The 70,910-nt window shown below is 37.3% G+C and overlaps 7 protein-coding genes across 12 annotated transcripts; 3 read left to right on the forward strand and 4 right to left on the reverse strand.

Moving 5' to 3' along the window:
* Positions 1-4,821: 4,821 nt before the first annotated feature.
* Positions 4,822-15,353, reverse strand: LOC125211941 (protein CHROMATIN REMODELING 4). 4 transcript variants are annotated; one of them, XM_048111914.1, is made up of 12 exons: positions 14,881-15,101; positions 14,122-14,355; positions 13,688-13,789; positions 12,844-13,605; positions 11,942-12,034; positions 10,327-11,803; positions 9,056-10,152; positions 8,801-8,958; positions 8,240-8,354; positions 7,976-8,058; positions 7,004-7,604; positions 4,822-6,929 (listed from the first exon to the last, which is right to left on the reverse strand). In XM_048111914.1, exons 2-12 carry the CDS (start codon positions 14,335-14,337, stop codon positions 5,055-5,057), a joined length of 6,579 nt encoding a protein of 2,192 aa, XP_047967871.1. In that variant the 5' UTR covers positions 14,338-14,355; positions 14,881-15,101; the 3' UTR covers positions 4,822-5,054. The 4 variants fall into 4 exon arrangements, with proteins under 4 accessions (XP_047967871.1, XP_047967870.1, XP_047967869.1 ...); XM_048111913.1 differs by lacking the exon at positions 14,881-15,101 and adding an exon at positions 15,126-15,353 and having other exon boundaries at positions 9,056-11,803; XM_048111912.1 differs by having other exon boundaries at positions 9,056-11,803; positions 14,902-15,101.
* A 4,014-nt stretch (positions 15,354-19,367) lies between these two features.
* Positions 19,368-22,149, forward strand: LOC125215094 (probable arabinosyltransferase ARAD1). Its single transcript, XM_048116406.1, has 4 exons — positions 19,368-20,106; positions 20,278-20,565; positions 20,871-21,236; positions 21,704-22,149. The coding sequence occupies exons 1-4, from the start codon at positions 19,537-19,539 to the stop codon at positions 21,890-21,892; spliced, it is 1,413 nt and encodes a 470-aa protein (XP_047972363.1). The 5' UTR covers positions 19,368-19,536; the 3' UTR covers positions 21,893-22,149.
* LOC125215095 (glycine cleavage system H protein 2, mitochondrial-like) lies at positions 22,015-23,299 on the reverse strand. The gene is made up of 3 exons (XM_048116407.1): positions 23,149-23,299; positions 22,519-22,778; positions 22,015-22,446 (listed from the first exon to the last, which is right to left on the reverse strand). The coding sequence occupies exons 1-3, from the start codon at positions 23,222-23,224 to the stop codon at positions 22,315-22,317; spliced, it is 468 nt and encodes a 155-aa protein (XP_047972364.1). The 5' UTR covers positions 23,225-23,299; the 3' UTR covers positions 22,015-22,314.
* Positions 23,300-26,649: 3,350 nt separating this feature from the next.
* On the reverse strand, positions 26,650-27,924 carry LOC125209483. The gene has a single exon (XM_048109082.1). The coding sequence runs from the start codon at positions 27,922-27,924 to the stop codon at positions 26,650-26,652; it is 1,275 nt and encodes a 424-aa protein (XP_047965039.1).
* Positions 27,925-29,083: 1,159 nt separating this feature from the next.
* On the forward strand, positions 29,084-31,776 carry LOC125216129 (protein NARROW LEAF 1-like). 3 transcript variants are annotated; one of them, XM_048117760.1, is made up of 5 exons: positions 29,084-29,355; positions 29,741-30,216; positions 30,288-30,431; positions 30,514-30,754; positions 30,845-31,776. In XM_048117760.1, exons 2-5 carry the CDS (start codon positions 29,755-29,757, stop codon positions 31,705-31,707), a joined length of 1,710 nt encoding a protein of 569 aa, XP_047973717.1. In that variant the 5' UTR covers positions 29,084-29,355; positions 29,741-29,754; the 3' UTR covers positions 31,708-31,776. The 3 variants fall into 3 exon arrangements, with proteins under 3 accessions (XP_047973717.1, XP_047973716.1, XP_047973718.1); XM_048117759.1 differs by having other exon boundaries at positions 29,084-29,302; XM_048117761.1 differs by having other exon boundaries at positions 29,084-29,263.
* Positions 31,777-46,489: 14,713 nt separating this feature from the next.
* LOC125214775 (lecithin-cholesterol acyltransferase-like 4) lies at positions 46,490-50,789 on the reverse strand. Its single transcript, XM_048115928.1, has 11 exons — positions 50,233-50,789; positions 49,533-49,624; positions 49,290-49,408; positions 49,057-49,192; positions 48,863-48,914; positions 48,596-48,696; positions 48,093-48,275; positions 47,628-47,785; positions 47,485-47,539; positions 47,262-47,315; positions 46,490-47,103 (listed from the first exon to the last, which is right to left on the reverse strand). Exons 1-11 carry the CDS (start codon positions 50,480-50,482, stop codon positions 46,693-46,695), a joined length of 1,611 nt encoding a protein of 536 aa, XP_047971885.1. The 5' UTR covers positions 50,483-50,789; the 3' UTR covers positions 46,490-46,692.
* A 2,734-nt stretch (positions 50,790-53,523) lies between these two features.
* On the forward strand, positions 53,524-69,765 carry LOC125216518 (structural maintenance of chromosomes protein 6B-like). Its single transcript, XM_048118255.1, is given in 29 exon segments — positions 53,524-53,709; positions 53,791-53,896; positions 54,247-54,383; positions 55,300-55,355; positions 57,578-57,664; positions 57,787-58,092; positions 58,094-58,108; positions 58,449-58,568; positions 58,923-59,057; positions 59,612-59,688; positions 59,788-59,863; positions 60,156-60,230; positions 60,312-60,416; positions 61,275-61,444; positions 61,527-61,629; positions 62,102-62,214; positions 62,954-63,158; positions 63,819-63,950; positions 64,093-64,207; positions 64,286-64,371; positions 64,464-64,559; positions 64,866-65,002; positions 65,088-65,190; positions 65,295-65,374; positions 65,492-65,570; positions 65,708-65,765; positions 67,618-67,715; positions 69,012-69,106; positions 69,379-69,765. Coding segments are annotated over 29 exon segments (3,168 nt in total). The 5' UTR covers positions 53,524-53,564; the 3' UTR covers positions 69,437-69,765.
* The last annotated feature ends 1,145 nt before the right edge of the window (positions 69,766-70,910 follow it).

Below are 70,910 nucleotides of genomic sequence, written 5' to 3' on the forward strand. Positions count from 1 at the left end.
TAAAACTCCGTGCAGAAAAGTTCCGCCTCAACTATAAAGAAACAGAGGGAGTATATAGGCAAGAAAAAAGTTGGTGGGGGGACCAGGGCCCCCCCTGTTAGAATTGGTATACTGAAAAGCATATTTCGAGCATATTGCACGGATAAAATTGCTTGTATTCAATATATTCTACAATCCACTTTTAACCCAAGGCGAGAATAAGTAATTTTATCGCATTGATGTTTGCTTGTACATTTATAAGATGTTTCTCAAACATTTAAATGTATAAGAAGCAAATAAGACTGATTCTTCTGCATAGTAAATTGGTCGTGAACGATGTTCACAGAAGGTGACGCAGTCGGTCCTTTGTAGAAGAGAAATAGAATTTCACAACCTAGATAGGCTTTGGCAACCTATCGTGAAAGGTTGCAGTGTCAGTCCGCATGTTTCCTTTGTTAGGTTTGGTATACTGAAAAGCATGTTTCGAGCAGTTTCGCGCGAATAGAATCTTGCTTGTATACGTAAAACTCTATAATCCACTTTTAACCCGATTCAGTATTATTCGAGCAGTTCCGCACGAATAGAATCACTAGTATTATTACATTGTGTTTGCTTGTGCATTTATAAGATGTTTTACAAACATTTAAATGCATAAGAAGTAAACAAAGTCTAAGTCTTTTGCTTAGTAGACCGGTTGTGGGCGTCGTCCACTTTAAGGTAACACGGTCAGATCTATGCAATGCTTTGCAAAAGAAAAAGAAGAATTTCACAACCTAGATAGGCTTTGGCTACCTATCGTGAAAGGTTGCAATGTCAGTCCGCATATTTCTAAGCCTTACTGAAATAAGATGACATTAGTGTGGTATAGCACTGAACGGATCTAACAGCAAGACGTGTCTTTATGCTATCTACCGAAAGACTAGGTCTTGATAAAATACTATTTCTTAATCTACATATGTTAGCATTGAGCATACGGTATTGATTATGCACTACTTTGACTTATCAAATGGTGCGGGTTTTTCGCAACCCAATAATCCCGATATATTGGGTAGTGGTGATTAATATCTAGCGGTGCTAGGATTGCTATTATGTTGAAACGTGCGCGAGGTGAGTCTCGTTTGATAATGTCCTCAAGAGGAGCTCGAACAAGGTTTTATTATTCGGAAAACTGGCCAGTTGGAGTTTTATTACTCTATGAATAATAAATAAATGTTTCTTGCTAAGTCCACTCTTGGAATTAATAAGATATTAATTAATTAAATCCATAGTAGACATTATTAATTAATGGACATTTATATCTTAAGCGCGGGAAATAAATAATAAAAGTGGAAACCCGGATTACTTGTAATTTCGGATTTGGATGGGGAGAGTTCAATATTACTTCTGTAGTGGCTGCTCATAATATTCCAATATAAGCTTGTATTAAATTGTGAGTTCAATTTAATTAGTAAAAAGCTAATTGGGGGAGCCCATATCCAAAACCTTCCATAGATCCCTGTCTGGGCCCAAAAGGAACTTAATATAAATAGGAGAATAAAGGAGACAGAATGATTACAATTTTTATTCTCAAATTTTTTTCGAAAATTTCAAACTCTCCAGCTGTGGAGGATTTCGAATTCTTCACCTATTTCCAAAAGGATTTCTTCTGTCTTCTTTATTCGAGTCCTAATATTTTGATAAGATCAGCCCACCCTGATATCGAGATACAGTTCGGGAACCAGAGAGAAGATCCGTGGTCTAGTATTGAAGATCATCGTGGAGAAGGCGCGAGCAATCGACGATTCTTTGGAGAATCAAATCGGTAACTCTAAACCGTAGAATTCATGTTTTAGGATTTACTTTCTTTGAGCATGAATTATTTGCGTTCTAGCATGCAATTATCTGTTTAACATGTGAATTGATTAATCGCATAATCGGTCAAATAGATCATACGTCTGATTTATTTGTTTTGTACAAGTCTTCCGATGTGCAAGGGGCTCCTAACCCCATCATCCTTACCTTAGGAAATAAACAACACTGGTGTGGTATAGCACAGAAGGATCTAACAGTTGAGATAAGTCTTTCTTGCTATTTACTGAAAGACGAGGTTTCGGTGATTGTTATTTCTTAATCATTGTTGATATAACATTGAGCATACGATATTGACTATGCACTACTTTGATTTATCAAATCGTGCGGATTTTTCGCAATCCAAGAATCATGATATCTTGGGTAGTGGTGATCAATGTCTAGAGGTGCTAGTATTGTTATTGCAATGAATCGTGTGTTGGGTGAGTCCAGTTTGATAATATCTTTAAGAGGTGTTCGAAAAAGGTTTTATTATTCAGAAACCCGGCAGGTTGGAATTTATTCTAGAATAATAAATAAAGATTTTGAACTAGACAACTCTTGGAAAAAAATATTAATTAATTAAAGTCAAATAGCAGACTTAAATTAATTAATGGATATTTATATCTTAAACACCGGAAATAATAAATTAAAGAGGTAAAGCCCGAATTATTCGTAAATTGGGATTGGACGGGCAATCAATGTTATTATACTATAGTGGATGATAATAATATTCTGTTTATACTTGTATTAAATTGGGGCTCAATTTAATTAGTAAAAGTCCAGTAGGTTTGGCCCAAGTCCATCCTCCCTGGATCCCTAATCTGGCCCATTATAACTCAATATAAAAGGAGATTAGGAAGGAGATTAAGATTTAATAAATTATAATTTGCGTTCTCTCTTCCGGAGTGAACGGTTTTTTCAGTTCTCTCCCGATCTGAAATTCTATCTCCTTTCTAATCAAGCCCTTTTCGATTCTGACAAGCTTTGCCCATCCAAAGGTCATTATCTGAGTTCGAGATACAGATTAGAAGATTTATGGTCGAGTATGAAGATCTTCATGTGGAGAAGGAACAAACAATCATCGATTCTTTGGAGAATCAGATCGGTAACCCTAATCCGTAGAATATCATGAATTAGGGTTTAATTCCTTAAAGCATGATTTATGTGCATTCTTGTATGCAATTTTGATTGTTTAACATGTGGTTAATTGATCTCATAATCAGTCAAATAGATCTGGATGCATGATTTATTTGTTTATGCATGACTTCTGATGTGCAAGGGGCACCAATCCCCAGCACCCCCTGCCCCCAACGTGGCTTCGCCACTGTCCCAGCAATGATTGCTTTGTATGTTATGCATCACACAGAAAATGATCTAGCCTACAAGCCGTTGACAAACAAGCTCCAGCGAACTTGGGAGGTGAGGGTAGAACTTTGACTAAGAAATGCTAAGTGAGGGAGAGTGTATGTTATGTATGCAAAGAATTGGAGTCTACAGTGCATCAATGACTATCCTTTATAGGTCAAAGCTATTGCATGTGAAGATTGCAAAATTAAATGTAGAGTCAGCTCTGCCATCAGTACTACCGTGTAACGGCATGGAGTTACACTGTTGCCGGTGGCGGATCTAGGGGGGCAAGAGGGGGCGGTCGCCCCCTCCGTGTGACTATTTTCCCCTTATCGGGACGTAAAAGTACCATGTCCGTCCCCTCAGTTTGTCTCTGGCGTCGCCCCGAACTACGAAAAAAATAGCTATGTCCGCACTAATTTAAGCTAGGACTATATATTCTGCCCCTTCCGTTTTCGGATCCTGGATCCGCCACTGACTGTTGCCACAGATGCCTTTCATGGAGGCGTGTCGGGCATGTGCGGATCATGATGCACCTAGACAACTTTTTCACTTCCTAGGTCATCTTAGTATGCGCGTATGAATCTGGTTTATTATACATGGCAGGACACATATATAGAATTACCATATGTCATTGGTAGGATTTGGATCATTCAGATTTAATGTTTGTCCATTTTTGTGCTCTAATATGATTAAGATGAGCTTGGATAAAGCCCATGCCCAAGAACACCCAAGGTCCACGACCTTGGCCTCGACGAGGTGGGAGCTACGTGGTGCACACATGTGGGCTTTACAGCCCATCACTTGTGCTCTTAATTATTACAAGCAAACTTTAGTCTTTTAATTTCAATTTCATTGAACACTATTTTTCTAATGTGGGATTAAATAACACATATTAATCAATCTCATAGCTCTATATTATAGTGACAAATATTAATTCATTATTTCTCACTTTACTGGAAATTGATTTTGAAAATATGAACATCCCATGATCATCCACTCGAAACGTAGATGGATTCTGTATTATTTAGTTTCACAAAATTAAATCGTTTGTCATTCGTGCGACCAGGTCAAACTGCGTTATACTAATATCAATACAAACAAGATGATCAACTTGCATCCCAAACCCAAAAAAATAGAAATCTAGAAAACAAAAAAAATAGAAATCTAGAAAACAAAAAAGAAGAATCCATTTTTGTGCATCGGGCAAATCCGAGGGTCATCTTTAGGCACGTGAGACGCGGATGAACAACTTGGATGCTGTCCCGAACGACATCTTAAGGAATAGAGATAATGATTCCAATATTACTTGTGTGGCGACTCATTGGTTAATCTTCACCCAGTGTAGAGTCGAGGTCGTCCCAGAGTATCCACACCTTATGCTGCTTCATCTTCCGGTCTCTTCTGGCCCTCTTGGTGTCACATTGGCTCATCTTGTCGGTCCTCTTGATGAGTAGCTTGTTTTGTGGAAGTAATATTAGGTAGATTGAAATTAACTCCACCTACTTTGGCATATAGATTCAACTCCTTGTGAGAACAGGACAAGCAACAAATGACACATTATAACCAATAATGTATAACTTTGGTTTTCACAAATCATGCAGGAGGCAGTTGGAAAAATAAAATGTGTAGCAAAAAACACAAACAGAAGGGACTTAACTCAGATGAAATAAGAGCAATTTGACATTATGAATCTGCAATGAGGTGCACCTACCAGCTAGATTAATGAACACAACCTAAGCAATCTCAATTTTGGTATAAAATACTATAACGCCACCAATCTACATTTTTTTCCTATCTTACAATAAAACTCTACATCAAAATACCTCCTCTATAAATACAGTAAAATCAGAAACTCCACTGCAAAAATGATTAGTATCTAGATAAGGGGCCATCATCTAGGTTTCATCGCAGCTATCAGGATGATCTGATATTGTCCCTTCTGAAGATACACCCTCCTCCTCCTTGTCGGGCTCCAACTGCGATTGCAACGAATCGCCATGTCCTGCAGCCTCTTCTTCCAAGATAGGTGCTTTCTCTCTCACATCTGTGACTGGGGTATCAGATTCCTCTTTTTCTTCTTGTTCACTAACAAAAGCATCTGCCTTGGGTTCCATGCAGTCAGTGTGTGTTCTGGGAGGCAGGCCAGGGGCCGGACAGGTAGGTACCAATTCAAGAACTTCAGGAGAAGGTGATAGTCTCTTGGGAGGAATTGGTGCAGATAATGATGGCTGACTTGTTTCCAAGTTGAGACCTGTCATGCTTGGATCGACCTCAGTCATGGGGAACCCCGAACCTGAAGTCTCTGATATTGCCTGCTCGGGCACTTGAGCTGTAGAGATCGAGGCAACGTCTTCTCTAGGGCTGTGTGACTTCTTCTTTTTCTTTTTCTTCTTCTTATTCTTTTTCAATCCATGCAGAGGATCCATGGGTTTAGGTGGAGGTGGTCCGGGGACGAAAAATGGAGGAATCTGAGATGGGCCTTCACCATATAACACACGGACAGATTGTGCTATTGCGGATAAAGTAGGAGGCAACTCAGGCTCTGGTGATTTACCAGGAGCATTCACTGCTTCTCGAAGCCAATGAGGCAGTTTCCCTTTCAGTGATGTAAATCCAGTAGCCTCTTCCTTTCCTTTAGACTTGGAAAGATTTTGAATGTTGTCATCAAGAACTGGAATAGAACGTGCAGGGTCAGTGCTTCCCGCGCTATTAAGGCCAGGCATAATTCCCAGACCAGCTGCCGCATCCCTTTGCTTCATTCTTTGCAGCATTGCAAGAGGATCCAAGCAACTAGTGCCTAGTGAGTTCAGCAGAAATGGTGAATCCATAGGTGCACCAGAAGAACCAAATGGTCTGTCAATGTTTCCAGCAAAAAAATCACGGGGAAACGGCCAATTCACAGGAGGTGCATCAGATGGTTCTAAATGCGGTGCAGCGGATGATGGACCAGCAAGGCCCAATCTCATGTCTGTTACGTGTGGATGGAACTTCATTGGCCCATTGAACTTTGTACCGTGCAATGCCTGTGCCATCATTCCATCTGAGGAAGCTCCGTGCAGTGCCCGTGCCATCATCACATCAGATATTCCAGAAAACAGAGGATTAGAAAACTTGGGAGGTGGAGGCGGCTTCAGTGTAGGAAGCCCTGGCACATCTAGGACCTTCAGTTGTTCTTCTTCCCACCTTGCTGCCAAATCCTCAGCTGTTTTATACTTTGAAAACCTCAACCTCGGATCCTGTATCATAGCCTCCCAATTGCCCCTTCCATGCCTACGTACGCCTATCCAAAGAGAATCAAGCTCATCCTCGGACCAGATATCTAACTTAGATTTCTTTTTCAGCATGCTGTTTGATCCAGCTCCAGTTCTCATAATGATGTTTTCTAGAACCTTCCTGTGGTTTTCAGGAAAAGACGAGAATGGAGGTGTCATCTGACTTGTACCGAATGCCGGAGGCATCTCATGTTCTTGTTGGCTATATTTTGATGGATCTGGTGGGAATTTGAGATTGGGAAACAATGGCAGCATGGGAAGATTGTTATGGGCAGCTTCAGACGGCTCTGCAACTCTCGATCCCAATGATAAGCTTGGAAACATATCAGGAGCTGCACTCAGCATGTTTGCACCCGGAAATGGATATCTAGGCAGCAACTTCTCATCAAAAGGCAGTTTGGGCAGTAGCATCTTTTCTTGAAAATCAGAAAACATACTGCCTGCATTCCCCGAGTTCTCCATCATAGTCCCTTTACCTTTAAGGATATTCAAAGAATGCTGCAGAAAAGACGCAACTCGGATTACATTTGAATAAATAACTAAACATGACAGATGTAAAGATATTTACTTACTGGAGTAAAGGGTGGATATCTAGGGAGATCACTCTTGCTCGGCGCCTGAGAAGTTCCAGGTAAAAGATCGGGTAACAAATACGGAGCCATCTCGCTAACTTTGTCGCTGATTTCATTTGACGGGCCAGAGGCAGAACAGGAAGAGGGTAAGGGAAAATCTAGCCCAATACCTTGCTTGAATTGCCGGTAAGGTCTTGGGGCTTTACGGTGCAGCTTCTCCATGTTGTTTGGAGCATTTGGTGCACATAATCCTATAACTGGCAGCAAGTTGTTGCGCATCGCATCTATTGAGCTAGTGCCCTGCATCTGATCATAATTCCGAGAAAATTCCAGAGGAAAATTAGTTTTCTGCTTCGACATCCTTCCCAACTTCAAGGCTGAATCAGTCATGCTGTTGCGTCCTACTAGCTGATTGCGATTGTTGTTGTCCACATCAACAATTGTAGGTTTTTCTTCAGCACACCGAGATTGAGTAGCCGTTTGACTGTCTTCATGGGCATTAGGTACTAAGACTACACCATCTGGTCTCTGAACTGGAGTTGAAGATTCAGCCACATCCCTTCTGGATAATCTTTCCTTTTGCCTCAGACGAAGTTTAGTACTGTTGAAAAATGAACATATCAGATTTATACGATTTTCCACTGATCTTGAGCAAAATAAGGATACCATTTTAATGAAGACATTACACAAAACAGAAAATAAGTTTGTAGTTGAATTTACATAAGTCATTTAATCCTACAAATAGCAAGATTCAAACTTGTGCAATCCTGTGCACTCTATGTGTAGCCAAACAAGCACAGCAGTCTGTTACGTTGTCATAAATAAATTTACATCAGAAATAAAGACAAAAACAACTTATTCGCATTAACTAAGAAGCCGAACTAACTAAACGTGATAAAAGCATCAAACACAATCAATACGATAAAAATTAGTAAGAAACAAATGTATGCTATTTAACTATGAAAAACTCACAATTTTTCTTTTAGAGCCCGTCCTGCCGGTGTGTACTCACGCTCAGGCTCGGGTTCACGCTCTGGTTCCTCATCAGCTCCATTCTATCATACCACAGAATAACAGTTACTAGTGAGACAATTCTACACTCACTATTCATAACTAGCAAAATATATTTCAAGCTAAGAGCTTTAGCATAAAGAAAGTAAACATGACCATTCACTGAAGTCTAAAAATACAAGTAAGTTTAACTAGCAGCATCAGAGAGAGAGAGAGAGGTAATACTTCATTGGGTGCTTCAGTAGTATGAGCTACGTATGCCTCCCTGTAAGAAACAGCTTTTCTTTGGCGTTTCCCACGACCTAGAGCTGCTTCCTCCTCATTCTGATATTTCTCCCATCTACAAAATTAGAAAGCAATTATCCAAGACAGGCCAAAAGATTTAATCCTGGAGAAACTAATTAAACTTATAGTTTGGGGTTAAGGGGGGTTAGAGGGTATCTGCAGTGCTTAGGTATTGAGAAATTAATGAGGGTTTAATTAGCAGGATTAGTGAATGCTTTATCCTTTTGACGACTTGATGTAAGCATTTCTATTTTGTTATTTGTCATGGCTGCATACCTTCTTCCTGTTAATTCTAAAACAAGTTTAAATGCATTTGATGATATTATATCATGAAAATTTACATAAATAAGGCTCCACTAACTTTTTGAATACTTTTTATGTTCCTTCCCTCACAAATCTTTGTCGTAGATGAAGAGACTAAAAATGTATGAGACACAGAGAAGTAGCAGGCATGGATACCATACATGACTAAATAATCAAAACATACTACAAATTCCTCACCTAACTCGCAGAAGCTTGTCCCATTCGTTTTCTTCATTAACGACGACCAAACTATCAACTTTCTTTTCAAAACTTTGTTCACTTGCGTCATTGATTTCCAAAGGGACTGCTTCCGTTCCAGCTTGTTCTTCTATAGGCTCATCATTCCATTCTAGTGACTGAATAAAAGAAATAGAAAGTGTAAGGGAAAAGACTGTTAGTGCAGATAGAAGTGACAAAGGGAGGAACACTGTGAAATAGGTTGCTGGTTAACACCTTAACTGAACCAAGCATGTCATTCTCTAATCCTGATTCGGCATTTTCTGGTGAACCAGACTGAAGGTTTGAGCGGTCCAGCAGTTTCAGAATGGCATTTTCATCCCACACAATCTTGGTACTTCCATCAGCACATTTGTCTTTGTATACATCCCCGAGGCCACCAGTTCTCCTCTTACTACTTGGTTCTATCTCTGCAGGTGCTTCATCTTTATCGCTGTTGTTTTCACCATCTTTTCCAGCCATGGAAGGTGAATCACCAAAAAGTTCTTCTGTACCCCACTTTAGGATGTCTTCCACCTCCTTCTGCGATCCCGATTTGTTGACGAAGAGTTGGTCAAGCATCAGCTTTTTCTTTGCAAGCTGCAAGATACGCTCTTCAACACTTGCACGCACAACAAGCCTGTAAACAAGAAGTCTTTTCGACTGTCCTATTCTATGTGCTCGATTCATAGCCTGGATATCTGCATGTGGATTGAAATCAGAATCATATATAATAACAGTATCAGCAGTTGCCAAGTTGATGCCAAGGCCACAAGATCGTGTTGATAACAAGAACACGAATCGATTGTTGTCTTGGTTAAAACGTGCAATTGCAGCTTGTCGTTCAGTCACAGAAACAGAGCCATCTACCCTCTCATATGTCCTAGGCCCAAATTCGATAGACAAATAGTCTTCAAGGATATCAAGTAATTTCGTCATCTGTGAAAAGATAAGAACTCGGTGGCCTTCTTTGTGCAATATTTTAAGCATAGAATGCAGCAGAGTCAGCTTAGCAGATGCTTTTATTCTCATTTCATGAAGAAATTCCACTGATCCGGATTCAGGCTCAGTGCCTGGCATGAGATAAGGATGATTGCATACCTTCCTTAACTGCATTACAATATTCAGCATTGATTGCTGAGGAGCGCCTTTTCCTATGTTACGTAATATCTGGTAGTTCTTTGTAAGCATAGCGCGATAATATTCAGCCTGAATAGATGACAACTCAACAGGAACCACTCGTTCTATCTTGGGGGGAATATTCTGCATAGCATCCTTTTTCAATCTCCGCAGCATATGAGGAGCAACAAGTTTCTTCAATTCCTCCACCTTTTCTGCAGTTGTTAGATCATTGAATTTCTCCTCAAATAAAGCAAGCGAAGGAAATGCATCTTGCTGCAAAAAGTTTAGCAGATTGTACATCTCTCCAATGTTGTTCTGAAGCGGAGTACCAGTCAACAATACTCGATGCTGGAAGGAAAACATATTCAGCAAGCCAAACAACTTACTGCTAGAATTTTTCAGCCGGTGACCCTCATCAACCACAAGAACTTCCCAAGGAACTCCACGTAGATAAGAGGAATCACATAGAACCATTTCATAAGTAGTCAAAAGAACATTGAATTTGAATGCAGAAGACTTCTCATTTGATCCAGCAGGATTACGAGCATGCCATTCATATTGGCGTATTATGGCTCTTGCCTTAGTGTTACCATGATATTCCACAACATTGAGCTCAGGCGCCCATAGAGCAAATTCTGACATCCAATTGGGCATTGTAGACAAAGGAACCAAGACCAAACAAGGAAGTGTAGCGTTAAACTCAAAATACAATGATGATAGGAAAGCACAGGCCGACACAGTCTTCCCAAGCCCCATTTCGTCAGCTAGTATCACATTTCTGGATTTATGCCAGCTTTTGCGAAGCCAATTTAGTGCTTCCAGCTGATGTGGAAATAAAGAACCTCCAGCCAACTCTTTAGGCTGTTCAGTGAGATTAATGACTTCATTAATTTGTAGATCACCCTTCCTTCGCTTAGAGTCAAGCTGTGTAGCATCATTCTCCAATGTTTTCCTTTCGAACCTGAAGAACAAGTCAATCAAGTGACTTGACTTTGCAAAAATGGGGTCATCCATTCTTTCCCAAGTGCATTCATCATAAGGAAGACATGTCCACTTTACAAATGCTTCAGTTACACCATCTGCCGAGGCCCTTGTAGCAATTACTCGCTGTGGTGTCTTCCATTGTTCCTTACATAGGTTCATCATAGCTGTTCCATACTTTGCCTTGTAATTCTCCAGCTTCCGCTTAGCTAGAACTTTCAGTTCAGATTCAGGAATCCAAGTGTCATGGACATGAGATTTGCCAACCCACTTGACCAGAAACTCATATGAGACAGCTGAACAAGAGTCTACAAGTTTCCTTTTCAGAGCATAGTTCTTTCTCATGTCCTTTCCAACCTCTTTTTTGCTACCATTATCATCAGCAGCATCATCAGTCTTACAATTCTTTGAAATCCCAGGATTTTGACTGTCATTCTGATCATCATTACCTAGACATGTGTCCAACACCATATCAGTCTTCTCACCTTCTGGAACCTTCTTGGAAGTTTCTGCTGCATTGGTGCATGAGCTATTGTCATCTTGACTTTTGTTTTCCAGTACAAAGGAATCAGAACCTTCAATTTCTCCACTCATGGAATCCATCAATTTTTTTCCTTTACATTCTTTGGTTGCTGACCTTTTGTATACTTGTAGCTTATCTTTATTCGAACCATTTTCTGCCTTCCTCCCTTCATCAGAACAATTAGTAGCATCATGAAGATCCTCAGCTATGTTTCCTCCGTCCAAAGGCCTTTGGCAGCTGAAATGTTCTTCAGATTTATTCACATCTTCTGCAACCAAAGAATCTGTAGTATTGACCACCACATTACAACCAGAATCAGTGTTATCACCACGAACTCGGCAGCCAACAACACGATCAACCTGGTATTATAAAATAATAAGAAAATTGAAGATAAAATGTCAGTCACTGTTATAGTTGGACCAGGATAAGAATAAAACAGGCATCTGAGAAATATCAAACTCTTTTGCTACAAGACTCATGACTCTCATCCTTCAAACCTGATGTACTCCAGTAGCAGTTTCTAGTTCAATGTTGATTTTTACAGCATCTTGTGATTCAAGTGAATCGTGAGCTGCTTCTTCAGTGACGTCCTGCATTAAAAGAATCATATCATTTGATGAACCCGAAAAGCACGCAGCATATCTATATTAATACTTGTGGGTAAATTAAAAAAGAAAAACATTTACATCCACAACAACAAGATGCATCATAACATTTAGAGACACATTGACTGTAGGAACAACACCGAGTTGACGACTAGGTAAAATGCAGAGGGGAAACGAATATTGTGAATAAACCCTTATATGCAACGAACTTAGGAAATTTCGCACAAATCATACTGTTTCCGCATCATGCTTGATTTTGATGCATTTTTAGCAGAAAGGTTCAGCTCAAAATGGAAGTCTGTCGCTAAGGACGCTTACTGCTAATAATCAGACTCCCAACCCAAATTTAATTGTTATCTTTTGACCTTGCTTTTTATTGTAAACTAAAACAACCGTATTAGGCATAACCTCAGTTTTCTCAAATCAGAATATTTTGTCTTTTCAACAACTAATTGATATGTATCATCATTATAATTAATTTTCAAGCATTTGACATTATTTTAATAGATATAATAAGGAGAAAACACAACATGGGATTGTCCACTACCATCCCTACATTTAAGGTGGATTTCAAATTTTAATATAGATACTTGGAATGAGAGTATTAAGAAGAGAACTCTAAGTCCCATGGTTTTTTATTTATTCTTCAAGCCCTGTACAAAACAAGAAGGCTTTCAATATGGGTTTGTACTTCTATAAAAGCACAGGTTTCAGCATGAAATATCATAAAGAATTAAGGATGCCGTATCCACATTTGTAGTGAGAGTGAATCATGATATAAGAAAGCAAAAGACCTCATCATTCGGAAGAACACCAGCCGTGGCTGCCCTAATATCATGATTAGTTGAGGAAGTATCTTCACCAGCTATCTTAAATTTTCCCTTTGATTTTGAAGTGCCTGAACGTTGAACACCGACTTTGACCAGTCCTTTTTTAGAAGGTTTGGAACCAGATTTTTCCTTAATCATTTTAAGACTCTTTTCAGTATTGTAAGAATACGATTTTCGCTTTCTCTTTCTGGTTGCTGGGCTAGCAGCTTCCAGTGCAAGAACAGGTTTCCTTCCGGGTGAAATATTTTCAGGAGATGCCTCAGGATTTAAATCAGTAGATTCTACATTCATTTTTGACTTCTTTTTCTTCGACGATGATCCCTTAACGGAAGCCTTCATGTTCACCGCTTGTACAAGTGCATGAGAAACTTGCTCTTTTTCATTAACATCATGAGATGAACTAGCATCCACAAAGCCATCTTGAGCTGGATTTAACTGTTCGTTATGGCATAAGTCATTGGATGGAGAATCCAATTTCTCAGTTGTTTGGCTACGACGTGATGCAGGAGATTTTCCTTTATCTGAATTCCGTTTCTTCCGAAGAGTTGGAGCATCAAATGTCTCGGTTACCTTGTCAGTTGCAGATGGTTCAGCCTCGGTCTTTGATTTACGAATAATGATTTTTGTCCGTGCGCGTTTTGAAACAGGATCCAGATGATTCATGCTCTCCACACAAGAATGTTGCTGAACGCAGGTTGGGCATTCCCATTTACCAGTTGGAATGCGCTACAAAATTCAAAATAGTAAATGAAGCAAAAAAGAAATAAATGTTTAACAATCTTTGGAAACATGCTATTCAATAACATACCTTCAAAGCAGGGTCTAAACATTCAAGATGATATGTACGGGGACAGCTATCACAACATAGCAACTTTCCACCAAGTTCGCAGATTACGCACTCGTAATAATACTGTACAATAAAAACAAAGATGCATGACATCTAGTCCAATAGTTTTCATACAACTGTACTATCCAGATTGGGGTAATATCATAAAGATTTGAATGCAATTGGCAATAAATCTCAGAAACATTAATGCAAAAAACGTAGCCAAACAGTTATTTTATAAGTACATTAAATTCAATAAAAAATAAAATTCCTTTGTCTAAGAGTAAATTCAGCTGTCCCAAGAATTTTTTTTTGCATCTAATAGAGAACATTCTTATCTCCTTAACTTCAAATCAGGTTCACTATATGGAAACAACACATAAAGAAGTAAAAAAGGAAATGAAAATTCCACTAACCCCGTCATTGCCTTTTCTCTTCCCAGAATTCTGCTCTAGATTATCGCTCTCTTCTTGGCCATTCTTTAATCTAGTAGTGGATGAGAATCTTACAGGTCTGAAGACTTTCTCACTGTCATGAGACTTAACTGTGCCGGATGGAAGCTTCCTACGCTTGCGTTTCAACACCCAGTTTCTATTAAGCATGGTACTATTCTCTGAACCATTTTCCTTCATTGCCAATACATTTATGACCTGCAGCGGAACAACATAGCTGTCGGACATTGATCGAAAGCATTGACTCGGCAGGCTTAAACCTAAAAACACAACTGGGCTCTTCTACTTTTACAACAGCACAAAGTTCATTCACTTACAGAATATTCCAACAATTGAATAGGTCTATATAGGGAACTATAAAGCATGAAACTTTTCATGTAATCTAAAAGTCATCGTAACATATAAACAAAAAGACTTTAAATTTGTTCAACCCTGAAGAGAATAACAATAGATGAGGTAATCTAGGACCAGGATCCACATATTCAACAATGCATTTCATTTAAGTCAGATTAAAAAAGCCCCTTCCCACACTAATGAAGTATAACCTAAATGCAGAAACCAAATCCCTCATTGTCTAATCAAGAATCACCTACACACTGAAATTGATCGTAGCTAAAAATCAATCAAAGACATGCAAAGGCCAATATTGCAAGAAATCATATGCTGCAAAGAAACAATATTGAGCTGAGATTGCGGTTGAAATACTCGAAAAAAGCAGTATACCAGAAAGAAAGAAGCAGTCACCTAATCTGAGGCGTGGATCAAAAACTCGCAGAAACAAATAAAAACGAAATCTTTCCTACCCCTTCACGAATAACAAGTGATGGGAATTGCGGGTGCGGTGGAGTGAAGCAGAAAAAGGGGGGTAGGGTATATGAGAAACGAGATTAAGGGGGGGAGAGAGAGAAAGAGGGGCAGAAATAAAAGTAGATAGAGATAGAGAGATGTAGAGAGAGAAAGAGGAATACAAATTATGATTCGCCGGGGTCATAGGACTTGGGGGTTACACACAAACTGGCATCATGTAATGCTGTGGGAACCGAGCCCTCATCCCCTCCTCCACTCCCGCCTCGACACGTGGCTCTCTCCTCCCCCCGATTCTCTCTTCTCCCTCCTCCTGAGCTTCCCCAATTCGGCCAATTCCGCATTACCTTCTTCAATCGCATTTTCTTCATTCTGCAATCTGCAATTTTCAATTTTCAAGCTTCAATCTTTCACCTCTTTTTCCCCCTTTTAAAAGCATGGGCGTGTTTGTAGTCACAGTTATAGGATAGCCGCGATCAAGTGTTTTCCTAATTATTACTGCTGAATGTCACTACTAAATGTGAAATGCTTCTGGATTTAACAACCATCTTTGCAATTATTGATTGATCCATGCTTAGATTTTTGCCAATATTGGTTCCATTTTGTTGGAAGAATAACGCCTGACATAGTGAATTTTCAAAAATAATTTTATAGATGAATATCGTTTCTTTTTTAAAAAAACAAAAATCAATTTTAAAAAAAATCTTGCTGCGGTGTAAGATTGAAAGTGGTCAAATTACCTCATTTTGCACCTTCTGTGTAATTAATGATTTTGAATTTGATATAAGCAATTAGTAGTAAAATATAGTTGGTGTTCTTCATTCAAGGTTAATTTTGTTGATAAAACACAGGGGTATTTTTACTATCAAAAATCATAAGAAAATAATGTACATATACAAATACAGTAAATAAATGTAATTAAAACTCAAAACAACGATCAAGATGGTAACTAACATGATTTGGAACTAAAATTATAAATTATAGGTTAGGATTAAGGTTGAGAAGATATTTTCAGAAATTTTAAAACAAGGTACATCAATAATTCTCCCCTTTGATTAGACACATGAGACCTAAACAGATGTAATATTCAGAAAGTGAATGCCTCTGTCTAGAGTTTTTTTGGACTGATTCAAGATGCATTTCATAACAACAATTTAAGAATATTACTATGAACACTTTAATATGCATTAATGAAATGAAATACACAAGCTGTAGTCATCAGAGTCGGAGCAATCTTCCATCACATGAATAAGTAGTCAAAAGAGCTTATTCTCAAATCTTCATCTTTTATTTTTAAAACATGTGGAAGTTTTTTGGCCCAATGGGAAAGTCGCAGAAGTGGATTTGGATGACTCTTGAGTCTTGAGGGTGTATGGTATTGTTCCAAGCTAGGAATTGGGGTAGTGATCTCCCCTGGAATAGACATAGTGGACGAGGAGGTCGTGGGTGGAGGAATCGGTAGTGGAGACATCGTTTTCTGGAAGAAAGAGATAAGTGGATTTGAGAGCAGACGACATACAACAATGAGAACTTGAAAAGTGAAAAGAAAGGTTTTGATTTTGTGAAAAAATGGAAAATTGATTTCATTTTATACATTTATATGAGTTACACATTCCAACTCGTCACCTTAGACCCAAATGATATTATTTTCGTCCATTAGACACTCTCACATGCACATTAGATTTTATTTAAGCAAAAGCTAATTTGGGAAAATGACCACAATATAATGTTAAAATTAATGACTTTTCTAACTAGTTTTTAGGAGTACGCATTTAAGATACTAATATAATCAAAGTTCGTGATTTCAAAGGTTAATACAGATACCCAATTTTTTTATTATTCGAACGCTTAAGTTTTTCATTTTAAGCAATTTAGGACATCCGCAATACATACCTCATATTTCAGTCATAACTCCAGCTTTTAGTTGTCACATTAGCATTTTTCATTTTAGCCCCAACACATGCAACTAGCCCACCCACCACAACACATTTTTGACAATTATCATATGAAAAATGGAAACTACTTCATACAACATAATTTTTAAATTATCTAAACTACAATCTGATTAAGCTCCAACTTTTTTTCAGTCATGTGATCATCTTTTCACTGCGGAGGCACTCAGTCTTGGACAACGTCGAAGGGTCAATAAAATGGTTGACTTGTATGTCTGAAACATCATCGCCTCCCCAATAAAATGGCTCACTTGGATCACTTGTGGGGAGAGGTGCATTAGGCGGTGCAGTTGTCTCCCTGTCCTTCCTCTATGTTGCTTTATAGGCCATGGGGCGAATGTCAAACACGAGCCGTGCGCCAAAACTCTGCAACAATGAGTGTGTTTGTAGATGAAAATTAGGGTGTTAAAAGTAAACAAAAATAGTGGACCGCCGAGCGGACAAACTTTAAGTCGGGTGGGGTGGAAAGGCGGGTCCCTGTGTCGGTTGATACCTGGACGGTCACTGACACTGCGTAAGATGGCGTGTTCAAGTTTTTGGTTAAATCAGTCATTACATCTGTCGCATGTGTAAAGGATTTCGATATTAATGGATTTGAGGTGCAAACCGGAGGGAAAATTTGAAAAAATTGATTTTATTTATAAATATTAAACAAATAATATAATGTCGTTTAATGAATCGGTCGGGGAATACACCCTTAATATTCCGACGTGCCTCATCAAATCAAATTTGGCATCTCATTGATTTTGCGTGAAACTGTCAATGCTCGCAACATTTATGATGATATTATTTGTTAACATCAAAGTTTGCGGAATTTTTTTAAAGTAATTAAATGCTATGAGAAGCTTACCGTCAATTAAATTACTCAATTTCCTCTAAAGAAAAAGAGTTTATGATTGATAACAATAATACAAGGGCTTGTTAGATACGTATCTTCATATTTCCATCCGTTTGATAGTCTATTTAGCCTACCACATCAGCCCTTGTTTTTGGGTATGGCCTATCTCGGCCCGCTGAAATGGACTAAAAATGAATTGATATGTACTTACAATTTTGTAGAGATACAAATCTGCCTGATTTTGTGTACCCAGAAATAAAATATTACTGCCGTTGCACACTGACATCTTTTTATTTTATGCACTGCACCTATTCCAAAATTTTCATTCTTGGATCAAGAAATGTGTACCTCCCTTTATTTCCTCATTTGTAAAGTTCGTTCCACCGGCGAAGAAGAGGAAAGCCGATATGATTATATTATATGTTGAAAATTTTGAAATAGAGGTATGGTCAAATGAGTTGGGTTTCTTTTGGGGGGGGAGGGGAGATCTACAGCTCGCATCTATGAGGTTTTCGAGCAGGTGACTTTCTGCGAAGTTTTTTTGTGATTTTATTGATCTCAATGTTAATTTGTTCCACATTAGTCAAGCTAACAGCCGCTGTGTTTTAGCTATGGCTGATTTTGATCAATATGTCCCATTTTAGGTTTTTGAAGATGGAGAATTTATTTCTAAGCAGCGGATGGAGATATACAATTTAGAAGGACAAATTTGTAAATACATACTCCCTCCGTCCCACAAAGATTGTCCCATTTTGACCGGACACAGGGGTTTTAAGAAATATAATGGAAAATGAGTTTAAAAAGTTAGTGGAATGTGTGTCCTACTTTTATATACTAGTTTTATAATAAAATGTGAGTATGAATGAGTTAGTGAAATATGAGATCCACTACCAAAAATGGTAAAAAGTGAAATGGGACAGACCGAAATAGAAAAATGGGACAATCTTTGTGGGACAGAGGGAGTATTATTTACTTGATATACCCTATCAAACCCAAGTCACCAATAATTAATTATTTAAATAGCTTACCAAACGTATTAAAGTAAAATCAATTTGTTTCATAATATGGATCTAAATCTTGATCAGGCCCTATCTTGGGCATATCTCACGCCACTTATCAAACGGGCCCTAAGTATGTGGCATTCTATTGACACGACTCATTGTTACAAATTATCCAATTAAGATTAAATTATTTCTATCCAGAATTAATTTATAAAATTTAATCCACAAATCAAACATCATACAAATTCTGAGATACTCCATCCGTCCCGTTTTAGCAGTCTCATTAACTTTTCTGCCATCTTTTTGTAAAAATGATAAAAAATAGTTAAAGTGGATAAATGGTAAAATAAAAAAAAGACAAGTCTCATTGACTTTTCTGCCATCTTTTTGTAAAAATGATAAAAAATAGTTAAAATGGAGAAATGGTAAAATAAGAGAGATAATAATGCAGATAAGACTCTTCTCTCTTAATTTACTATTTCTTTCTGTTTATCTATTTTTTATTATTTTTATAAAAATAAAGGCAGAAAAGTTAATGGAACTGCTAAAGCAGGATTGGAGGGAGTACATAGTTTAGTTTGTCATCCAATATACGCGTAAACCTGAAAATCAAAATTCTCTTAATTCCACTCCCATATTTGTAGCACCACTCCGCCTTGCCGCTGCAACACAACAGAATCTGAGACCTCCGGCATCTGGAAATTCAACCATCCAGATCGGCGATTCCCCCGCTCTTCCAATTCCGATCGCAACGCAACAGTGATGGTCGCGCCCCCCTCCGCCAATGAATCTCCGCCCCAAACTCAGATCGCCGCCTTCTCCGCCCGCCGCCTTTCCGCCGACCACCACTAAATCGAAAATGCCCCGCAAATCTCTCCTCCGACCGACGCTCGTCCTCTCCTCCCTCCTCTCCCTTCTCGCCTTCTACTCCTTCGTCCTCCACACTCCTCCCAACTACACAACCGCCACTTCAATCGACGATCGCAATGCCCTCCCGCTCCAGCGCTCTACAAAGGTGAGGATTTATATGTACGATTTGCCTAGGAGGTTTACGTACGGCGTGATCGAGAGCTACGCAGCTGCGCGCGGCGGGGAGCCTGTCGCCGATGACGCGCTGCTGAAATACCCTGGGAATCAGCACTCCGCCGAGTGGTACCTTTTCTCCGATCTGAACCGTCCGAGTGGAGAGCGGGTTGACTCGGCTGTGTCTCGCGTGATGGACCCCGAGGAAGCTGACCTCTTCTATGTCCCCTTCTTTTCTTCGTTGAGTCTCGTCGCTAATCCCGTCCGATCAGCCGCTGCGAATGCCACCGCCGCTCCTGATAAGTCTGTCTATAGTGATGAGCAAACTCAGGTGCGAATTCATGTCGAATTTATCTTATTCAGGCTTAACTTGTTCCGTTTTAATTCGTATTCAATGCTTTGTGCCCTAATTTATCTTGATTTGATTACTATTCATGATTTCATATGATACATGTTTAAGAAGCTAATTAGGAGGTTGAGATGATATACTTGACTGATGCAGGAAGCTTTGATGGATTGGTTGGAGGAACAAATATACTGGAAAAGAAATAATGGATGGGATCATGTGTTCATATGTCAGGATCCCAATGCTCTATATAAGGTCATCGAAAGAGTGAAAAATGGGGTGTTATTAGTTTCAGATTTCGGGAGGTTGGCTCGCAATCAGGCATCTCTGGTCAAGGATGTGATTCTTCCCTATTCACATAGGATTAATACATTCAAAGGGGATGCTGGACTGGAGAACCGCAATTCTTTGCTATTCTTTATGGGGAACCGCTATCGAAAAGAGGTAATAAGATGCAATCTATATTGTCATGCACTTGTTCTCCAAATCATGATGCTTAAAGTATTGAATATTTACCATTAGTATGAGTGAATTTTCAATGGTTATTTTGTTGGCTTGCTCCTTTTAAGTATAGATATAGAGCATCGTCATTGTCAACATGTTTCTACTATACACATGCTTCTCATAGAGCTGTTTATGACTCCCATGTATACATTAACTCATGAGATAACTTGTGTGTGCATTTCTGATGAAAAAAAAAAACCTTGTGTGTGCATTTGCACTTAAATTGGTTTTGTTATGGATTGAAGGGTGGGAAGATTCGAGATTTGCTTTTCCAACTGCTTGAGAATGAAGAGGGAGTTATAATTAAACATGGAGCACAGTCAAGGGAGAGTCGCCGTGCAGCAACGCAAGGAATGCATACATCTAAGTTTTGTTTGCATCCAGCTGGTGATACTCCATCAGCTTGCCGACTATTTGATGCCATTGTTAGTTTATGTGTTCCTGTTATTGTCAGCGATTACATTGAGCTGCCTTTTGAAGATGTGATAGACTACAGAAAGATTGCCATTTTCGTTGATTCCACCACTGCAACTAAACCTGGACACTTGGCCAAGTTGCTGAGAAAAGTCGGGCCGGAGAGGATTTTGAAGTTCCAAAAGGAGTTGCTAAAGGTATATTTCAATAGATTAGCTTCACCTTGCATGCTGAATAAGTCCTTGAAACTGGAGATCAAATTAAGATTATTTGCAGGACCAATTGGAATATTAAAAACTGGTGCTTAACACTTAATTTACTTGCTGTAGCCGTTAGTGAGCATGGATTGAGTTCATGAAAATGCATGCTGCGTGTGTAAATAGTCCATACCTTGTGATTATATTCTGAGCTGTACTTTCAGTATGAGATACAAGAGCTTTGCATGTGATTCCAATGTCGATTGAATGAGTTTACTTTTAGGTTGAGCTTAAGGCTGCATATTACTTTTCTCAGTTATGGAAATTCATTGTGGTAGTTCGATTATTATCCTTATAAACAAGCTTTTTACACTCCACTTTCTTCGTTATCGAAGTAGTGCTTCTACTTACGAGGCTGCACTTGCTCGGTCATTGAGTCTTGCTATAAGCTTTTTCATCGTATTCAGGTAAAGAGGTACTTTGAGTATGAAGATCCAAATGGGACTGTGAAAGAAATCTGGCGGCAGGTTTCTCAGAAGCTGCCTCTTATAAAACTTATGAGCAACCGAGACCAACGGATTGTGCTGCGTGACCTGACAGAGCCAGACTGTTCGTGTATCTGCTCAAACCTGACCGGCGTACGCACAACTCTATGATGTTCCTCGGGGTTCATTTTGCAGACTAGAAGCGAACTTGGTGTCGAATGCCATTTCACGTGGGAGGAGTTACTAGTGATAGAGATTCGGTATTCATTTATTCTTGATAAGGACTTGGTTGCTGTCCTTCATCTTGTGATGTAACTAGAATCGATCAGTTTGTACATTATTACACAGAAAACCATAGCTACCAAAATGATTGAATATGTTTAACTTATCTTAGCAATGATTAGAAAATAAAATACCTAAACCCTAAACATTGGTGTTTGTAGGTAGCTTTTGTGGTTGATTTTTCTTTTCAATCAAATGAGAAAATAGATAGCTAAGGCAACGCATTCTTCACTTTCATATCAGCGTGATTTTTTACCCTAATTTGCAGCCATCAATGGCTGTAGAAGATCTTCCTTTGACCCCAAATTCTATCAATGGTTAGCATCTTCTTCTTCTTCACAGAACTTGGAGTAGTGTTCAGGGTCCATCAAGCTTTTCACTTCTTCATCGTTGGCCATCTCCACCTTGACGATCCATCCCTTCTCATAAGGGCTCGCGTTCATCTGATCCAAAGACGGGGAAGATCATCAGACATGACATGACTGTCAGCAATGAGTTTGACGAGTAAAACTCACCAATCCAGGAGAGCCGGTGAGCTGTGTGTTGACCTCAACCACTCTACCCGAGATGGGGGAGTTGACATCGCTCGTCGATTTCATGCTTTCAACAGTAGCAAAACTTGTTCCCTGTTTTAGTTGAGCTCCCTCATCAGGTAGTTGGACAAATATGACATTGCCCAAGTGGTGTAGGGCATGATCACTAATGCCTAGAGTAACACAATTACCTTCAACTTTCACCCATTCATGAGATGAGCCATACTTTAGATCATCCTTCACTGCCACACAAACCACATTGATGATCATTATAAATCTTAAACACCCAAAACCATTACATTTCTTGATTCACTAATTGGGAATATCTAAGCTGGTTTCCTAGTTAATTTGTTGATTGGCTATAATTCAATTACTCTAAATTCTACAGTCCAAAGATTCCATCATTGATCATTCCATATCAGCTAAGCTAAGTGTAATCAAGAATTTAGAAGGAATTTACAACTCCATAAACCCCTTATAAACAATCCCAATTACAAATATCAATCATTCAACACACTTGTGATGGATAAACAACAATCACCCACAAACATATTATCACAGATAAACACAAAAATTAGGGAAACAATGCATCAACTGCAAATATTGACATACCAGTCGCAAAGCCTCTATTTTGAGCGGAGATTTTAAGGTACGAAGCGAGCCTTGTCGCCCACAATTTCGAACCCATGTTTTTACATTCACTAAAGATCAATCTCCGCTATTAAAATGTCACAAATGGTGTATGATTTATCCCATTTTTTCCCTTTTCTTTTTCTACTCTTCTTTAACATTTGTACAAACTTTTTCTAGTCTTCTTTAACATTTTAATTAATAAAATTATATGAGAATACATTAAATAGAATAAATGATTAAACGATTAACTTTTTTTTAGAAAAAGATTCAATTACTTTTGGGACGGCAAGAAGTAATAAGAATAGGCTTAATAAGCTCACAAAAGAGATTATCTAATTATATTTCTTCTGGTATGTACTTTATAAATTAGGAATAAGATGATCAAATTTATAAAATTAATGAAGCGTAATCCAAAAGTCAAATGATTGAATAGGTATAATTCTTGAAAGCCAATCATGGAGTATGAGTAAAATGCAATGTTTACCGCATAACAATAGTTGATCCAGCTTGAACTAGGGCTATCAATCAAGATAGCCCAACCCAGCCCAAACCACTTGCCAAACTGGTCGGCCCATATTGGATTTGTGTTAAATCGAATTGGGTTATAGTGTTGTTAAGTACCTCTGGAATCTGGATAATGAAAGTACTACTTCCTCCGACCATAAAATGTATAAACTATTTTCTTTTCGATTCGTTCCTGAAAAATATAAACTTTTTAATTTTGAAAATCTCACTATGCTCCTAATAACGTGGACTCCACTCTCCACTAATACTACTTTCACTAGTGGAGTCCACTAATACTACTTTCACTATATCATTTCTCTATCTCTCTTATTTTATCAATTATTAATATTCTAATATTAATTTGTTCTATCTTGTCATTGAGTATGTTTCTAATACTAATGTTTTAATATTTAGTAAATTACAAAAATGGTATTCAAACTTACAATAATTCTATTAATTCTATAATAACGTCCATAAATCAAATTAGATGATTTGTAATGGTTTACAAATTTAATATACATTATATCATTAAAACCTTAACTATGTCTTGATATTAGTATAATATTTGTCCTTTTTTTATCCTCACTTTTTCTTGTCTTGATATTTAATAGTATTATTTTTAATAAAAATTAATATTTCATTAAAATTTAAATGAATATATCCCAATTCCATCTTTCAATTAAAAAAAATCTATAAATGAGTTTGACCCCTCTCCATAAAATTAATATCCAATTAAATTGAGATATGATTCAACTAAATTTTAATAAAATAATACTAATTAATATGGCAAGAAAAGTTGAGAGAGAAAAAAAATAAAAGAAAAATGTGATATTAATATCAAATGAGAGATATGATTTTGATTTTAATAAATATTGCATATTAAATTCATAAAACATTAAAAATCTTCTAATTTGATTTATTAACGTAATTCTAAAATTGTTGTACGATTAGTACTATTTTTATAATTTATTAGAAAAAGACTTAAACACAACTAGATGGAACATGTTAATATTATTAAATATTAGTTTAAATCTAATTTAGGAAGTTTCCATATGCAAAATGTGAGTCTAATTTTAAGTTCTACGTGTCAAAGAAGTATTGGTGGGACATATCACGTCATATTGCCACCATAATATGCCTAGACTATGGAATATTTTCTCGACAAAAGGAGTATAACGATACAATATGAATGATATTAGAGTGTAACTATAGAGTTAAACCATTTAATGATTGAGCATTTGATGGTTGATTACATTGGGAGAATGGAAGCATAATGGTTGTGATTTGTGAATCATGCAAAGCAGGTAAAGATGTAACAGCATCCACAGTGGGACGCTTTAAGCGATGCCCTATGCACCGCCACGTCAGCATTTTTATCCTTTTCCTATTCCACCTGCAGTGGGACGGACTATAGCCCGTCCTAAGCAACGCCCTAAGCATATTACTTCTATTTTGTATTTATATAATTTATGCAAATTTATCAAGCAAAATAAAAAAATAAAAACAACACAATTAAGGCAAATCCTACATTTACTTAATTAAAAAAAAGTTACAAAATAAGAAATTATTAAAAAAAGTTACAAACTAAGAAATAAAAAAAAAAGTTACAAACTAAGAAATTAAAAAAAAAAACGCCCCATCGGCTCGTCTAGAGTAGTCCCAACCTCCGGCTAAGGCCATCGATCATCCTGCTGGATGCCTTCTCTTTGAGGCGGGTTGGTCGCCTGCATCAGAGCGCCGTGCGCGTCCAACAACGTCCTGTAGTCGGAGGAGGCCACCAAATCCGTATAGGCATGTGACGCAGCCGAAGTCTTGCTCGGGATCGCGCTCGGGGTCGGGCTCGGGGGCTGGTCAGACGGCGCCGCGGCGGATGTGGTCGCCTTGCCCTTGGCCTTGGCAGCCTTGATGCCAGGGGGACGCCGGGAGGACATCGGTGTGCCGGAACTCTCATCTTCGAACACCGGATTGTTGAGGTCCATTGGAGACGCGCCGCTCTCGCTGCTTGTATAATCAGCGAAGGTGCGCTTCGACGCCCTCTTCCTCACCGCCGTCGATGGGGGAATCACACCACCAACGAATTTCTGCTTATCCCTCAAGAGCGCCCAGGACTGGTAGTGCTTGAAATTGCCGTACAATGACATGTACGACTACACCGCTTTGTCCCGCACATCCGCGAGACTCTCTCCACCGCTCTGCTCCCTCTCGCACTTCTCGTACTCCCCCGCGAACAAATTTACCTGCTTCTTTATTTGATCCCAGTGCTTGCGGAGCCGCTCCCTCGTGGCGCTTGTAGGCGCACGCTCGGCTTGGCCGCGTTATATTTCTCGGCGATCCGTTCCCAATACGTAGTCACCTTCTGGTCGTTGGCGAACACCGGATCCTCCGAATCATCAAATCCAACATCTCGTCAAGACGATGGATTCGGGGTCGGAGTAGTTCGTCCTTCCCGGGGCGAACTCTTCACACACCTCCGTTGAAGGCAACTTCTAGGCTCGTGCCTTGGTCCGCTTCTTCTTGGTGGCGGAGCCCGACGCGGCGGCGGAGGGGCGGTGGGGAGAAGGCTCCATGTCGGACAGCCCGTACAAATCGGTGCTGAAGTCGAGATCGTACTCGGTGTGGTGTCGAATGGTCGGTATTCGTCGGGTTCTGAACCCGGCCATCGTGAACCACCGAACATCGGACTATTCGTATTTGGGTAATCTCCGGAATCCATTTTACTTGACATGTAGAAAATGTACGCCATATGCGCTGCCACATCAGCATTTTATCCTCCACCCCTTCCACCTGCAATGGGGTGGACTATAGCCCGCCATAAGCCACGCCCTAAGCATTTTATCTATTATTTGAATATTTAAATACTTCAAAATTTGAAAAAAAAAACTTCATTTCATTAAAATTAAAACATTACAATGCGAAATAAAAAAACTACAAATTCTCAACGGCAGTTGCGGTTCCAAACTTCTTCAATCATGTCGGTCATGAGCTGAGTATGATCTTGTTGGTTGCGCATTGAGGTCTTTCGTTGTAGAACCTCACCAAAGCCCAACGGTAATCCTCGAGTGACAGGCGGGGTCGTCGTGCTGGAGCTAGATCCGGCTTCATCATCCACCCAATCGGTGACATGTCCACTTCTTGTTCGACTACCATGTTATGCATGATGATGCACGCATACATGACGTCGGCGATGACTTCCTTGAACCAGAAACGCGCCGGACCTTTCACGATTGCCCACCGCGATTGGAGCACCCCAAAAGCCCGCTCCACATCCTTCCGCGCAGACTCCTGCTTTGCCGCAAACAAGACTCTCCTCTCACCAATTGGGCAGCTGATCGTCTTCAAAAAAACAGGCCACCTTGGGTATATGCCATCGGCCAAGTAGTACCCCATATGATGTCTGCGGCCGTTGGCAGTGAACTCGATGGCCGGGCCGCGACCCCTGCACTGATCGGCGAAGAGGGTGGACGAGTTGAGGACGTTGATGTCGTTGTTCGACCCGGCTACACCGAAGTAGGCATGCCAGATCCAGAGGCGGTGGTTAGCGACGGCTTCCAGGATCATCGTCGGGTGGCTGCCCTTGTAGCCGCTAGTATATTGGCCTCTCCACGCCGTCGGGCAGTTCTTCCACTGCCAGTGCATACAGTCTATGCTCCCTAGCATCCCATGGAAGCCGTGCACCGTCTCGTGCATCCTCATCAGGCTCTGGCAATTATCCGCAGTCGGGCGTCGCAAATATATGTCGCCAAAAGCCTGCACAACTATCTTACAAAAATTCTTGAGACATTCGCGGCCAGTTGTCTCCCCGACGTGAAGGTACTCGTCGAACATATCCGCTGTGGTGCCGTAGGCCAACTGCCGGATCGCAACCGTGCACTTCTGCAACGGCGTAAGTCCGGGTCTGCCGATGTCGTCTTCCCGATACTGGAAGTACTCATCACGTCCCTCCAACGTGTGCACAATGCGGAGAAAAAGATCTCGGCTCATTCTAAAATGGCGGCGGAAAACATTCGGGCCCCACCGTGGTTGCTCGGCAAAATCATCTGCGAATAGATGTTCGTGAGCTACGTCGTGCTCGCGCGGGACATACGTCCGACGTCGTATCGGCCGAGGAACCCGCGCCACCGCCGCCTCCGCCTCCCGCTGCATTTGTGCCAAGCACTCCGCCGCGGCTTCATTAACGGCATCGAACAAGGCTCGAGTCAAGGCCCGTCTGCAGCCATCCGATGTACTCAAATCGTAGTCGTCGGGATTCATTTTTGAGAAGATGAGAGAGAATAATTGAAGAGATGTGAAATAGTAGTGTGTGAAATGGTAGAGAATTGTGGTGTTTAAATAAGAAAAAAATTTGGAAAAAAATCAAAAAAAAGAAAAAGAAAAAAAAATCTTGAGAATTTACATTGCATATTCGCATAGTCGTAAAGAATATCTTTCAATTATTCGTCTATGAATTGGATTTTTGTTGAATGAAAAAATAATAATTAAAGAGATATGGTTAGTACATGGTGTTGTTAGCTGCTCATTGGCCCACCTTTCTAATCTCCAATGTATCAATGCCCATAAATCCCTAATCAACTTCTCATTATATGTTTCTTGAAATTAGAGGAGGACCCCACTTTCATAATGATTTTATAATTGACAAAAATGATCCAACTGGCTTCACCCTCCTCTGTCTCCCTCCATCTCTCTCTCACACACACAACACACACACACGGTGGAGATAGTTGAAACTTGAAGAAATAGTGAGTATTTTAGATATCAAGAATTGTTCCAAAAAGAATAAAAATAGAATCTTTTCAAGGTTGATGAATGTTTTGATCACTAACCATCTTCTCCAAGAGTCCATGAAAGGGGAAAATTGATTTACCTTGTCAAGAGACAAGAGCAGCTTTAAGGGAGCAATTGTGTATGGGTTCTTTCTCCAGAAGAAGACATACTACTATTATGAATGGAATCCAAGAAAAGAATTTGATAAAAATCAAATCTTGAAACCCTCTCTTTTCAATCAACATTGTTCATCAATAGTAATTGTAAAAAAATGATAAAAACAAATCTTGAACTCCTCTCCTTGTAATCCAACATTGTTCATCTCTAGTAATTGAAAAAAAATGATAAAAATCAAATCTTGAACCCCCCTCTCTAATCCAACATTATTCATCAATAGTAATTGACCAACGTGTGCCATCATTTGATCACTCATATCATGAGTGGCCTTAAAAGCAAGACTGTGCAAGATTGATTGTGACACCAGCAACGCCGGCCAAGAACCTCATTATTGTAAATACACACTCCCTCCTCTTCTTCAAATAAAACTATAGTGATAACATATGTACTACCCCAAGATTCATTGAATATATACAGCTTTATTATTGTATCACCCTTCCATTTTCCCAAATAAAGTTTTCCCATTTACCCTCCTCTCCCCCCCCCCCCTCTCTCTCTCACACACAAACACACAGTGGGACTTAGAATTTTGCAGTGAATAGTCTCAGATGCACTGAGCTTCCCTTCATTAACTCCCACTTGTGTTGTGATTCTGATCCATTCTTAATTCCAAAAATATGGTTGTGGGAGAAGAGCAAGCCTCTGTGTTAGGGTATTCAATATTTTCTTGCCGTACACAACTCATCTTTGAGTGAGTTTGCATTATTTTCTGTATTTTTGGTTGATTATTGCTCGATTCATGAGGTAGGGTTTTAGATGATTCAACTGTAAAAACATATACTGTATCGAATCTCTGGTATCCTTAGTTCCATTGCAGCAGTGACTTAGTATTATTCTATGAAAGAGTTTCTCATTTCATCATTTCTCTCATAAAAATTCAATCTTGGCAGTTGGTTTGTTTTCCTATGATGAAGTGATGAGTATACTAAGATAAGATAAATGGGCTTTATCCTGTAGGTTCTGTTTGTGATACTATTGCTCTTCAAAATCCATTCAAAATCACAAACTGTTGTCTCTTAATTGCTTATGTTGTCAAAATCAGGATATATGTTGCTTGGTCAAACCATCCCTAGCATTTAGCATTAGCATTTTAGTGTGTTTGATTGCTTCTTGATGGTCTTTGTTTCAGTTGATAGAGGTTGAATGGATTCAAGTGCACACAACTCTGGTTCCTCAGAATTGGATTTGGATTTGGAGAGGGAGTATGACATCAATCTCAATCTCCCCGGTTCAAGTCCACCGCCATTGCAGAGCTTCGCTGCAGCAGGCTCCGAGAGCAATGCTGCTTACTTCTCGTGGCCGGCTTGCAGGATAAGTGATGCAGCAGAGGATAGAGCACATTACTTTGGTAATCTTCAAAAGGGTGTTTTGCCTGAGATCCACGGTGGGCGCCCAACGGGGTTGCAGGCCACTACCTTGCTCGAGCTGATGACTATTAGGGCGTTTCACAGCAAGCTTCTGAGGCGGTTTAGCCTCGGTACAGCCATTGGACTTCGTATCCGGAGGGGCTCTTTGACTGATATACCAGCTATACTTGTCTTTGTTGGTAGAAAACTTCATAGGGAATGGCTCAACCCTGCTCAATGCCTACCTACAGCTCTTGAGGTACTTTGCTTCTTCAAACTTGATCAAGATCTCAACTTTCTTGGATATCTTCTTCATGATTGGTTTTGTAGGGACCTGGAGGTGTTTGGTGTGAAGTTGATGTGGTTGAATTCTCATACTACGGAGCGCCTGCAGCTACCCCGAAAGAGCAGTTCTACACCGAGCTAGTAGATGGATTTGGTGGGAGTGATCCATGCATTGGATCTGGTTCTCAGGTATTCTTGCAACATCTAAACAGAATTGTGTATGTTGTTGTGTTGTACGGTTCAATAATCGAGCCCTCCGTTGCATTGAAAGGTTGCTAGCCAAGAAACTTATGGAACATTAGGTGCAATTGTTAGAAGCAGAACAGGAAATAGGCAGGTTGGTTTCCTCACAAATAGGCACGTAGCTGTGGATCTTGAATTCCCAAGTCAAAAAATGTTCCATCCATTGCCACCAAGCCTCGGACCGGGTGTTTATCTAGGCGCAGTCGAGAGAGCCACTTCCTTCATCAGCGATGATCGTTGGTATGGCACTTTTGCAGGAACAAATCCAGGTACAATAAACAAAAACACTCCTTTTCTTTCCCTCCCATTTGTAGATTCTCATCTCTGATATCGACTCTAATGATACTCGTGTCGTGTAGAGACATTTGTACGTGCTGATGGCGCTTTCATCCCTTTCGCGGAGGACTTCAACATGAGGAACGTCACAACGCTCGTGAAAGGCATAGGCGAGATTGGCGAAGTCAACAAAATCGACTTGCAGTCTCGCGTGGAGAGCCTCGTTGGGAGGCAAGTCGTGAAAGTTGGGAGGAGTTCGGGTTTGACAAGTGGGACTATAATGGCCTATTCTCTCGAATACAACGACGAAAAGGGCATGTGTTTCTTCACCGATTTTCTCGTTGTTGGAGAGGATCAGCAAACCTTTGATCTCGAAGGTGACAGTGGCAGCCTTATACTGCTAACCGGCACCAATGGCGACAAGCCACACCCCGTTGGGATCATATGGGGCGGGACAGCCAACCGGGGTCGTCTGAAGTTGAAAGTAGGCCAGCCTCGGGAGAATTGGACCAGCGGAGTTGATCTAGGCCGCCTCCTTGATCTCCTCGAACTTGATCTCATCACTTGTGCACGCGGCCTTGAAGCTGCGTTGCAGGAGCAGAGGAGTGCATCGGGTGCACGGGACTCAACTTCTTGGCCGATAGAGTGGGGCACGACCAAGGACAAGTCGGAAGACAACTATGATGTCCATGCTCTAAGCATTCCTCAGGCTTCCAGTGATGATGATTCGACGCCATTGTTTAGGAACGACGAGTTTCACATCGAGAGTCGCCTTGAGGCAGCTCCGGTGGTCGAGCATCAGTTCATCACGAGGTTCTCGGGCGAATCTCTGGTGAACCAAGAGGAGAGGGAGAGGGAGAATGCACAAGAAATATGTGTTTCATTGCAGTTAGGTGAACCAGAATGTAAGAAAAGAAAGCTGTCTGATTCGCCTAACTCAAACTAGAAGCATGTTTTCTCATGAAATGGATCCTCTGATACGGTAAAATGCAAATAATATCCAATCTATTTGACATGTCCATTTCTTTATCTAATTTTTCACATATAAAAATAAATGCACACAACTATATTCATTAAACTTGTGAATGCATCAATTAAGATTTATTTTTAATTAAGAGTTGTGCAAAAGTAACTAAAGTATTAAAGAACGATGACACTTCATGACTCCTTTTATAATAAATTATTTTAATCCATATTATCATAGAAATAAAATAGTAGTAGTACATAATTTCACCCATAGATTAAGATATTTTGATAATTAGGTCAGTTAACTCTGAAAAGAAAAATCAACCAAAAACTTTTAGAATTTCATCAGATTATCAGAATGTACAGTAAAAAGAAAATTTTTGACCCAATAATTTATTTTTGCTATGTCATTTTCGCGCATATATATAATACTCCCTCCGTCCCAAGATATTAGACCCCTTTCTTTTGGGCACATGAATTAGGAAATAGTTGTTTAGTGGTGTAAGTGGAGTTGATAGTAAAATAAATTTTTATCATAAATAAAAATGATTCAAGTGAATTGGGACACCCCAAAGTGAAATAGAGGTCTAATATCTTGGGAAGGATGGAGTACTATATCTTCTTCAATGTAGTTGAGACATTATGTGGATAGATTTAATTCCATTGTAATGGCATTATCCTAAAACCAATATGACATTGACACCACTATGGCCATGTTTGGTTGCCAGGATTCTGTCTGGGAACGTAATCTGATTCCTTAAATTTTAAATTCCTGTGTTTGTTTCAGTTTTTAATTAAATCAGAATTCTAAATCCTAACTTTTCTTAGGTATTTTTTTCCTAGTTTTAGGATTCTTATATATTTAATGAAACATAATATAGTTTATTATTATTATTATTATTATTATTATTATTATTGTTGTTGTTGTTGTTGTTGTTGTTGTTGTTATTGTTATTAAAATTATCATAATTATAACTATATTATTATAATATTTATATATATTTGTTATTATAAAAATAATAATCAATAATTTATTAAATAATTAAAATATAATTATATAATATAAATCATATAATAATAAATAATAATTATTATTTTATAAATTAATAATTAATCAATAACGTAGTGAAATTCTGATTATAAAATTTATTCAATTATAATATACGTAAATAGTATTGTTATAATTAATCATATTAAATGATTATAATATTTCATGTAACTGTACTTACAATTATATTACTATATATTACTATATATTATGATGAATAATCCATATTTAAACTAATAAATAATATAATATTATAATTATTATCATTTGTGATTAATAATTAATTAAAAATTTTATATTATTATTTTTTATAAATAAAAAGTAATGATAAGCAGGAGTATATTTTTATTTTGGTATTTAAATCAAATATGAAATTTAAAATCATGATATTTTCCAAACACAAAAAAGTAAAGTTATTAGGAATCATATTTTCGGGATTCATTTTCTCAGGATTCATTTTCCTTGCCAACTTTACTTTCCCGTCAACCAAACATGGTCGCTCCATTACCCATTACCCAATTTGCGCACACATGTTTAGGGATGAGGAAACTTACCGAAAATACTAAACTTACCGTACAAATAAAACTACTGAAAATATCGGTTTCTCTGTATACCGTAATTTTCGGTACGGTAACAGTATCAATTTTTCTATACCTTAGGTATACCGAATATTCAGTATATATCGTATATTCGGTCTTCAGTATATACCGAATGCTCGACATATGTTGAAATATTATACATGCATTATATTATATTTAATATATTCATATATAAAATAGAATTAAAAAGAAAAGATATTCAAAAATCTTACTTTTAAATATTTTGTGTATAAATTAATTTTTTTTTGCATAACTGTATTACGGTATACCGTACCGTACTTCGGTATACCACAATAATGATAAGGTAAAGGTATAAAAAATTATTCATAACGAATTTCCTATATACCAGATTGCGATATACCAAAATTCAGTATGCTATCAGTATGATTTTTTGTCATACCACGGTTTTCGATACCATAGGCAGTATGTCCAACGTGGACGGCCGTAAATATGATTCGGAAACCGATTTGTTGACTGTGAAATACCACTATTTTTTAATTAAAACTTGGAATTAAAGAAATAATCTTCACATCTGCCCAATTACTCTTTGCTCAGCCGCGCAGCGCTGACGTCTCCATTGAATTCATGGCAGCTCCAGCACCGTCGCCGGCGTCTCTGACTCCGTTGCCTCACGCCGCTGCTTACAGCTCTGTTCCCATCTCTCTTTCATTTCTCTTTCCTGGCCCTCTCACGATTAGATTCAGCCATCGGGTATGCTCACGTCCAACCTCCGTCCTCATCTAGCTCCTGTTCAGTTAAGTCTCTGTCTTCTCGCGACGATCCTCTGTTGCTGTCACTGCTGCTACCCTTGTGCCGCCTACACCAGTGCTACCCCGTCCCCGGCGTGCGAGACGGAGTTGACTCCCCTCTCCATCGGTCTTCTCCTTCTTGGAAAACTCTTTTATTTCTTAGAATGCGATGTCTCTTCTTCCTTCTTACGACAACTCAGTGCCCTTCATCGGCGCCGTCTTTCCTCTGTCTACCTCTCTCTCTGTCTCTCTCTGTGGAGCTCGTCTGTCAGTCACCGTCGAGGTCAGCTAAGCTAAGAGAGGTCTCAGCTTCTCTCCCGGTATGCTCAATCTCTATGTTTCTCTTTGGATTTCTGAATTTTACGGTGCATCTCGTTGCTGCTTTGATATACAGTGTTGTTTCCAATGTGGCTGAGGCGATTGAGATCAGAGTAGTTGAGGGGGGAGGAAGAGGGGGGAGTGGCGGCGGCTGGTGGATTTGACGGCATTGGAGTTTGGAGAGGCCTCAAGAATGTTGAGAAATGGGAATACATGAAAGATGAAGGGTGAGAAATGGGAATATGGCAAAATAGTACTAAGACATGTGCCATTGCCAAATAGGATCTCACTTATGATTTACTGTCAAATAGGATTAAAAATGACACATAGACTAGCTGAGTTTCAGCTTTGACCCGTCGTGGGAAGAAGCAAACGAATCTAAGTATGTTAATTTAAAAACCAATTTTAAAGTTGGTGGAAAAAACCGGAATTCAGGAAAATTTTATGGTTTCATAGGCTAAAAACCCAAAAAACAATGAATAAAGCATTTGTAAGCTTATTCCATGTGCCATACACGTAACATCTCTTTCAGATAGGGGGTGTTACATGCAACCTGCAACCACAAAATCAACGGAACTAGATATCATTACGTCTCTTACACACGGTGTACGAGGATTTAGAGTGTGTTAAAATGATTGACCCCATGGTTAAAGAATACCTTGACACCGAATATATGCAGGATAGGTGCCCAGCATTTGACATGGAAGCAAATGCAGCACTTCATGCACAAAGGATAGGTCAAAGCATTCACATTGAGGATGCAATCAAAGGGTGGTATATAAAAAATAAAGTCGAAGGCCTAAAAAAAATAAAGTCGAAGGCCTGGAGGAAGTGCCAAGGATGTGCATACTTTAAGTTTTATGTCTCACATATGTGACATGTGATAGAATCCTAGATAGAATTGGATTTTTAATGTAATACATTAACTTGGTATAAGACACATTTTTCCCTAATTAATTAGCTATTATTTATCAATTGAATATATTGATTTAAATAGGACGTTACCTAATAAATCATTTATTATTGACTAATAATATATGTTTCTTATTAGTTTATTACTATTAAGGAAAATGAGATGGGGGAGCATTAGGATCCCACCATAATTCATATATAATGTTATATGTTTACCATTAATTAGCCACTCAAGTATATATGGTATAATGACAATTGGTGATTGAGTTTGGAAGAATAAAATCATATAACCACTTGAGGAAATATTCAGTACCTATAATGTTGGTCAAACTATTCTGGCCAATATAGGATAGTGATTTCAAAGAATCAATTCTATTAATTCCGCTATATTGGTAAAAAAGAAATGACTCCCATTAATTATTTTAAATAGCCACTTTGATGAAAAGGACATCAATTATTTTATTAGGGTTTGTTCTGTCTCTACCTATAAATATAAATATAGTGATCCTATCAAATCACACACATTACAAATAACATATAAATGAGGGAAAGAGAGAGAAACAAATCCTTGGAGTTTGAATTGCGCCACCACACTAAAGAAAGCTTAAGGAAATCTTCTTCTCCTTCCCAAATCGCTTCTGCAATAGATCGTCAAGGAATGTTTTGATCCTATTATAGTTGTGGTTGATTGCGTGAAATACATGTTGTTCGAAGATATTGCTTTATTTATATTCAATTATTATGTATTCTTGAATATATGATGATAAATAATTTCCAACACACACTTGACACCTTGCCCACCTATTCCGGATTTTCCCAAACTGAAATTGGAGGGCAAACTGCTACCCTGATACGCTCGGATTTTGCACTATTTTAGGACCATAATTTGGTCTGTTTTTAGTGTCTAAACCATGATTCATGTCTATATTTCGTATATTTTTATCAATTTTGATATTTTGACATGTCTTGCGAGAATTGTGCATATTTGAGCCAAAAAGATAGGAAAAGTCGAAGATGGAATTCTGGCGCGTTCAAAGACGCCCAGCGGCCCGCTGCGTGTGTTGCAGCGACCGCTGCACTTGAAGCGGTCCGCTCCGGAAAGTTGTGCTGAAAAGTCTGAAGACGCCTAGCGACCGCTGGGACGTGTGCAGCGACAGCTCGAGAAGATCCCGTAGCCACTGGACTAAATTGCAGCGACCGCTGTAGGACATGCAACGACCGCTACCCAAATCCACAGAAGCTTCGGACAATGCACAGCGACCGCTGGCCGAGGTGCAGCGGTCCGCTGCGAGAAGGCGGTGCACGAATTTAATCAGATTTTCTCCAGATTTTACCAAGATTAGCCAATCTTTTCCTTTCCTCCATAGGATTCAACTTACTCCCTATATATACCCCCTTAAACCTCTTCATTAAGAGACAACTTTTTACACTCTTTGCTTCACAATTCTAGAGCGAAAATATTTGAGAGTTCATCACTGTGCAAGAGGTTGAAGACGAAGTCAAGTGAAGATCAAAGCTACATGATTCTACCTTTGGGTTTTATCACTTTAGTTCTTATATTTACATTGTTTTCCCTTCAAACTATGTTTTTAGATTATTCTATCATGTGTAACTAAATTCATAGGATTCTAGGGATATGTTAGTAACATTCTTTTGGTTTATACAATTCCGTTTTCTGTTAAATATCCATTTTGTTTATACTTCGTTTCTTCCTTAAGTTATTCCATAATACTGCATGTTTGAGTGACACATTCGATGTTGATCTGCTATAACTTGCTACATAATCGTGAGAGGAGGTTGACGAGTTAGATCCACTTAATAGATACTACAATTAGCTTCCCTTAAAACGACATTGTTAATTGAGAGTGAGGACTTTTCAAGGGTCTTAGGAGCTTCTAGGAGTTACGAATCTGGGGTTGACACCCCTAGTGTTAGTAATCTACGCTTGTACCGCATGGGCAGAACTTATGTGACTCGTCCTATCAAAGTATAGACTGTGCTTGGGTATTGTAGAAGGAATTTGTATAACCATAGTTGTGAACGCACATCCCTGGAATTCTCTTATCTCATTTATTTGATCTCTAGTTTGTGCTGCATTCATCCGCTTTCTGTTTTCAATTTAATCGTTTTCATAAAATTCTCTGGTTCTCCAAATATTGAAAGAAGCTTAGTAGAAGATAGCCAATTGGTGATCTTATTCCCCGTGTTCGACAACCCGGTACTGACCTTTAGCTATACTAGATCTACCATGTATACTTGCATGTATTTTTAGTGCTAATAAAAAGTGCATCATACCATCAGATGTGAATGCTCCTGTGTTTGAGCTTAAAACATTACCCACAAACCTCAAATACGCTTACTTAGAGAAGGAGAAACATTGTCTGTGATCATTAGCAGTGAGCTCGACGGTGAACAAGAGAGAAAGCTTGTGGCAATGCTTGAGCGACACAAGAAGGCGATCGATTGGACTCTAGCCGGCATCGGTTTTTTTATATAAAAGATTTAATCGCATGATTTATTTTGTCTTAATTTTTGCACTCATATCAAATCTAGCCCCCGCCCATCTGAACGTGACACTTTTGGCATCAATAATGCATCAATATAATAAAATTATTAAAGTATATTTGATTTAAAAATTTATATTATCGGTGCATCAAATTGATGATTGGACGGATATGATCAGAATGTGCGCCTCCATCTGCTCCAAACAGGGGATCGTTGTGCTGTAACCCGAGGGGCTGCAATCGGTGTACGTGTCGCTGGAGACGATTAATGCTTAATGACTCAACAGAAGAACATAGAGTTGTGGACTTTCTAACACATGACTGGAAGCTCAGGCACAAACCCACCACAGTGGCTCGATGGCTTGTCCGACAAGTCTTCAAACTTGACGAACTGAGTCATCTGAGCCACAACATGCTACGCATAGCATATAGGATCAACTACACCAAATGGACAATGAGGGAAATTTTATAGTTTAAACATTGCAGAGCACATCAAGTGGTTGTAGGATCATTTGCTACTGCCTACTAGAAATTCACATTGTGCAAAAAATCTTAGAAGCTGTTTTGAATCTTAGTTTTCATATTTAAATTGAATGGGTTAGATCTCTACGAGTACATAATGATAAATATGAGTTGCTAGACAATTAATTATAACTAATTCCATTGCAAAATCAACTAAATGACTCTTTAAATAAACGGATAATTGAACTACAATTACCTATAGAGAGATGGCAGTACTACTTCTGTGGTAGCTGCAAGAAATATAATGATCTTTCATGTTACTAATGTTACTAGTGTATGATTAGAAATCTAAAATATAAACATAGGTGGCTGCATGCAAGACTTGGGATATATATGTTCTTCCACATAGGGCAGGTAGAGGACAAACTGCTGAAAATCATTAGGAGAGTAACCGAGCTCATCTCGTAGAAATCATGGTAGTGGGTAGGCCGTGTTGTTCCATATACATACAATACTCAGATAACGCGCTAGGTAGCCGGTTCTAGTAAAACAAAACTCACAATCATGCTGGCCTGAGCACACATGTAGAAGTCATTGTTTCTGGGACGACAAATTCCGTTGTCAATAACAGGTCCTATGAGAATGGAATAGAGATACTAATAAGTAAATAAAAAAAGCTATATATGTTTCATTGTATGTATGAGTTGTTGAGATAGACAACCTGGAGGGACATTGTAAGGAGAGTTGGGTTGGAAAATCTTAGTATGGTGCTTTTTTTGTGCCACATCCAGCATCAACTTGGGATCTCATTTCTCATCTCTACACTTGCAAGGCTATATAAAAATCAACAAGACTATCCATGTTTCAACGACTTAAATGATTCAAATGTTTTGTTTATAAGGTAGTAGTAAAAGACAGACGTGAATAATATGTTGTAGCTCAATGTTTAGGACTTGGTTGAACTGGGACACATTCATTCCTTCCCTGCCATAAATGAATGCATTCAAATGAATGATAAACACAAAAAACAACATGATACTTATATAGATATTTCAGTAGTTGATACTCCATTACCTGGAAATAATAATCTGTTGAGGTTTACAGCCACAACTTTCGTAGAAGTCGTTTAGTAGCTCCCTGAAAATGCCTGCATCTTCGGGACTCTCTATTATCTCATATCTTGGCGCTCGAGTACGCACTGTTGCTCGGTATATGGAGATCAAAGGAAATATCATTGAACTCACAACCTAATAATCAAAGGAAATAAACATCAAATATCTTGTTTTTTTTTTTTTTAAAAAAAATGACGATTTGAGATTCTAAAGGAAAAATACCGTTGCAAAAGAAGGGACAACTCGTCCAGGTGAACCAATGGAAACACTCATTCATATAATAATGGTGGGATTGCTATAAACCAGGGGTAGTGGCCTTGGATGAGGGTTTTTAGTAGTTAACATTGAATTCAGGCCACCAAGTTCAAGGACAATGCAAGAGTGAGCTTGTCAACAAAGTGGTCTCAAAAATAGATATAGAGAAGTGAAACAATTCTTTCCTTGGCATTTGTTAAGTATTGGTCCGCGTCCTGGCGCAATGCACTAAGTCACCACACCAAGTTCACAGAGATTCTTCTTCTTCCAAGGGCCTTCAATATGAATGAAATACAATGAATGTGATTCAAACTAAACTTGCAACAAAATTCTTTTGGGTTACAAAACTACAAACAAAAAAACATAAGATCAATTTTACTTTGCATGTACGTGAGTGATGGGGAGGGTTCAGGACAGGTTTCACAGGTCTTCCTTGATAAGGGAGAAATGGAATTATTTGCAAACTAGAATTAAAAAATCATGTTACAATTTCCTGCTCTTCTAGCTTGCTCGGGTCCAATCATTGTTGCTATATATGTTGATGATTTGTTGTTTTGTGGTGATGATGAGAAGATGATACATGATTCTAAAATTGAGATGATGAAGAGATATGAAATGAGTGATATGGGGCTGCTACATCATTTCTTGGGTATGTAGATATACCAAGAAAATGATGGGGTGTTTATTTGTCATAGGAAGTATGCAAAAAATATTCTGAAAAAGTTTGTAATGAGTGATTGCAACCCAATATTGATTCCATTGGTGGTTAATGAGAAAATGAAGAAAAAAGATGGTGAAAAGAATATTGATGCTTCTATCTATCAAGTATGGTTGGAAGTTTGTTGTATCTTTGTGCGACAAGACCGGACATTATGTTTGCTTCTAGTATGTTGTCAATATTCATGAATAGTCCGAGTCAAATCCATCTTGGTGCAACAAAGAGAGTTCTTAGATACATCAAAGGCACAACAAATTTTGGGACAAGTATGTCGAAGGTGCCCAAGTTAATTTGCAAGGCTATTGTGATAGCGATTAGACTGAATGTTTGCATGATATGACGAGTACTACGGGTTACTCATTATCTCTTTATTCAAGTGTGTTTTCTTGGACTTCAAAGATGTAGGAGAGTGTGACACAATCAACTACCATGCTTTGATGGTGTGGATCTACGTCGTGAATGCTATGGTCGTCCGTTGGTCATATTTCGAGCTTCAACACACATCAACAAGCATTGGGCAGCAATCGCTGCATCAGATGATCCATTTAGATGCAGTGCTTCTTTACCATGAGATAAAGAGACTATGTTATTACTCAAATTTAGTTAGAAATAATGATGCTTTGGATTACTCTTTGGGATCTTTGTGCCTACCTAAATCATAAGTTTACTTTATTTTCTCAGGAAGACATCTTTGAAAGATTACTAGTGCATATATTGTTACAACAAGAAGCCAAGATGGTAATTTTACATGTTCTTATTTGTAGCCTTGTAGAGCATTATTTTTCAACTCTCCATTATTGATATCATGTTGAAAAGATGTAGACTTCTGCAGATGTACAATGCATCTTGCTTCCTCGGTACTGTCTATCTGCATGTCTCTCTCTCTCTCTAACTGTTTTTATCACTATATGGACATGTCATCATCATCCGAGTCGATACCCTCTATGCGCTTTGTTTTCTTGCGGTTTAAGCCCCATACCTGATTGATAAAAGACAAGCAAAAATAATTTATGGTTTCTGATGCTCACATGCTTTGTGAGACTACGACTTCCCAACTAGGAATTAATGTAACGGTAACGGCATATGATATTGAGATTGGTACGAATCAAATGTTGTTACATGGGGATAGACACGGGAAATAGTATGATACTACATTCTTTTTTCAGTCAAGATTTACGTCATTTTTTCCAAGATTTGGAGACCCTTATGACTTCCTAACCGTAGTTAATGTGCAGTAAAAGTTTAATTATGATTTGGAGAATTCTCTACCATGTGTTTCATTTCCTAGAAGAGTTGTCTTGTATTCCATCTTTAAATAGTAGAGGTGAAGAGTCTTTTGTACATTGAACCATCTTCCAATCTATTAAAAAATTTGATATTTTCTCCCTACAAAACTTATCTTTGTTGTTGTAATAAAATAGAGAAATTGTGTAATCGAGACAAACAAAAACGTAAAGAGACACATAATTTACATGGTTCACCAACGTTGTGTTGGCTACGTCCACGAGCAGAAAACGGAGAACATATTGTATTCAGATTGTTTTCAGCGCCTTACTAGCGGCAAACTATAAAGATTCAAGGCATACTAGCATTTGTAACAACTTCAAAAGTAGAAACTACAACCATTATCTCAATAAAAAACAAAGAGAAATTCTAGTGCCAACGATCCAACACTAAATCATGACTTCTGCAGATGTGATTATATAAATTTTGTTTTAATATACAATAGGATAGTGAATAGAACAACCTTTGCTTGTCATTATTCAAACTGGTTGGGGTTTTTAATGTAGAGTTATGATGATATATACTCCACGTGTCTCATGGTTTTACTAGCTCGTTAACTCGCACTCATTGTCAGACTGTTCTAAAGTAGTTTAAAGTGGAGCCTATATTGCACCGGATATATTCCCAAACAACTTCGCATCATAGTATGAGAGGTTATTTCATAGCTCTCTATAATGTTCAAGATTTACACCCCTCAAAATTTGTTATATGTTATTGAGTACTCTAACTAATGCTTGTTTTGTTTCTTGTGACTAGAACTAGCATCACATAATAAAAACAGACCACGCTAAGGCCTGCTGAGGCCCAAATAGTGGAGTTATCTGAGCTTAACTAATGTTTGGTAGCTGTGTTCATTTAACTTGTTCGCCCATGTTAAGTCATTGGCCCGGTGAATATCGTTCTTTTAAGCAGATACTGGATCGCGACATTTTGGTGCGATAAGTTATCCTAATCTGGAAAACATCCGATAATTTGGCAATTTCCTTTTATACCCCTATGTTTCCTCCACATTTCCCTCTCCCACCCCCGAATCCGGATCTCATTCCCTCAATGTTTGTTTCCACTACATGCCTCTCCCTCATCTTCAACACAACCTTTCCCTCCATGGAATAGTTTCGGTGTTGTCCACGTGAACGTCACACGACATTTTTCCATGGCCAAGAGAGAGAAAAGTTAACTGAAATCTCATCTATGAAACCTCTTCTCTTTGTAGATCTAGTGATTCACAGTGGCGAAGTCAGTAGATCTGGTGTTTTACGGTGGCGAAGTGAACAGTTCTGATGTTTTACGGCGGCGACGAGGCAACCGAAAGAGATTGACAATGGCCAAGTCGATAGATCTGGTATTTCTAAAGAGTTCAAATTTTGCAGCATCAAGAAGAGATCATGAGGTCAATTCACGACGGAGGTCGCGAAAGGTTAGGGTTTAGGATTCAGGGATTGCATTTAGGATAGCCTAGCAATTTATCTAACACTTAGGGTTAATATATAATTACCCAATTTATCTAACACTCCCCCAACTATTATTCACTCCATGTTCAATGTGAGATAACAACAATGATCAAAAGGGGAAAGCTGTAATAGTTTGCATTATATCACACTCACCAAATCAATAGTTTGCATTATATCTGCACTATGTATTATTGCAGTAAAAGTAAAACCTCAACTTTGCAAAACATAAGAAAAGATAGTGTGCAGTAAAAGTAAATCCTCAACTTTATAAAACATAAGAAAAATTAGTGTGTTTAATGGGGTTACTTTGCAAAAACATATACACACCTCAATACTCCTAAAAGAAATCTTTTAAATGTACTATCACCCTCTATCCCATAAGAATATGCACTATTTCCTTTTTAGTCTGTTTCACAAGAATATGCACTTTCTAATTTTGAAAACTTTTATCATTTTAATAAGGTAGGGCCCATTCTCTACTAACAACACGTTAATTACTTTTTATCTCTACCTCTTTCTTACTTTCCCAATTTTGCATTAAAACTCGTACCGAACCCAAAATACATATTCTTTGGGGACGGAAGGAGTATATTTTAAATGGTGATAAAATTTTTAAAAAATAGTGATATAGTTGTATTAGAAATGCTTCCACAATATGTAATTAATCTGTATGATGTTTTCCCTATCGTTTCTAGATGCAGTTGGTCGGTAGGGAATCCCACATCGCCCAAAGACCAAAGAAGTCAAAAAAATCATACACGCTCTATTTCAATAAATATGAACATTTGTTTTTCGGCACAGAATTTTATATAGTACTCCCTCCGTCCCAAAGAAGATGACATACTTGGAAGATGGCACATGATTATAGGAGGTGTTGTTTTGTGCATTAAGTGGTGAGAGAAAATATAATTTTATAATTGATGTGAGAGGAAACTTTTCCAAAAGAGGAAATGTGACATCTTTTGTGAAACAAACTAAAATGGAAAGTGTGACATCTACTATGGGACGGAGGGAGTATTATTTTGTGAGCAAATGAAGAGAGAGTAAAGTAAGAGAGATGAAAAAATAGAGATGATGTTGTTTTTATTTTTAAAAACAATTTGTTATTTTATAATAGTCCAGCACGGGTTCGGGTATCCGAACCATCAGGTGCAGGATACTCTATGTGGGTATCGGCACACCCGCATTGTACTTCGGGTCCAGTAACGGGTATTAGTGATACGAACTCACGTGGCGGACCCACAACGAGGGCCATGACGAGGCGGCTTCGAGAAGGACTTGCCACGTTCATTCAAAAATCCACACGGGAAGGGCCTATGAAGACGGAGGAGCCGCCGGTGAAGATCGTGCTGAAAAATGAAGGCCAACCGGGGAAGGAGGAAGCTGTAAGTCAAAATTTGTACATGCATCTGGATTCATTAAGTATTCTACCTATCGAGATAGCGTCCAAATTCTCTGAAAGTGGCACCAATGTCTTCCCCCTCGAAAGAGCTTCGCGTGGGTACCTTGCACGCCTCGATCGGAGTCCGGTGGAGAGAGTTATGGACGATTTACTAAAGCCGCGCAGAGAAAGGCGGGGAGCTCCAGAAGGAACACCCGGGTGGGTTTTTTGCACCCTGAAAATCACCCGACCGGGTGAAATGGCGAATGGCGAGGAGGGATCCAGAAAGAACACCCGGGCGGGTTTTTGCAGCCCGAAATTCACCCGACCGGGTGAATTGTCCGATACTTAAGATTTTGTGGGCCAAATTTGTTATTTTTGGACCCTTAGTATAAATACCTTTTGATGTCATTTCTTTTCCTAGGTTTTTGCTGAATTAAATTTTCTACCCTAGAGAGTTTCCTCTTTGAGGATTGTATCCAATTCATTCCTTAAAGGTTGCTTGTTTCCATCTTCAAGTAGAGGTATGCATCAATGAAGTGTATCCATTGAGTAGTGGAGCCAAGGGGTGATAGAGCTAATGAAAGTTGCCTATGGTTGTCTCCATCTTTTTGGTTAAGGTCCTATGGTTGTAGCTCTCTTATCTCATCTTTATACACATGCTTTTCATTCCTAATCTACCATCATTTCTTGTTTAGATTCAATTTTTGTTAGTTGGATAATCTATTATCCTTTGTTTTATTGATAAATTGAAAATCAATCTCATAAAAATAGTTAGATCAAACATTATCAATGAGTAATCCTTGAGAAATAGATCATAAAATACATGAATCCTTGTGAATCAGTAATAATGATTTTGGATACCCTTAACAGAAAAAGTCGAGTGCGAATGATTTTCTTCTTTACGGGTGTTTGGTTGGGCTTTAGTCCAAATAGATTTGGATTTGACCATCTTTTAATTCTTAACTGGGCTCGAAATATATCTCGATTGGTGGATTGCTTTTTCTAATTAATACGTCGCCATTGAATGATAATTTATTATTCTGTTAAATGCAAATATTATAATCTCTAATATCTTTCTTATTAATTAATTGCTTTGAAGATACACTATAAATTAAGTTGAAACCGATATGAGGTTGATAGAGTTACATAGTTTAATTATTACTGTATTTTATAAAAGCCAACAAACCAAAAGCATGTTTAAACAAAATGGCGTTGAAATTTCATGGCAATATATATTGGAAGGTTAAAGATGATGTAGTTTCTATGAGCTATGATAACAATAGTTATTGTCAAAAGAGTCCTTGGCGTCAAAATCCAGCCTTAACTTGTTAGAAATTCTATCAATGTAACGTGGTTTATGATTCTATAGTAATCATTCTAACTGACTCATTTCTATGTAATTTTACAATTATTTGCTAAATTCCTAAATCATGAATCATGAATTCATGATAAGTCACAGGCTTAGGGCATCACCTGCTATTGGCATGATGTCAAAGTGAAACATCATCAAATTGACCTACAAATCTTAATTTATAGTTAACTACAAGATTATTCTTATAACTAGATAAACCTTTGAAATAGAACCTGAAAAATTGAAAAAAATACAATACGAAAAATTCAATTCCATGGCGGCAATAATAAATTAGAAAATTTAGGTTCCAAATATTAATTTATACTAGTATTTGGTTCCAAATATAAATTAATATTTGAACTTTAAATAATTAAACAACAAATTTCTTATAACGATTTGGAATTACTTTTTTTTTTTTTTATCTTTTTTTTAATATTTATTTTATGTTCATATTTTCCAATTAGGATATTAGGTGCCATATATTCAAATAATTAATATATGATGTGCTATTTTATAACAGAAAAGTTAACAGTTCCGTCAAATAAGGATTGAAATATATCGAATATAAAAGTATAAGGATTTACTAAAACTAAAAAATTGTAGTGTAAGAACCTATTGAAATAAACAATCAAAGTACAAGGACTTACGATGTGTTTTGCCTTTATTATAAGATACAAAGATCAAAGGTCTTGTAGCATTATCATACAATACATGTCCAGTAGTAACGTATATACACAATATTTACATAAAATGTTAATAATAAAACAATGTTTCAATGTTGCATGACAAGCTTTATTTACACAGAGGGAGATACTCATCTATGCACTTGCAGAGATAGATACAGCACTGAGCTCCACATGCTTCTTACCATCCTTTTGTGACTGAATTGTAACAGTAGCATGAGCTTCCTCCTGGACAGACCTTTCGCCACTCGTTCGAGCAACGGTGATCGAACCCACCAGAGGCTCTTTCTCCATTGTGCAGTCTTCATCTTCGTCCCCGACAATTTCCCACTCCTCTTTGAGAGAGGCCACTTCCATGCCCTTTGTTTTGGTGGTTTCCATTTCAAAAGCAGTAGGTAGGATTACATAGTCATTTACCGGGTTGTAGAAAGGATCGTGGTCAGCCCGCAACCAGTGCTTCAGGATTCTGAACACTTGACGTTCGCAGAGGATGCCCCGGTGATCGCCTGGGACCCCAACCCGTGCTACTGCATGAAGTCCATCAGCCTATACAGACAGAATAACAATACAAATAAGATTTTATATACCCGCAGGCAACTCTCCAACCCCAAGAGTATATATCCAATGACAAATTGCATAGAAAAGCACAATCAATGGAGAATTTCATAACCAAACCTTACAAGCGAAGAATTGAGACAACTTACTTTAGCAGATTCCAGCGGAACAGTTCCATCACCATCAACATATATGTACCTGGCCTGTAAGAATCGAAAAAATTAATGTTAAGAAACTCTTAAAATCATTATCATAATATATATAGAGATAACCGAATTTGTGTATGAATTTTATTTATTTTTGGGAAGAGATGCACCAAACACTTTCTATGAATATGAAATTATGAACATCATTGTTCATCTACGATTCTACCTGGAGTGTAGGCAACTCTCGCAAATCAGTGACTGGGGCCTCGTCACTTCCATAACTGCAACATATTGCCTGGTCAGGATATGGTCAAAAGTAACATGCGTTGTATATGAGACATGCATAGTTATGAATATGATTTTGATTACCAAACACAATGCGGTGTGTCATAATTTGAGCCATAAATATTGTAGAATTTAATTTGTTCAGGAAGCTTCGCTGAGCTTAACAACTTGCGTGTCTCATTAGCCCACTTCAAAATTTCAAGATTGAATGGCATATCCATATCAACACCACTGTAGCTGATCTGCGGAGAAGCCATCGTCGAATACAAAAGTCATTCTTAAAAACAGAAGAAAATAATAGAAATGCTACCTTCATTCTCTTCTTTTTCTGTAAAGTATCTAAAGATCATAAAGAATAAGCATACTATATACTTACAAAATTAAATGCAAAATCTGAAGTGACATTTGCATTGATTAACTTCATATATAAGCAAAAAGCACATATTACATATAGTCTATATCAGGTACATTTGGTGTTTGTAAAACTCAAAAAAAAAAAAAAAATCTCTGGAAAAAAAAAATTGAAGCAGCATCAAATTTGTGGCTTACCTGGTTCGTTGAAAGAGCTTCCATAAAAATTGGTATAGCTTCAACAGGCGGGTAAGTTTCTAGCACAGTGGCGGAATTCCCGTCACTATCACATCTCTTTTTCCAAATTTCAAGAAGAGGAACATGCTCCCATTTATAATCTAAACAGGCCATCAATTCGTATATTGACGGACACTCAAGCAGCTGAAACAGAGAGAGCAAAAAAGTTAATATCATATAATACAAGAGAATTGTGAAATAATATCAGAGTAAAGGTCATGGTTCACATCAATGAATAAGAAAATGGCATAAGTTACTTTCCATAGCTCAAGCATGCCAACAACACAGCTATCAAGCAGTGGGATCAATAGTTCACATGATAATTTCTAACGTCAGGTATCAACTTTTATAACTTTTAAAATTTCTGTTTATTTGCCAATAAAAAGAGTAAGAAAAAAAAGCTGTTACAAATATAGTTGCATGCTCAAACAGTGAAGGTGATGTACATAGTAATAAGTTCATACCAATTGCTGCATGCTCCATTTAGAAATAAAAAAATTCTGTTCCCATCCTTCAACAAAAGATGCTCCGTTTAAAAACGTGGATGTTATATATCCAGGTGCACCTGTAAATATCCAGAAAGTACCAAGGTTATTTTACATTGTGAACTTTGAGGCTGACTAGGTATTCCTCAAGATTTTGCTTTTGTTTGGAGCTAGCTCATTGACAAAAATGATGAAAATTCAATGGGTCGCAGGCCACAGAAAATTTTAGCCCGGACACTAATATACCTTGAAATGGTGCTGCTATCGCAATCCAGCTTTTGACATACTTCTCAAATATCTGAAAAACAATGCAAATAACATTAGATTCATATTCTACAACATAGAGGAACTAGAAGTTGAAACACTATCAGAAAGAACAGAAAACAGGATAAGGTGGAAACAAAGTGGAATAAGTGATTCGGATAGAGTGAGAGCATTACATCAGGATGCAGACTCATAAAACATTTTGTCAGAAGACCACCCATAGAATGACTTATTATGTTTATTTTTCTCCCTCCAGAAGCTGTGTAAACTGACTCCAGCTTTGCTGCAAGGCGATCCAGAGTTTCCTGAAGTCTAGAAAGAAGAGAAGCGCAAATTGATCGCATAAGAATACACTAAGTATATGGGCCGCAATAGGCCACCTCATTTTCTCAAAGGACATAACAGTTACCTATTGCTTTGGCGGAAATCATATCCAAACCCAAAGAGTGTTGTACCCTCTTTGTAACCCCATTTGATAAACTCAACTATCATGTCATGAAAATAATAGACACACTCACTGCCAATAATCTGCAAAACAATCCACAACAATTGTTCATTGCAGCATGCAGTAAAAGCGAAGAACTGCAGGCTCCTCGCACTGAACCCTAAAATGCAATCTGCCAAATGACCAGAATTAAGGAGCAAAGCTTACCATGTCAGGGTCCAGCATGTCAATTGCATAAAGGCCATATCTATCTTGGGGAATCTCAATATGCGTATCAGGATCTAAGCACTCTGTCTTACCTGTTTCAATCATTCTGTCAGAACACCTTGAGATGTCCTCAATCCTCATTGGGAAAAATACTTCCAGTGCAAGCTTATGTAAGAGAAATTGGCATTTTATGTTCCAAATCACTTAGTCTCTCTCCCTTTCAATCTTGAAACTAGAACACCTAAGTCCAAATGGCAAACTCAAAGGACGGTCTATGTATCTATTCCTTATTAAGCTTACGAGAAACTATTTTTCAAAATTTAGCACCTCCATCTTCTTCATGAAACCAAAGCATATAGCCGTCATATATATTTAAGCCACAAACTCCTTATCTTATCAAAGCAAAATGCTTTCAAATTCTACAGAATTTAGGTACAGAACTGTAATTATACCAAGTTCATATGATCCATAATCCTAAACGTGTACTCATCCAAAACTAAGCAGGATGGAATGCCAATATTGCAACAACCCAAAGAAGATAAAAGACACAAGCAACAACACCCAGAAACCCAATCAACTTACAAGCAAATTAGCGTAAAACCATAACCTTGCTCCACTTCAGGCAACAAAAACACCTCACACCACAAAATTCTATAAAAGCCCTAAATTAGAAACACAAACACAGAGAATTAGAACTGACCTGTAGCAGGATCGAAGCGGGACCAGAGCTTATCCCGGAACTCGTGATCAGCTCCGAGAATCCGGACCCAGACCCGCTCGGTCCGACCCGTATTGCTGTCAACGGCGTTGAGAATGGAACCGGCAATCCCGGGCACGAGCAGGACCGGATCGAGCGTGGGGTCCACATAGGTCTGTTCCTGGCTGGTCTTGCTGATGAGCTTCAGCAGATGCTCCACCGACTTCACTATGTCCTCCAACAACACCGCCATCCACGGACCGAGTCCAATCGAATCGACAGCCTAGTTTAAACCCTCGCCGCAAAAATAGCAATTAAGGAGCTAATCTCGAGTCACTAAGTGACGATTAGTGTAGGTAATCGGTTCAATTTTAGGTTTGATTGATATTATACATGGATTGTAGAGAATCGGAGAAGATCGGGTAGGTAGGTGGTGGTGGTGGTGGTGGTCAACGGTGGCGGAGAAGAATTGGAAGCGAGGATAAGATTGTGACTGTGTGATGAATCAATTCAATTATTCAATCATACGTTTGCGTACGCACACTTGAATTATTTTACCAATTGTGGTCTCCCACATCATGTATCTTTACTTAAGTATTGATCATCCAGATTAAATTAGGTCTATATTTCTCTTTTTTTTTATCAGTGATAAGTATAGTATTAGTAAGTAAAATAATGGGTAAATTGTCGAAAAAAAACGCGAATTTTGGTTTTATTTTTACTGAACCCTGTAATTTTAACAATAATCAATTAGTAGTATATCATAAAGACTAAAGTATAATTTTGGTTTCCTACATTTGTGCTGAAATTATTTTTAGTCCAATAAAGTCTGTGATTTTTTAGTCCCAAATATTTTGTTTGGATACTTTTTGGTCTAAAATAACTATTTAAAAAAAAATAAATAGTCAAAGTGTTTGAACAATTTAATAATTTAATTATAATCTAATTAATTTCATACTCCCTTGTTCCCCATAGCTAAGACAAAACTTTTCGACACGGAGTCTAAGAAAAAAAATATTTGCAATGCTAAATGGATAGATAATAAAGTGGAGTAAATTTGATGTTTTTAAATTTAAATTTCATTTGTATAAAAATTGAATTTTTATATACATGAAAAATTCTTTGATTTTTTATTCTACTCTTTCATAATTAATTAATCCTAAAACAGAATTTTTCATCACTCTCCACTGAAAACTTAATTTGAGAAAGAGTGAGAACAATGCAAATTATAAAAACTCTAAACACATATTATCACCATCAAATATTTAAAATTTCAAACTTAAAGTTCATATACACTTCTTAGATTTGGGGTATGTCATCGGAACACAATTAGCTAACGAACTCAAGTGTATTCAAATATAATCCATGATCCTAATTTCTGAACAAGAAATTAACAAAAAGGTAGTATGTCTTTATTTCTCAAGAAATCTAGAAAATCACTACAACATCCAAAAGCAAACCATATTTCCAATAAATTGAAATCACCACCCGTCGGCGTCGGAAAGGGAGTGGCATGGGTTTAACCACCCGTCAGCGTTGGCAAGGAGGTGGCTTGGGTTTATCCACTATTGGCGCCTTTAGGGTATGTTTGATAACCCAATAAATCCTAGTTAATGACCCATTTCCTTGGCTTTTCTATTGTTTGATGCACTTTCCCATTTTTTTAAGAAGCCCGCAAAAACACTTCAGCCCGCATAGGCCCAAGAGTGTAAACTGATTTATCGGTGGAAACTTATAGCTGCAGGTTTATTTTCCATTGCATCAAGAAATAAAATTGCTTCCAAAATTAGCCTCAATCTTCCATCTTTTCTTCTCTCTTTCTCTCCGTCAGATTTACAGCTCTTCTCTTCCATCTTCTCTTCTATCTTCTCTTCTCTTTCTCCATTCTTGAATTTCCGTCAGATTTATAGCACCAAACCTTCACCTCTGCCGTTTTTCACTTTGATTTTGGGTCAGATTTGCAGCACCACTCCATCATCTCTTCTCTTTATTGTGAGTTTGTTAGATTGTTGTTGAATAGCAGTTAGCTCTCAATTCAGTGTTATGATTCTTGAGAATATATACTCATCTCTGTATCCCATTTCAAGAGTAATGCGATTTCCTTTCTCTGAAATTCCTAGTGTTCATTTTTCTCTCTCAATTCAATTTGGGCATTCTTCAAGTTCTCAGCCCTAGCTTCAATTCTTCTGATTTTCTTGTTCTTGACAGCAAACATCAAGCACACATGAAATCGACTGGTTTATGTTTACAATGATCATAATTTGATACAAAAGGATCATTCTCGAAATGGCGATAACTTATACAGCATATTTCTAGTACTAGGGCACATTGTGGTATATTTGATAAAAATGGAAAAGATTAAGGGCAAATATGTCTACACAAGGGATATTTCATTCTTCTAGTGGTGTATCAAACATGTGCTGATTTTTAAAAAGTTTTTAATCGAGAGAAGCTTTACTACATAATTTGGTTTATTTTCTGAATTTATTTATTCTCTTGGATTTTCCAACTTGGCCTATCAAACATCCATAGACGGGGTTCGAATTGTAGGGAGAAGTGAGAGATACTTCTTGTAGAGAGAGGGGCGTCGAATGAGAATCCAATTTAAAGAGAATTGTAGAGAGAAAGGAGAGATCTTTGTTTTGAACGGAAAAGGAGGAAACCGACGATGACGGTTAACTTTAACAAAAAAAAAATGGTTATTTTGGACACAAATAATATATTTGAGACCAAAATGTCACAACTTAATGTATATAATTTTAAATTTTTTTAAGGCAATTGTAGGAGATCAAAATTGGACTTTAGTCTATCATAAATTTGATAATTTTACTCTTTATAATTTTACTCATTTATTTGGATTTGGAGAAAAATGCTTACGATGTGGAAGCCGAAGATCATAGCTTGTATGAAATTTGTAAATCACTTGGGAAAGTACGAGTTTTAATATGAAAAATATTAAGTACTAGTATATGAATAGATTACAGTATTTTAACTCCTAAGTCATGGAGTACATAATATTCCTAAATTCAATCAAATTAAGAAGATAATTAAGAAAAATATTAAACTTATGTCGGCTAGATTGATTAGAAATTGACTACTTTTGAGCGTACAAGATGAATGCATAAAAATAAAATACTAGATTATATCACATAAATAATCAAAGCGTTGATAATTTAAATGGCAGTTAACATTGATTGACCAAATAATGAAGAAGATATGAGTAAATAAAAAGTAAAAATAAAAGATATGGGCATGGGGTTTAAAATCTGAAATAGTAGTAGGAGTAGTATGAGAGAGAAGCGTGCCCGCGCAAAATACTTTTGCATCCCACTCTGATGGAGCCCTCCTCTCTCTCTCGCGGCTCCAAACGCCTGCAAGCCGGTACAATCTCTAGAATCCATCTCGAGAACTTCATGTGTCACAGCATTCTCGACATCGACTTGGGAGATTTTGTTAATTTCATCACCGGTCAAAATGGGAGTACGCCCCCTAACTCTCTCTCTATAAATACACATATCTGTGTGATTTGGTTCCTATTTTTAATTTTCCCTGTTTATTTAGGTGGAAAGAGCGCAATTTTAATGGCACTTTGTGTAGCATTCGGCTGCCGAGCTCGTGGTACGCACAGAGCGAACACTCTTAAGGATTTTATCAAAACTGGCTGCAGGTTTGTTTTATTTTTTCACTTCCTGGAAAGGTTTAGGTTTGAGTTAGAAATTGCAATCAGTTTTTTCTGATGTTTTTACATTTTGTCAATTTAGGGAAGATGATTGTTTGATTTGAAATTTTATCCTTCCAAGTTCGAAATCAAATATCATGTCTCCTCAATTCTTTTATATTGCGCATCTCATTTCTATTATTTTTTTCAAGTGCGCCTGTTATATTACTATACACATGCATTCTGTAGACATCATCTGTCCATTTTGGAGCTAGCAAGTTATTACTACGTAATTGACTAATTGTTTCAGTTTCTTGTTATACTGATCTTGCTACAAACCTTTTTTTGTTCATATACAGCTATGCACTTGTTCAAGTTGAGATGAAAAATCAAGGTGAAGATGCTTTTAAGCATGAATTGTATGGAGACGTCATCATTGTGGAGCGTAAAGTTACAGACTCTGATAGTGGAGGCATCACATTAAGAAACAATCAAGGTTTCATTACTTGGTTCTAAGCTCACATTTGATAAGGGTAGTATGAGCAGAAAAAGTTGAATATGTTATATCTGTTTTTTGTATATGTCCAGAAAAAAGTTGAATATCTCCAAACGCCAAAGTTACAAACTCTATGCCATTAAATTGATATCTTAAGAAGTATATATAAGAGTAAAAGTAATTGTGAATTTTCAAACTCCTTTTGTAATGCTTTCTTTAAACTGTCAGATTTGTTGATGCTTTGCCTTGGGAAATCGTTTCTCATAAATAAATTAGCTTCTTACATTTTAGTGCAGCTTACAAAAAAGAATTAGTGCCATTACCTTGTTATTGTTCTACATGCATATTTTCTAAAATATTTATTAGTAAAGATTGTCCCTGTATCTATACATATATATAGCTATAATTGATTAACCTATACCTATGACATGCTCTTTGTTACACTACTGAAATTTCCTTTTGACATAGGAAGGAAATTAAAGTGTAACATTAGTTTTCTCCCATGGGAAAAATTGTTGTCTTGGTTTTTTTTTTCTTTTCACAATGCTCAGGTAACAATACTTTTTGTAAGATGTGCTTCCTTGCATTTGATGTTTTGAATCTCTGGCATCTTGGTAGTCTTCAATTTTATTATTATTCTCATGCATGTTTCTCTTTATATTACTCCCTCCGCCCCACTCTAAGCGACACATTTTCCTTTTTGGGATGTCCCACTCTAAATGACACATTTCTAAATATAGAAACATCACTCTCTCTTACTTTATTCTCTCTCCTTTACTATAAAACATAACAATACTGTGCATAGAAATGCTTAACTTAGAGTGGGACGGAGGGAGTATACTGTCTATATTTTACTATCTTTAGTTAATGACAACACTAGATATTTGAATGCTATCCTGATTGCTCACTCATCCAGGTAGGAAAATTGGCACCAAGAAAGAGGATCTTCGTGAGCTTGTAGAATACTTTAATGTCAGTACTACAAAATTTTTCAATGCATTTTTTGATTCATGTAAGATGAATTGATTCTGCTGCAATTTTTTTTTAATAACTTAGGGAAGCTATCCTTTTGGTTTGATATGAACAAGTTATTGACTTGGTTATTTGTCCCTTATCTGAGTTCTCGACTCTGGCCTTGTTGATTCAGGATGCTCTCACATGATGTTTATTGATCAAACTATATTGGTTAATTTAGCAAATTGACATAGACATTTGGAGTGAAAGGGTGACCAGGGGACTATAATGGAGAACTTCATTAGTACTTACTGTACCTCAACTTAAAGAATATATGTTTGAGTATAGACATATCTTCCAATGTTGTTTTTGTTCCACCCTTCCATGATGCTAGCGTGAGATAACATTATCTTGACACTCTATGTCCTGACCTGACCGTAAAGTATGGTATTCGTTGTGGGCTATAGTCCTTGAGGTCCTAGAAATAGTTTAGTAATGCAAATTTTGCTAATATCTTTTAGTTGGTCAAACTTTATATAATGCAGTGTTTCATGGAATGTTCGAAGCTTTAGTTGCTCAGCTATCTCTCCCAGTTGATAATTACTGATTTGCTATATTAGATATAATATAGGGAAATCATTCTCTCTTCTAGCTAGAGTAGAGAGAAAGATATCAAAGTTCTGCTACCTACAAATCTGTCCTCAACTATACCAATGATTGGACCACCTTTGTATGTTGATTTTGTACTAGCATGGTTGTCATGGTATCTATTCAGGAGAGGAGAATGCTTGCTAGTTAGAAGTGATCGGTTGTAGCCTGGTGGGAAAGAATTGTTGCGTGCCTCTTCTGACTTGGTATATTGTTGAAGCCGGAATAGGAAGTTGGGAAAAAACATCTCAGTGGGAGTACTACTAAGAAAGGAGCATGTGACAAATATCCTTTTTCTCCAACTCTTTTGTATGTCTGGTGAGTAAAAGTGCTGTTAGTGAGTGAAGTTTTTTCGCTGATTACTGAATACTGACATACTCCCTCCGTCCCCCAAAGTTTGTCCCATTTTACCATTTTCGTCCGTCCCACTTGGACTCTTACCAAAAATAGACATTAAATACACCCTCAATCTCCTCAATCTGGGACCCTTATTCCACTACATATCTTCATTTAATACAAAATCAAACAATTTCTTAAAACCCGCGCCGGGTCAAATTGGGACAAACTTTGGGGGACAGAGGGAATAACAATTATGGATCTTGTGTTTACTCTTAGGGATGTCGATCCGGTCTGAAACTGGTGTGTCAGCCACAATAAACTGAGAAAAATGGAGATTTAATAACCCTGAACTGAATGAGAGGCATTGGAAAGCTAATTCAAAATATTGCCAATCATATGTTACTCATTTTGAGAGTTCAAGTATTGTAATAGTGAACAATGTAAAATTACAGTCACTAAATATTTCCATTCCCCATGCCCCCCTCAATTTTCTTGTGTACATTAATCTTCAACAATCATAAATTCTTCTGTGAGCTGCTTATAGTGTACTCTTACATGCGGGGATAACAATAAGTACTCCCTCCGACCCATTAAAGATGACCCACTTTCCTTTTTGGTTTGTCCCAACCAAGATGATCCATTAATATAAATGGAAACACCCTTCTCTCTACTTTATTCCCACCCTCTTTCTTTACTCTCTCCACTTCACACACAAAATAAAGTTGCATAAATTCCCGTGCCGCCCAAGGAAGGGGTCATCTTCCTTGGGACGGATGGAGTACCATTTTTACTAGATTTTCCATGGTTAAGTGTTCTTAAGGATCATAGTGTAACTCTGCTTGGCAATCCACCAGTGAACTGACACTGGTGAAAACTTACCTTTTGATATTTCCACAGTTTTCAGATAGTATAACCATGCCTGTCATATGATATGCATGTGACAGAGTTCTACATATAGCTTAGCAATTTATTATGTATTTACAGCCCCATCAAATGTAAATTTCCCTCGTTAAAGAGTAAAAGAAAACAAAAGGAGAAAGGTTTGATACTGGAGATAGGCAATCCTTTACTATATATAAATACATTCAATTTGTAAGATCTCTTTGTTATATCTTCAATAGATATGACGACTACTATCAGAGTTGTATGCTCTTGACTGTGCTAGTTAATACGAAAGTTCCATGTGTAATTTGGTATACTTCAAATTCAAACAAATGGGTCGGCTATGTGGTTGACCTGTTTCCGCTATATAGATTGATGTAGAGAATCCATGCACAATCATGACACAAGACAAGAGTAGAGAATTTCTGCATTCAGGCAATGACAAAGACAAGTTCAAGGTAACAGTGAACTTGTAATTAACTACTTTGCTACTTCCACATAGCCAACTGAATCTCATTAATTTGGATAAATGTAATCACTAGTTTTAGTTATAACAAAACAAGTAACACCATCTTTACAGTTCTACTTCAAGGCAACACTTCTTCAACAAGTGGATGACCTACTAAACGGTATTGACAAGCAGCTACAAGATGCAAATGGCCTGATTAGTCATTTGGAAGATTCCTTAAGGCCGGCAAAGAAGGAACTTGATGAATTACAGGAAAAGATAAAAAACATGGAAGTTATGGAGGAGATGTCACAACAGGTGCAGCTATTAAGAAAGAAACTAGCTTGGTCGTGGGTATATGATGCTGATAGAAAACTTGATGCGCAACATAAGTTGATTGACAAGCTAAAAGGAAGGATACCTAGCTGTCAAGCGAATGATTGACCAGAATCATGTATGTAGATTTTTTCCCCCTGGAAATAACATTATCCATTCATTTTCTGTTTATTTGTTTCCAAAGTGCCTGGACACATTGCAGATCTTCTGTGTTAATGATTAATTTCCTACCACTGAGTAGTGAAAATTGGCTGGGGGTGATGTCATTCATTGCCTTGGTTGTGAAAATTTGGTGGAATCTAAAACCTTATTCTTCAGAGTACTCACTAAACCCTATTAGTGCACCCATCCTGCTGGCTCCATTTTGGCCAAATTACTTTTGCCAGATACATGAGCTCTTGTCTGAGATTTGATTCAAAGACTTAGCTAACAGAAAAACTCCACATTGCTTGTCACAGCACAAGATGGAAGAACTGAATGATCGATTGGCAACAAAGAAAAATGAAATATCAAATATGATGGAAAGAACATCTGAAGTTAGAAGAATGAAGGTGGATCTGCAGCAAAGTCTTTCTATGGTATGATAATTGTATTCCACTATATTCTATGTACGATCAAAGGCTGAAAAATGCAGTCTTGTCTAGATCTCCCACTTCCCTTAGGTTCTAGTTTCGGCATTCATTTTCTATCATGTTATACTGCTTGTGCCAAATAAATGTTCTTTGGAGTTAACCTCCACAAAATCTTCAAGTGTATATCTTCTCCTTTTCTTGTTTCGTTAAAAAAACTTCTTTGCCTCATCTACTTTAGCAACTGCTTGAACTTGTTTCCTTTTACATTCAGCAGCATAATTAGTGTTCTCACTCTTTCAGAGTTTCACAACAGTGTTGTTTTTGTGGTTAAGATCCTTACATGTAAAAATTTATTTTTAGGCTGTGAAGGAGCAGCTCGAGCTAACTGGGGAACAAGAGCGCATAAATAGGCAAATTGCAAATATGGTTAAACAGGTCAGATCACTCGAGAGGCACATTCAGGAAATGAATGAGCAGTATGACAAAAATACACAGGTAACACACTTGCTGAAAATATAATATACAAATGCCAAGCGACCTTTTAAAACTCACATAGGTGAAACAAACTAATCTGGGGTCATTGGTGTTAATTTGAGATGTGTCTAGACGATATTTATCCTAGGAATCTGATATACGTGCAATTTTTCCCAAATTCCAATGTATTTAAAAACTTAAGGGTTCTGATCTCTAGTGCTACAGTGAACTTCAACACAGCATTACTGTCTTTTTCTTAAGGCTATAACATGCAAAAATAATGCCTTACTTCAGTTTTAATTGTCAAATTGAATTTATGCATGAGAGTAGAGTATTTCATATTTGGATAATGAATTGGTGGCTTTTACCTTTGGTTAGCAAACCTATCGAACTTCTTTGGGTAATATCATAGAATGCTAACTAGATCATTGAATTCAGACCTGTTCGTAGAGTGTTTTGGTGGTTTTGAATGTGACATTAATATGAGATCATATTAAATCTGTTCATATGCATACATCTGTCACTAAAATACAACTGAATTAGCTATAACTTGCAAGTATTATATGGTTAAATAGGCTGAAGAAAGTGAGATGGTGGAAAGGCTTATGGAGCTTCAAGTTGAAGTTGAGGAAGCCAATGTCAACATTCAGAGGTAGCATTCCATTACAAAATTCTGTCATCTCTGCTATGTGCTTGCTTTCATGCTTTCAGAATTGAATGGCCTTTTCATTAAAATGAAATTGTCATTCAGATCGAAGGAAGAGGAGGAAAACATGAGGCAAAGGATAGCATTGGTAGAAAATGAAATACAGCAGATTTACTATCAGGTAATGGATGTATGATGCTTCAACTTGTGCATCTTTTAAACTATACGTCAGGATAGTGTAATAAGCTAAAGGCATGAAATGGAATTGCATACCAAGAACTGGTTGTATATCATTGATGTGAGGAAATATCAACGGAATTTAAGTCTTTTCAATGCCTTTTTTTCTCTCACCAAGGAATTTGACAATTTGAACCTTTGCAATATGTCATGTTTCTAGATGTTTCCTGTGCCTGTTTCTTTCCATGAAATCTTAATTTATGGATAGTTTAGTTGGTAAGTTTGTCCTTCTCCAGATTGAAGATGTCGAGAAAAGCAATCGTGATATTGCCTCGCGGATACGTGAAATCCAAATGCATCGAAGAAATAAGGTCCTGATGATCATTTTGTTGATATACGTATATTATGTTACATCTAATTTCTTCTATGATCTCAGTTTTTTGTCCTTGAAGGTTACTGCATTTGGAGGTGTTCGGGTAACTAATCTCTTACAGGCGATCGAGCGGAATCAGCATAAATTTAGTATTCCACCCATTGGTCCTATAGGCGCCCATGTGGTATATTATTGAAGTTCACTGGCATGCTTCATATTGCATACTACCTATTTATGCTTGTTGATGGATCTTCATTGTTTACTACTATTAGTTTTTGCTACATAATTTTCTTCTTCTGTTTCTCCACATATCCCTTAGTGAAATAAAACCATCTAGTGCTGTTTGAGAATGAAAAGCATTTGTCTAATAATTATGCTGAAAAGGAAAAGTGGATCACTTAAGCCAAAGTTTGAGTTTGAGAGCCATTAAAAACAAGCCATAAAATCTAATGTACCAGATTTGTTCTCGCTGAATTAACTTAAATGTGTATCTACTTGGAAGATACATATTGGGATCTATTTTTTTGTTCTTTGTTGTGAAACTTTGAAGTATCATCGTGTTGCACTGGTTTCTTATCAAAGTAATAGCAACATGCCCTTTATCTGCTTTTTTCTATTTTTTGTGAAGTATTTGTACTGTTTCTATGATTGATTAAGTAAGTTGCTTCATTAATCCCATCTTAGTTTATGATTAGATTCTAGAAACTTGTGGACTTTGACTGATGATAAAATATGTCATATTAAAAGGATTCTTGTTCCAAGTGAGTTGATGACAATTTCAAATGCTTCTCCTCCGTGCATGTCATTTTTTAATATCCATGTAAAATTTTTTACCAAGAGCATTATGAAACTTAGTAATTTACTAATTGTAGAGGACATTTTATTCTAGTAAGGATATTATTGTTGACACCTACATCCAAATCCTGGAGTAACAGGATAACTTTGTGAATAAAAGGACTCTTGGTTGTTTTTCAGGCATGAGAGGCTTCTGCAATTTTTTAAGGTAGTGTAACTCCTTATGCTTCTGAATTTTTTATTGCAGGAATTGGAACATGGAGATCTGTGGGCTATAGCTATCGAAACTGCAGTTGGTGGGTTGCTCAATGCTTTCATAGTCACAGATCATAAAGATTCTCGTATCTTAAGAGCATGTGCAAGGGAAGCAAACTATAACCACTTACAGATTATCGTACATGATTTTAGAAGACAGAGGTTGTTAGCATGTCTATGCAGTAGCATCAATTTCTGACAATGTGTTGATTGGCTCTCACAGTTTAGCTGTTTCTATTGGTAGGATCAACATTCCGAGGCGCATGCTTCCGCATACTAATCATCCCACTGCATTGTCAGTTCTGCATTCAGACAATTCTACAGTACTTAATGTTTTGATTGATACGGTAAGCTTTCAGCATTTTCTTGCAACAACCCTTGTTTTTACTTAAAATAAACCTAATTTCTTAATGTTTAACACTATACATGATGGCTCATTCCTTGTATTGATTTTCTTTTGGTGTTAATAAAATACTAAAGTGAAAAAAAGGAAGATTGCGTACATCAAGTGGTGTTTGGAAATGGTTCTTGTTCTTTTTTAATTTTTAGGGGGAAATGGCTCTTGTTCTTATTGTAATTGATTCTTCATTTATTTTGCCATATCTGAAATAGAGTATGTATTTTCATGCTAAAAAAATTTACATTCAGAAAATTACTGCAGACATATTTTATGGAGAAAAGACTTTTGCTGTTGGGTGATGAAGTGTTAACTTTGATTCCCACTTGATATTTAATCACGAGTCCCCCTGTTTATGTTCTCTTTCTTCAGCTGCGTATTGGCGATATTTCGTTTTTTGTTAATATGTGCATAACTTGCAGGGTAATGCTGAGAGGCAAGTGCTTGTCAAAGATTATGCAGTTGGTAAAACAGTTGCCTTTGATCAAAGGATACCAAACCTCAAGGAGGTTTACACAATGGATGGGTACAAAATGTACGTTGATATGGACCTGTGTACATACAAACAACACGAGCCATCTCTTTGTATTTATGCTTTTTCTTTTTAGGAATGCATCACACTGATTCATCTTATGCTGAAAAATGATCATAATCTTGTTTCTATAGAAAATCAATGGGATGTGTAGTATTGAAACAACATGACCCCTCTGTCCCGCTATAGTAGCCTGTGTACCTACCTTATTGGGCTGTCCCACTATAAGTGCCCTAGTCCAAAAAGGGAACTTCTTACCCTCAAAATGTTAACTGACTTTCGTGGACCCTACCACTTATACACAACACACAACTTTCTTATTCTACGTTCCCAATTTGTGTAGGCCACTAATAGCAGGGTGAAGGTGATAATAAATTTTATGACTGATTGGCAGATTTAGTGTAATTTTGATGTACCACTTGTTAAATTTATACTGTAACCTACTAGACAAAAGAGGAGGGTACAGTTGCACTCATTATTTTATGGGTTCTTAACTTCCTAAGAATAGTAAGTGCATTCATATCACAGTAAACTGATCTAAATGCTTATCTATATCAATTTTCTCTGTATAGATAAGTAAAGTTCCTATCTAATTGCATTATCTTCTTTGAAAATTTGTGTATTCTATTTAATTTGTTGATTAACAATTGAGTTTCTTTCCCTTTTCATTTGCGTGCCAGTTTTTAAGTGCTTTCAACTTTCAAGTTTAATTTTTAGGTAAATTCAATGATGGAATTCGCAGGTTTTACCGCGAGTCAGCCCAAACTATTTTTCCACCAAAAAGAAACATGAGGGCTGGCCGTCTCTCTGGTTCATTTGATGATCAGATTAAATATCTAGAGAGAGAAGCATCAGAAACAAAACTGAAAGCCCAACAAGGCCGTGGACAGAAACGGGCCATGGAGGAAGAGGTGATTGATCTTCAAAACACCTTAAGCAATGTAAAGGTAACCCTTCACACCCTTCAACTTTTTAGTCAGTTACAGTCTATAACACTCCCTCCGTCCCACTATAAGTGAGTAGTTTCTTTTGAGCACGGGATTTAAGAAAATGATATTTATGTAAGAGAGATAAAGAGAGAGGAAAAAGTAAGAGAGATAAAGAGAGAATAAAGTAAGAGACATAAAGAGAGAATAAATTAAGAGAGATAAATTGTTGCTTTTTACCAAAAAAGGAAATCAATCACTTATGGTGGGACATCCAAAAATGGAAAATTGATCGCTTATAGTCAGACTGAGGGAGTATATTGCATTAATTGTGATCTCAGTAATTCTGATAGAACTGTATCGTTGAAAGCCTCTGAACAATTATTGGCTTATCATTTAATCACGATTGCCTATTCACGGTGACACATAAAACCAAAGCAATTGTAAGATTATGGGACTTAACATTGGTATATCAATGATTGCAGTATCTCATAGTCATATTCCTTCATATTTTTCAAGTATCCCTGGATCATTATTTGCCTTGATTGTGCTTTTAGTCCTATAATATCTGAGGATATGCGCTGCATGTATTCCTAATATATGATGCAAAAATTCTGGCTACATTTTTTCTTGGAATGTTGCTTGATTATGCTGATTCATATTTGCTTTAACTTCTTGCAGAGAAGGCGTATCAATCTGGAGCGGCAATGTATGTCGAAAGAATTTGAGCTGAGAGATGTAAAGAAATTACTTTCATCCGAAGCTAATGCAGCAGATGACTCTAATCTGGATGAGACTCGTCAAGAGATATCTGTGGGTCTATTTAATGAATTCCACCTCAATCGTTGTCTTACTTTCTTGAGCTGATTTAATAGTGTGTATTTGGAGATCTGGTCTGTGTAGTGGGCATCTTATATAATAATTCATGTGTTCCCTGTCTTGGAATTGTGTGTAGAAACTGCAAGATGAAATACAAGAAAAAATGTATTTGCTAGAGAAGGTTCAGAGTCGAGTGAATGAAGCAGGAACTAAAGCTAAAGATCTTAAAATGTCATTGGAGAGTCTTTGTGGTATCCTCTTTCTGTATTCGATTGTTATGTTCAGTCTTAGTGGTTCCTTTATGCCTTATTTTAGTATTTATAATGTAGATTCGGCCAAGGCAGAAATTGATGCATTAGCAGAAGCAGAGAACGAACTGATGATGATTGAGAGAGATTTACAAGAAGTCGAAAGGGTCCATTTCATTTACTGTGTTATTTATTCTGCCACCATTTCTCTTCCTTTGCTATAATTTCTTTGCAGTTTACTTATATGATTCTTGTTCAGGTTAAAAAGCACTATGAAGGAATTATGCAAACTAAAGTCCTTGCTGACCTAAAAAATGCTGAGACTGAGTATAGGGAGCTTGAGAATAGCTGTCAGGTGCTATAGAAAGATATGGCTTACATTTTACATTTGTGGTTAAAATGGTGATGTCTTTAGCAGAAGTTTCTTTTGGTCCTGATATATTTTACTTTTTCTAATATCTTTGCCATGCCACATAATGCAATAATTTCTGATTTACTCCCCTGCAATTTTCCTTTTTCTCATTGTCCCGTTACTCTTTTTAAATCACATTGCTTGGTCCCTGTACTTCAACTGTAATTCTCTTGTTCCCTAAAAATGTGGGTTTTTGGTTCTAAGTTTGTTCTTAAATAAAACCTGACTTGGTTCATATTGAAATTGCAGGAGAATCGTCGCAAAGCATCAATTATAATTCCCGAGGATGAGATTGAGGCATTAGGATGCTTTAAGGAAAGCAATCCTGAGAATCTCAGTGCCCAACTCACTAGGTTGACCGAAAGACTTAAGCGTGAGACCCAAAGTTAAGTAAAATTTGAAGCACTTACTCCTATCAGACGTTAAGTTGTTTTATCCTTCTGTTGTTTGAAGTGATAATTTCTTATGCAGATTTCCGGAATCTATTGATGATCTCAGAATGTTATATGAGAAAAAAGAGCGGAAAATATCAAGAAAACTGCATACTTACAAAGCCTCCCAGGAAAAAATGGAAGTGGGTTAAAGCATCCTTAATTTATCATGTTTCTTCTCCACTATAAATGTGGTCTATGGTTGCTTGATATCTTGAAGCATGTTAATTTGTACTATCTACTTTAGGCATGTGAAAAGGCACTAAACTTGAGAAGGAGCAAATTCAATAGGAACGCAGCTCATCTGAAACGTCAGCTGACATGGCAGTAGGACCTCTTCTCTTTTTTTATTTTTGGTCTCTTCATTTCAAGTGTCTTTTTGTCTCTTACTGTAGGACTATGATTTAAATTAAGTATAGCTGATCTAATAATTATGTCTGATAGATTCAATGGTCACTTGAAAAAGAAAGGGATCAGTGGTCAAATCAACGTTAGTTTTGAAGATCAGACTCTCTCAGTAGAGGTAAAGTGCCTGAATGAAATAAAACTATACTCTCATCAAGAATGGTTATTATCTAAGGTCCACTGCCTGCGATCTAAAAATAATTGATGGTTGGCAGGATAGATTTCCCTCATTTCAATTGGTCCCTATCTTACCAGGTAAAGATGCCACATGATGCATCAAGCAGCTCTGTTCATGACACTAGTGGACTTTCAGGTTTGATCCTTCTTGTTTAATCAGCTTCTATAGAAGGGTGTGCTGATTTTCTCATTATATGTTTCTATGTTTTGACTGGTTGTGGGCAATATGGAATAGGGGTAGGAAAAATACTGAAATACCGAAATACCGTACCGGAAATTCTGGTTTTTCAGTATACCGCAATTTTTGGTATAGTTTGATACCGTACCGAAAGATTTTGGCGCAGGCGGTATATAGAATCCTTGATACATACTGAAAACCGATAAATATTGAAATATTATACTCCCTCTGTCCCATAATAGGAGTCACATTTGGCGTGGACACGAGTTTTAAGAAATGTAAAAAATAATGGATTGGAAAAGTTAATGGAATATGATGAGGTCCACTTTTTCATATTGTTTTTATAATAGAATGCGAGTAAAGTGAGCTAGTGGAGAATGCGATACTTATAATTTATGGTAAAATTGAAATGTGACTCTTATTGTGGGACAGACCAAAATGGCAAAATGTCACTCTTATTGTGGGACGGAGAGAGTATTCCATATTATATTATATTTAATATATTTATATACAAAATAGAATTAAAATAGAATATAAGTTTTCTTCGTTATAATGCTATAACGGTATACCGTACCGTATTTCAGTATAATGTAAAAGTGTGTTATACCGCAATAATGGTAAGGTAACGGTATAAAAAATTAACCATACCAAATTTCCAGCGTACCATAAATTTGTATGGTATCAGTTCTCGGTACAGTATGTGGCGTTCTAACTATGGTATACTGACTGACGAAAAATCATTTTTTGTCTCATTTGTGCTAATTTATAATAATTGTTATGAATTAATTTGTACTCCCTCGTCCATGAAAATATGGGCATATGATATGGCACGGGAATTAAGACGATATTGGTAAAGTAAGAGAGATGAGACAAAGGGTAATTAAAGTAGTGTTAGTGGATAGTGGAACCCCCATTATTATTAGTGTTTTAATGGTGATATAAGTTGTAAATAACTTGATGTATAAGGCTAATAAATTGTGATAACTTTCTATAAATGGAAATGCCCATATTTTTATGGGACGGACTAAAATAGATAGGGCAAATATTTTTATGGAACAATGGGAGTATATCGCAATAAATACGTATCAATTCTCTAACATGTTTTGTAGTAATGTCATAGTATATGTAGTTAGTTTCACACATAAAATTTACGAGTACAATAATATTCTCATCTCTAGTTTAAATAAAACTTGTCAATAATTCTAACAGTTAATTACTCCCCTCGTCCCGCTTTAGGAGTCCCGGTTGAGTCGGGCACATGTTTTAAGAAAATTGTTGAATGTGTAATAAATAAATGTTAGTAGTGGATGTTGGGACCCACTTTTAACACTTTTTTACTTACTTTGTAGGCATTTTTATTAGTTTATCCTAACCGGGACTCCTAAAGCGGGACAACCGAAATTGATCAACCGGGACTCCTAAAGCGGGACGGAGGGAGTATAAGTTATTGCAATTAGTGAATGAGGGTATTGACTGTGTTCGCTTTGATTCTTCTGACTTTTTCTGAATGGATAAAAAACAATTGAAAAAGTTGGCCGAAAATGCAGTTAACAGCATATGTCAACAAAGGCCATATATATACAGTACAAGAGACTAAGTTAGACTACGTCACACAACCGATGTAGGATACTCATATTCTATAACACTCCCCCTCAAACTGGAACATCTATATCAATCATGTCCAGCTTGGTACAAAATGTTAAAAAGCTAACCGAAAATGTTAGATATGAAAATGTTAAAAAGCTAACTGAAACAAAACAGAATCGGCTAGGATACTGTTGTAATTATCTCTTGTTTGATGTTCTAACAGGTGGTGAAAGATCCTTCTCCACATTGTGTTTTGCCCTTGCACTTCATGAGATGACAGAAGCACCTTTTCGGGCAATGGATGAATTTGATGTATTTATGGTATGTCCTTCCACAGCTACTTTTAGCTTCCTATCATTAAATTGCTTCCAAGATGAAGATATATGTGTTTGTCATTAATTTTTTTTATCTAATTGATGTAATTATGAAAATCACTTGGAGTTGAGGGTTGACATGTTTTAGGTCTTAATATAATCTGAAATTAAGGTGGTACAGAAATTTTGTGAATCCTTCAATATATATTACCCTATAGACTTTAAATGTGGAAGGAACTGTATGAAAGCTTGCAAATTTCTTGAGATATTGTAGACTTTAAATGTGGAAGGAACTATATGATAGCTTGGATATTTATTGAGATAAGACAATGCCAATAGCAAATACCAGCAGAATGCATTACCTCACTAGCATGAATGAAGTGGCATCTGTAAGTTTCCTTGAGGGTTACAAAAAAGCAAGTTCATCCCAAATAAACCAGCTAAATATCATTGGTCAGATATCTGCCATGGCATTACATCTGCCATGATGATGGCAGTTTTTCGACCAAACGCCACTGCCACGCTATGACATGGAAGTTTTATGTGGCAGTCTATGGCGCCATGGCAAGATGTGACACGTCATTTGGTCCATGGCGCCCATATCCTGCCATACCGGCCACCATTACCCTTGTGACGATTTTTTGATTGCCCGCCATACGCCGTTGACAACATTGACTTTACTCAAACACTGTTATGTAGGATCTTTTATATGCCTAGAAAAAAGAATAAGGAGAAGCATATGACATATGTACCATATACAAGTTTATTCTTTGTCGTTGTCTTTCGGTTGGTTTATTCAGTATGCTTAACTCAAAATCATGTTAATTTCAAGTGAATATTGGTTTGATGCTTACCTCATACGGAGTACAACATATTGGCTTTGATGGTGCTATGAATAACTATGGGACATGAACATTAGCTGATCACAAATCACGATGCATGTATTGTTCACCTCATTTAATGTTTAAGCACCCTCCATGATTTATCAATTCTAGATACCTGCATCATAATTTAGTTGGGTGACTGGAGTAATAGACTGTGGTAACTGCATAGTGGATTAAGTTTGTGAGACTCTTCAAGAGTAAAATAAAACGTGCGCTGGTGAAAGGCTCTCTAAGTATTTAGGAGTTATTATTTCCTAGTTGACCTTTTATGTGAAATTCAAATATTACACCTTGAATCAGAACTTTATTTCATATATACTACTTCAACTGCAGTGAGGTTCATAGAGCCAATGTGTATCTTTACGATAGCCGAAACTAAATTTAAGATCCCTAATTTTTTACTGTTGGTCAAATTGCAGGATGCAGTAAGCAGAAAAATCAGTCTGGATGCTATAGTGGATTTTGCTTTGGCCCAAGGTTCCCAGTGGATATTTATAACCCCCCATGACATTAGGTAACAGCATAAACTAATCCATTTTCATATGCACTTCTGGGCCTTTAGTTACTGCTCAAGTCCTACTGGCTTCTATTGAACATCTTCATGCATACAATTGGGTTTTGTGTTATCCAAGTGTACGTTTATTCCTATATCAATCATGAAAAATGAGCAGTTCAGTAGTTCTCAATGACCATAGCACCGTTTTGACTTTTGAGAGGACTACTGCCATTTCAACATTACTCTGTTTAGTGAATACTGAAATCTATTGTTTTCTGCATATGATTCAGTATGGTTAAAAATGACGAAAGGATCAAGAAGCAACAAATGGCTGCTCCTCGCGGGTGACCATTCAGAACTGCAACTTGTATCGTAAAGTTCTGTCCATTCTCATGGTTTTTCTTTGATTATCTTTTTTCCATCGGGTGGTCTAAGCTTTGTCTATTGAAGATTCAACTGTAGGTTTAACTGGGTTCGGAAATTGCGCAGGTTTTGCCTACAGGTTCACTTAATCAATGAGTCATGCTGACAAGTTGTTGGTGAACTTTTTTTCCAGATAGTATTAGTTTAGGCATTTACTTTTCCTTATTTGATATTTGCCAATTTCCAGCTTTGATCCATACTGAGATTTACATCCCAACACATTTTCTATGAAAATTTTATGGTTTTATATGTTACCAGCAATATCTATTCATGTCCCCAATCTCATCTGAATGTTTTGAACATTTGGTATGTATTTCATATAAGAGTTAATAATGGAAGAAGAGTGAATTTCACGTTGGGGAGGAGGAAAATAATACTTTGATAAATTCTTTTTTGATTTATTGAATTTGTGTTGTAAGTGATATAATTTTCAAACTTAAATGTTTACTTAATGGGTTTAACTGTTTAACAACTTTATTTTAATAATTTGGTTTATGTGACTGAACTAGTAAAATATGTTGTTGATTGTCAATTAAAATGTATCCATAATTATTTTAGTACAAGGTATTAATGTTTTATGATCGAAATTTTGGTTTTGGTAAAATATGTGTGATTGAAAATGACCAAATATCTTAGATATAACAGGGGTTAGTTACAATTCTATTTTCACTTTATCTATTAGTCTTGTTGCGAGTCTCGGGACGTATTTAATAGTTTTGTATGACACAAGTTTTAATATACAATTGCTAAAGTATTAGAGAAAGGAAAAGAAAAAGAAAGAAGTAGGATTAGTGGTGGAGTCCATATTATTAGTACTAGTATTTATATGTTTAAAACTTTTACATCCTCTGTCCGTGAAAAGTTGTTCACTTTGGTTTTTTTCTATTTTGGTAAATGGTCCCCATTTTCCACTAACTCTTTACACATTTTATTATAAAGCTAATATATAAATATGAGACTCTCATTCCACTGACACTTTCAACTTACTTTTCTTTACATTTCTTAAAACACGTGCCAAGTCAAACATTAACAATACTTCATGGACGAAGAGTGTAATTTTTAGAAATTGGTCTAATTTTAGTGGACAACTAAAAATGGTAATACTAGTCTATTTTTTTGAATGGCTATACTCTCCCGTCCCACAGTAGGAGTCACATTTGGTTTGAGCACGAATTTTAAGAAATGTAAGGAATGGTGGGTTGGAAAAGTTAGTTGAATATGAGGTCCACGTTTTTATAATGGTTTTATAATAAAATGTGAGTGAAGTGAGTTAGTGGATTGTGAGACCAATTTACCATTAATAGTAAAAGTGAAATGTGACTTTTACTGCGGGATAAACCGAATTGGTAAAATATGACTTTTATTGTGGGACGAAGGGAGTAGTGCTTAGTAACAAACT

This window comes from Salvia hispanica, chromosome 3, assembly GCF_023119035.1.
Source record: "Salvia hispanica cultivar TCC Black 2014 chromosome 3, UniMelb_Shisp_WGS_1.0, whole genome shotgun sequence".
NCBI classification, from domain to species: Eukaryota; Viridiplantae; Streptophyta; class Magnoliopsida; order Lamiales; family Lamiaceae; genus Salvia; species Salvia hispanica.

Bases quoted from the DNA above. Each gene is read 5' to 3' on its own strand.
- LOC125216129 (XM_048117760.1), top strand. From the start codon at position 29,755: ATGGATTCAAGTGCACACAACTCTGGTTCCTCAGAATTGGATTTGGAT. The intron at 30,217-30,287 runs GTACTTTGCTTC...TTGGTTTTGTAG, and splicing joins GCCTACCTACAGCTCTTGAG to GGACCTGGAGGTGTTTGGTG. The intron at 30,755-30,844 runs GTACAATAAACA...CGTGTCGTGTAG, and splicing joins TTTTGCAGGAACAAATCCAG to AGACATTTGTACGTGCTGAT.
- LOC125215095 (XM_048116407.1), bottom strand. From the start codon at position 23,224: ATGGGTTCGAAATTGTGGGCGACAAGGCTCGCTTCGTACCTTAAAATC. The intron at 22,779-23,148 runs GTATGTCAATAT...TTTGTGTGGCAG, and splicing joins AAATAGAGGCTTTGCGACTG to TGAAGGATGATCTAAAGTAT. The intron at 22,447-22,518 runs GTGAGTTTTACT...TCTTTGGATCAG, and splicing joins TCACCGGCTCTCCTGGATTG to ATGAACGCGAGCCCTTATGA.
- LOC125215094 (XM_048116406.1), top strand. From the start codon at position 19,537: ATGAATCTCCGCCCCAAACTCAGATCGCCGCCTTCTCCGCCCGCCGCC. The intron at 20,107-20,277 runs GTGCGAATTCAT...TGACTGATGCAG, and splicing joins ATAGTGATGAGCAAACTCAG to GAAGCTTTGATGGATTGGTT. The intron at 21,237-21,703 runs GTATATTTCAAT...CATCGTATTCAG, and splicing joins TCCAAAAGGAGTTGCTAAAG to GTAAAGAGGTACTTTGAGTA.
- LOC125209483 (XM_048109082.1), bottom strand. From the start codon at position 27,924: ATGAATCCCGACGACTACGATTTGAGTACATCGGATGGCTGCAGACGG.
- LOC125214775 (XM_048115928.1), bottom strand. From the start codon at position 50,482: ATGGCGGTGTTGTTGGAGGACATAGTGAAGTCGGTGGAGCATCTGCTG. The intron at 48,915-49,056 runs GTAATGCTCTCA...ATTGTTTTTCAG, and splicing joins TTATGAGTCTGCATCCTGAT to ATATTTGAGAAGTATGTCAA. The intron at 48,697-48,862 runs GTATATTAGTGT...GGATATTTACAG, and splicing joins GATAGCAGCACCATTTCAAG to GTGCACCTGGATATATAACA.
- LOC125211941 (XM_048111913.1), bottom strand. From the start codon at position 14,337: ATGAAGGAAAATGGTTCAGAGAATAGTACCATGCTTAATAGAAACTGG. The intron at 13,790-14,121 runs GTTAGTGGAATT...TTTATTGTACAG, and splicing joins AGAGAAAAGGCAATGACGGG to TATTATTACGAGTGCGTAAT. The intron at 8,059-8,239 runs GTATTACCTCTC...GTGGTATGATAG, and splicing joins CTACTGAAGCACCCAATGAA to AATGGAGCTGATGAGGAACC.